A 72,089-nucleotide genomic window follows, 5' to 3' on the forward strand; every position below is an offset into this window, starting at 1 on the left:
GCTGTGGAAGAGAATAGGATTCAGTATTGGTTATTGTAAATGTACATTTATTTGTGTTATTATATAATTAATGTTAGCTTTCTAATGTTATATTAGATATTATATAATCTAATGTTAGATTATAAACTGTAACATCAGGAAAACTGAGCCTCTCCTTCTTTATCTCTAACACCCTACAAAGCGCCTGGTACTTATGTGTTCATTATGTTTTTGATGGGTAGATGATCCTGGAAGAGATTTTGGTGCAATCCTGGATACCTTGATTGGTAAAACAAGCTTCTTAGCAACCAAGATGAATTTAGAGGAGATATGCTGCTCACATTTACAAAGGGTTAAGAACTGGGGAAAGTGTAGGCTGACTCATATAGGTTTGCTAATTTTGCAATCTAAAGAAGACAAGTATTTTCTTCATTTCTCACCCAATTGAATTTCTGAGATTCATTTCAGTGCATCCCACTTTCAAGAAACATCTGTAGCCTGTGCCTGTATTCTGTCAAGATGGGTGAGAAGATCAGAAATGTGAGAGACATTTTTAACACTTGAGCATCTTTTCTGGAAGGATCAAAGTTCTTAGGCTCCTGATCCTCTTGGAATTGGGATCAATAATTGGAAGTTACTAGATAATTATTTTTTTCTGACTATGGAGCTTTTATTGTGTGATGTTCCTTCTTTTATTTTTTATTTTTCATGATATAGTTCCATAGGACAGGGATTTCCCCTTCAGCCCTCCTTCCCTCCATTTCCCCCCATATTATTATAATAGTGCAGTCCTTTAGCAACAGTCTCGAGTCCATCATTCTGCTAAGTGCCTCATCACACTGTAGGTATAGACAATGGTAGAAAGTGTAGCATCCTGTTGTCAAAATATATTTAACAGTTTCATTGGATGATCTCCTTTATTTGGAAGATGCATACTCCATGATATAGTTCCTCTAGGTAAATATATGTATATATGTACATGTGTATATATATATATATATATATATATGTTTAGCTATACATCTGGTATTTTACATGAAGGTTTTTTTTCAATATCAGAGAGAATATATGATACTTGTTCATTTGTTACTGGTCTATTTCACTAAGTATAATTGTCTGTAGTTGTGACCATTTTGATGCAAATGGTAGCAAATAAGTGAGTCTATGTACAAACATGATTATTGACTATTAACCACACTAATTACTAGAAGTGATCTGTATCTCCACTACAGTTTATTGGTTGACAGGATTCCAAATAGGATGCACAGTATGATTCCTTCTTTAGAATTATGTGTGCTGATTTACTTATATATGTGTGTATGCATCTGTATGTATGTATATATATGTATATGCACACATGAACACATGGTCACAGAGAAAGTGTGTAGTGATTAGCTGTGTGATAAGGAATAGGGGAATGGAAGATTTAGAATTTTTGCCTTATTACTGTGTGATTTGAGGGTGCTTCAAAAAGTTTGTGGAAAATAGAATTTGAAGATTATGTGCACTTGCCATGAACTTTTTTTTTTTTTAAGATTTATTTTTATTATTTTTTCATTGGAAAGGCGGATATACAGAGAGGAAGATCTTCCGTCCGATGATTCACTCCCCAAGTGAGCGCAACGGGCCGATACTATGCCAAGCCAGGAGCCAGGAGCCTCTTCTGGGTCTCCCACGCGGGTGCAGGGTCCCAAAGCTTGGGCCGTCCTTGATTGCTTTCCCAGGCAACAGGCAGGGAGCTGGAAGGGAAGCGGGGCTGCCGGGATTAGAACCGGCGGCCATATGGGATCCCGGGCGTGCAAGGCGAGGACCTTTAACCACTTGCACCACCGCGCTGGGCCCTACTTGCCATGAACTTTTAAAAGACTTCTCTGCCTCCCACTTTTTTTCTGAACCACTCATTGATTTTAGAGGTCAGTGTTTTGGCACAGGGGTTAAGCTGCTGCTTGTTAACACTGGCGTCTCACACCAGAGCTCGGGTTAAGAGTCTCAAGGGCTTCACTTCCCACCCAGCCTCCTCCTAGGAGGCCTGGGAAATCAGTAGAAGATGGTCCAAGTGCTTGGGTCCCTGCGACCCATGAAGGAGACCAGGATGTGGTATCTAATTCTTGGCTTCAGCCTAACCCAGACGTGGCTGCTTGTCAAGATGTGGTGAATGAATTAGTGAATGGAAGAGTTCCTCAGTCCCTCAGGTCTAGTGGTCTGCCTTTCAGATAAACTAAAAAACAAATCTTAAAAATAAGTTGTTTATTCTAAATTTGTATTTATTTGAAAGGGAAGGAGGGTGAGAGAGAGAGAGAGAGAGAGAGAGAGAGAGAGAGAGAGAGAGAGAGAGATCTCATCTGCCAGTCCACTCTCTAAGTGTCTGTAATGATTGGGGCTGAGCCAGGGGTAAAATCAGGAGCCAGGATCTTGGAACTCAATCCAGCTGGCTAGCAGGAACACAACCACAAGAGCCATCCATGTGTCTCCCCTGGTATGTACTAGCAGGAGTTTGGAGTCAGGAGCCAAACTTGTTTATTGAACTAAGCACTCTGATATGAAATATGCATCCCCTAACAAGCATTTTAATCCCTAGGTTAAATTAATGCCTACTCCTGTGTTATTTTGAACAGTGAATCTGTAAAGCTTATGGTTCATTTCTGAGCATCCAACAATATATTGGATTCTAATGGCATACTGCAATAATTTTGTCAACATTCACTAGATATCTGATATTTTTGAGATTGAGATGGTTTTTGCCATACCCATAATTTGTGAATTACGATACATTTAATAATTAAAAGCCAAGGAAGCTATGAGTATGATTATTCTGTATACCATATTGTTGAGATAGCTGTTTATCTACAGTAGATTAATAACAGACTTGGGACAATGGAACAAATTTAAGCCCCGAAAACGAGAGCTGGAGAAGGGACATTGTTTCTGTTGATAACCATGCTATAAAAGCATTTACAACCCAAAGAGACAACTGCCTGTGGGAGGAGTTCCTTGGCCAGGCACCACTCTGATCTGTGAAGCTGTGAGTCTTTCTCTGAGCACAATCTCCAAGTCTGAGCCTTCCTGGGGTGTTCACACAGTAACCCAAGCTCTCAGGAATTCATACAACACCAAATTACATTGCTGTTCCTGGCATTGCTATGTATTTTCACAGACAGAAGGACATTGTTTAAAATTCAAGAGGTTTGTGGCTAGATTTTCTTCTTCCGGTAAGGCTCACACTCTTCCTTTACTTTGTTTTGAGCCTAGAAAGAAGCTGAAATAGTACCTATGCCAATTATCTTTTGAGGTTGGTACAGGTCAAGTATGGTCATATTAGGGAAAGAGCTTTGAGGGCTGTGAACTACCCAAAGAGCAAGAAAACATCTGAGTAGATTAGTTCCAGAGGGAGAAAATTTCAAAGCTGATTGCAAATCAGTGATTTTTTTCACTTGGCTCTGGATTAGAAGAACTTTATTCTGTTTTTGAAGTACTTCAAAAATTTGGGTGCTATACTCGAATATAGTAATCATTACTGGCCACTTCTAGTACAAAGTGACTTAGAATTCCACACTAGCAGTCACAAATGCCTTTACATCAATAATAACAATGTTAAAGGTCAGGAAATTAAGAAGCAGTATTGTTTGATGCATTAGGTGAGTCACCAAGATCTAGAGTGCAGTGAGTCTTTATATCGCTTGCAAGAGTAAAATGAAACACTCCCCAAAGGTCGGAAAGATTCTAACAGGCAGATAACTTTGCAGACAAAAAAACGTTTTATTTTAAACCACAAGTAGTCAGCAGGTGGCCACAACTATCCATGTTTCATTAAAACCTAGGTACAAAAGCACCACTGATTATTGCTCTAGAAAAACTGCATGAAAAATTCAAATATGCACAGTAAAAACACCACAGTATGCACAGGACTAAAATTTTAAAGCAAGTGCATGGAATGCTAAATCAATTTTACACACAGCTTCCAATATTAAATTGATATTTATTTTACTTGAGAATGATGGAAATTTCCAAAAAGCATGACTATCAGAGGGTAAAATGTCCACCCTTATATATTTTTGTACGACAACTAGTAGAGTCCTAAAAAAATTAGCATTTACAAAATACTCGGTAAAAATAGCTTTTAAAAGTTGTTTGAAGAGGTACACAAAAATCAACCCCAATTCTCCATGACCATTCATTTTCCCTCGTTAGCTACAGATTCAGTTTTCTGAGCCTGTGAAAAAGAAAGAAAAAGATTCAGTTACTATACTAAAGCTACTACAACGAAAGAAAAATCCACCCACCATCACACACTTCTGATTATTTGTTTCTCTGTGGCTTTACTGCACCATCTAGTTTACCTCTGCATGTAAAGCAGAAAAGGCAGGAAGGTCTTATGCAAACACTGCACTGCATTTGCTGCTTTGTGCTTTCCAAGCAACCACAGAAATCTTACCTGCAAGCTCCCACTGTTCATAACAGGAAAATTAAAACAAAACAAAACAAAACACAGCACACTACCATCTGAGTCTAGTCACTGCAAACATGCAGAATGTTCTACTGTACCCTTAACTCTCACTGTTTCAATCTGCCCCTTTACTGACAATGTGCTGGGTGGGGTACTTCTGGAGGTTGAGACATTAACAGTTGAGCGAGAGATGTGGATCTGCAATTACATTTCAGGCAATAAAGAGAGATATTATGAACGTGCTATCAGTGGCTGAAGAATTGAGCAATTTCTTTTAAGACACTGATTCAATCAGCGGGAGGTATTTATGGAAAGTACCTCTTCAGCTTTAGTTTCACCATTTTCAGATGGTGCAGTACCTTCCTTTCCAGCTTCTTGCTTTTCTTCCTTCTTCCCTTTAGTGCCTCTGTTAATCTTTGCTCCAGCTTCTTTCTATCAGAGGATCAAAGCACAGGGAAACAAAAGATGTTAACCACCATGAGCGATGTGGTGAAGTTAGCTGAAATCAATCATCTCTTGCTCAACAACAGGTGAAGCATCCAGGTGGCTGGAGGCAGAGCAGGAATTCCAGGCATGCCGGGCTGCCTGTTGAGTAACAGAGTCTGGTGAAGATGGCACAGGCTTAGAAAATCCGCTACACTTTCCCTTACGTGGAAAACACCACACTTCTCTGCATGCTTCTGAGAGCAGTGGCTCAGCCCACTTCGCAGGGAGACGCGCAGCTTGCATGGCTAGAAGGCTGAACAGAGTGCCACAGAGCCGAGGCCCACATGAAGAAACATTCCACAGTTTTAGACGAAGCCACACATTAAGTTCTGCTTCCAGCCACACCTGCTTGGTCCTCCATCCTCATGGTTTCAAATGTTTTACAACCAGGCACAGCTAATACTCTGAATGGCAAAGTGCAACAGAGCCATTTTGGGGTAGGTTTCTCAAGGATTTTAGGCTTTAGTTTTTTCACCTGCAGTGCAGGGCATCTGTGTTTATCTCAAAAGGAAGTGATTGGACGGTTCTAAGAATAAAACAACCAGAACAATGTCTGGCTCACGATAAGGGCTTTGCAAATACTTGCAGGTATTGATTATTACACTGTTCTGATTAGGACATTGACCTTCTACCATGGGATACATGAAATGAGAAATCCTACCCTAGCCATGCTCCGATCCCCCACCCCCTCAATGCTATATGAACTAGTCGTAGGCAGATGCAAGGCCCCAACTGGAGATGAGGCATCTTGGGGCATCACACTATGACTTCCTGTGACTCATTGAGCAAACAGAAAACATATCTTGAAAGAGCATGAAATTGTGCCTTATGTCTTTTAAGATAGTATAGTGGTTAACAGCATTCTGGTCATTACGCTTTGGCCTGAATCATATGGAATGTGCTCCTTACTTGGGTGATTTTTTTTGATCGTGGATTATAATGTATTCATGGCTTTAAGAGTAACATGGGTGGTGTACGGTACCTCTTACCTTAGCAGATGTTTTCCTTGGTTTCGGCTCAGGTTTGGGTGGAGCAGGTTTCTGCAAAAACAATTATACAAATACTGAGAAAGACAATAGCATCAAGAGATGCAAAAGGCCTGCAAAAGACAACTGTTCATTCTGACTGTGTTTTTGGGAAAAAATCACATCCCAGCTTCAGCATTAGGTAACAGCAAAAAGACCCCTGCATCTCCTAGCTGTTTTCACCCTGAGTTTGGAAATGAGTGGCAGAGGAGCTGGAACAGCTGACTCATTGTTCCCCCTCCCCACCCCCGGTCCAGGACAGTGCTCTGGGAAGAGGGCTGAACTTCTACCTGTACTGTCTCTGTACTTCCTTTTATCACACAGCACAGCACCAAGAGGAATGACTCAGGCCCTTGGTGAAATGACTCAATGAATTTGGTCACAGTGGCCTTCACAACGGTTCAGAAATCACAACACAATCATAGGCAAAACCTCGCCAGCAATGAAGGCTGCTGCTTGTGCAGCATTTCAAACTCATTTTTAAATGCTTCCTCCTCTGATGCAGATATCCAGGTGCTTTCTACATAAAACTCCACAGTATCAGCTTAAGGTAAGACTAACACAGCCAGACACTGGGTTCATTTGGCTCTAGAACGTTTTTATTAAGAATGCAATTATAGGGGCCAGCACTGTGGTGTACTACTGGGTTAAGCTGTGGCCTGTGATGCCGGCACATGATATGGGCACTGGTTTGAGTTCTGGGTGTTCTACTTCCAATTCCACTTCCTGCTAGTGCTCCTGGGAATGCTAATGCTCCTGGGACTCTTGCACCTGAAATAAACCGCTGTCTCCCAGCTTCAACCCAGCTCAGTTCTAGCCATTGCAGCCATTTGAGAGATGTACCAGCGGGTGGAGGGTCTCTCCCTCCCTCTGTAACTTTACTTTTTGAACATATTACTAAGTCTTTTTAATGCAGTTTTAATGATAAAAATTCCCCATGTCTATAAATATTATAAAAATATTTTAAATAATATAAAGGTATTATTAAAATAATGCCCATCTCTAACATTATTTTTTCACAAATAATACTGGCTCAAAGGACCTCCCAGGAAGCTTTTGGTCTTGCCTTGTGTGAACGTTTTCCTGTTCCCAAGAGCAGGTCCACAAACACTGGGCCAGAGGCCAGGTGGCATTTGTGGATACTCATGATGATAGCCAGGTTAAACTAAAGGCTGTTTGGAGGTATTTAGGGACAAATGTCTTTCTTATAGAAGTGGAATAAAATAAGATTAAGTCTAGCTTGCCTGGCAGTAGAAGCATATTTTTTCAAATAGAAAACACTGGCCAGATTTCTCCCTGTGGAAAAAGATGTATGTTCCTCATTAATGTTCTTAAGTGGTTCAGTTGCATATTGAATCTGGCCCTTTTCATCAAGGCATGAAGTGAAACTTCTAGAAGGTTGGCTGTTATTAGAAATGACCTTTCAAATTATTAAAAAAAAAAAAGAAAATTGAGGTTTAAATGTTTATATTAATCTTCTTTCTACCCTAGATCAGTGCTCTGCTCCCCAAACAGAGCAGTTTGCATGGCTGCTAGAGTCTTTACTACTTAACATATTTTATGATTCCAAGTTTGATATATTGCATTAATAAATACATGTTCAAAAGTTATAGCAAATCATTTAATCGTATGCGATTTTCTTTCAGACAAATTTCTCTTCCTGACTTGCCATTCAAACGTCAGAAGACCTGTAGTCTGTGATCTGCAAGCCTTCGATGAGGCTCTGTGTTGGTCTCACAGCCATGGATCCCAGTTATAGGTACTTAAATAGCTCCTTCCGGGTGCCCAGAAAAGTTTTGTTTTCAATTTTGGTTTTCATTTTACTTACAAAGTATAATCCCTTCACTGATTACCAATTAGCAAGTGGCATCTCCCAGCTCTTAGATTCTCAGAGTCACTGTTAATCATGACCTGTGGTTCTCACATACAACACTGACTCCTTCCCATCCTAGCCCCAACTGGCCTGTACTTCTCAACCAGTGAGTGGTCCTAACACTAATTTGCATGCACAGGCATGGACTGGGGACAGGATCCACATAAGGATGTATGCTCTAAGCCAAGATGGCAATGCCTTTCTTCTTGGTTTCTCTGTGAGCACACTAGCCTGCAGGAGTTTTAACCAGAATCTTCCATGAGAGTCTGGCTGATCTCAGTTAGCAGAATGAGGTCCAGCTCACTGCTGCGAAGCACATGAACCAGCAAGCAGCACAGAGTTGAGGAAGAGGGGGCCCAGTTGTGTCTGACATCAGCCACACAGCCCACTCTAGCAGTACACCTCGCCTTGTCTCTTCCCTTAACAGAGTCCCCGGGACAGTTGCAAAGGGGGATTCCAAGTAACAAAGTAGAATTAATGCTTTTTCAAAGATATTCTAGGTTTAACATGAACATAAACATATGGATTCAGATAACTTTCAAAACATTCTGACAACAGACTGGGAAATTTTCTACACTTGATCTTAGCCAAAAGGCCAAGAAGCGACACATTGAGATATTTCTAAAGCATAAGCTTCAGTTAGAGTTAGAATTCTATCCACTTTAGCTCTTATACTGTAGCTTCTGAAGAAATCTAGCCAGGTCAAATCATGCCATAGCTGGCCACTGTTTTTCACCAATGGATGTGATCAAGTAAACTGCATAGCAACACTGGTTCAGTTTTTCAAGAGAATAAACAAAGCCAAGGGAAGTATAGCCATCATCTTCCTTTTGTTGGTTTGGGCAAAGGGAACATCATTCCCAAGAACTAACACCAAAGAGGGTTTGAGGTACTTACTGCTGACAATCGGGCAGATCGCCTTGTGGGCTATATAAAAAAAAATGGAAAACAATATATTTTCAGTGATGATATACAATCTGGTTGATTTAAAAAATACATCTTTACACATCTTAGTTTCATGAAACAGTCTAATGACTCCCATCACACTCTGCAGGTCTACACAGGAGAAAATTTCAAGTTTCCCAAGCAACGTAACACTCAGGAGAGCACATTTCAAAGAGGTATAGGTTTTCATGAACAGCATCACCCAAAGAAGGTTGTGGTGGGGCAGGAATGGAAAAGGAAGGTAAAGTTTAGGTTCATCTCAATTGATAACCTCTGCTTTTGTGATAAAGTTTACAATAGGAGTATTGAGATGCTAGTTAAGAAGCAGTCTGCTACTTAAGAAACTTCTGTCACTGCACAGAAATCAGAGTAGCTGAAGTCTCTCATTTTTTCTGCTAATACGGAGAGGAGAATGACTGCAAACTGCAGTCACCACTTCACAAGACTTCATCTGTTATACACAAAAAATATACATATCAAATGTAACCAGATATTCGAAGAATTAACTTGAGCAAAAATTTCTCTGCTCTTTTAATTTCAATGCCTAGAAAATTTGGAGACTTTTGAAAAGACTGGTATTTTTTTTAGGAAATCTCTTCTTTTTTAAGTATGGTACAAGCTAACAGCAAATGAGTTTGTAAAGAAAATTTAAAGGAACAAAACTGTTCCACACACTAAGGCAACAGCACATCATTTGACATAATACTGACAGCCCAGCAGAAGCCAGCGTCCCCAAGGATTTCACCTGCTGAAAGTACAACTGCCTTTCTTTTGAAATGTTCCTACAATAAATACTCCATACTATTTGTCTGCTTTATTCACGGCTCTATCTCTAGCCAAACAGGGTACTGACTAACACATACTATATGCTCAAGACAATTTGTTTAATAAGTAAATTCAAGCTTTTCCTTAATCCTCATTGCCCTGTGCATTTATTACCTCATTACAATAGCCCACACGTTTCAAATAATTTGCAGAGGTCAGCAAAAATGACCAGAGTACTTGTACCATGATTGTGCGGAATCATGAAATTCTCATAGCCATATTTAGGTCAGTCTAGGTCAACAGGTCAGACCAAACTGGAAGAAATATTTATTGCCATCTCCACATCTAAGAACTTTCTTGCTGAACAAAGACAGAGAAGCTAAACTCATCTTTCTTTGAACCATAGAAGAAAATGAAGAGCCAGAGCTTCCATGAATAATTTTAACCTTGAGGTCTCAAAGAAAGATCAGAGCTGGACCTAAGGCCAGCTAGCAGAATATACTGGGAATAGAATTCTGCGCAGGTGAAGTTGTTGACTGGGATACATTCATTGCACAGATTAAGGGGATGTACAGCTTGGCACAGGGCTCGGTCTATAGCCCTGTATGGAGATTAGTCAAGAAAAATGTGTATCAGATTCTCCACAGAAAAGACCACAGTACCTGCCATGATTACCAGGGCTGTATTCAAGATGATGCACCCACAAATCCCTGGAAATCAGAGTCAAAATCCTGCAATACCTTTTCCAGGAGGACAGTTAAGCACAGTAATTAGGTATTACCCAAGAAAAGGCAACTTACTCAATTAAATTAGGTGGTAAGCCATTATGCCTTCCTTCAGTATGTTTTCATAGCTTTGAAGAACAAAGTAACACCCACCAGTTGCTAAATGGTGTTCATCTCTGAAAGTCTGGTGTGGTCTTCAGAACTGCCTACAGCATCTCACAAGTGCAGTATAGGAGGTGGGATGATCCTCCAGGAGGGAAAGTGGCAGCAGCCTCCACACTAGACAGAGGAGAGTTCTACCTCCATGAACCCCTCTCGGCTCTGTCCACTATTCACCTCTCTGTCTCATGTCTATTTCCTCCCACACAGAACTATCTTCTCTAAGATTTCTGCAGCTCCAATTTCTACCCAGTGGAGGCCCTTAGTAAATGTGGAGATGAGTGCAGTGAGTAAATCAACCAAAATATATGCTAACTTGAACTTGGGGATGTGTAACATACAGGCACAGTGAGGTCAGTGACCCTTTTTAGGATGTTGCTGTACATGACCTGAAAGTTGTTCTGATCCAAAGGACTTAACAACTATTTACAATTCAGTACAAGAATTCAAAATTAAAAAGCCTGGGAAATCAATGCAAAAACAAACTTCCCTGTCTGGACTGTCTAAGCTAATCAATCTTTAAAAAGTACTTAAAATTATTTTTATTGTTAAATCATAATTTCTGACCTAAAATTTATCAGCTCTTCTATGTATGTCATGTAAAAAAATAACTTTTGTTAAAATTTCGCTTCAGGTAGGCATCGTAATGATTTTCTTTCTCATTGCTAACAGTGGACCGTTATGCAGTGGACTGATTACACATGCAAGCGTGGCTGCCTTCCTGGAAAGTTCCATCAGCATCTGCAGCCTTGAATCTATAGATGATTGGACTATATTTATTGGATATGAAATAGGCTGGATTGATAGTGTTTCCTCTTCAAAACATTAGCATTTGAAGTACTCACTGAAGACTCAGCCTGTTGGGTAGGAGTATTAGGGGACAAAAAGATATTCAGAATCTTCTTGATTTGTTGATTAAAAGTGAATTATCAGGAAAAGTGGTTCTCAGGAAGGGACACAGAGCTTTTAGAATGACAAGTCATCACAAGTTTGACAAAAAACAGTAAGTGTGAGATTTGTCACTGTCGTACCTAAGTGCTGGGCAAATCAGAAGCAAGGGTTACTCTGAAAGATGAGCAGTGTTCAATTTCAAGGTCTTAGTTGCAAAATAATACTGAAGTCCAATTTCAGCAGGAAAAATTTCACAGGAATAACTAGACTGGATTTTGGTGGATACTGTTGGGAATATATGGCTATTTCTACTGAAAACTGAAAATACTTCTATGAAATAAAAATACGGTCCTGAGGCTGACCATGCCATTTCCAAACCAAACCCTTAGGTTCAGTTGCTGACAAATGGACACAGAATTACCAGATCTTTGTGACTATGACAAAATGCCCAGGGGAATGGAGAACTGGGGATGAGGAGATTAAGATATCTTTCTTGCTTCTGCTTCTTAATAAGCAGAGACTTCTGTGGGGGAAATGACACTACTTCTCTGACAACCTTGTTTGCTGTAGTTCCAATGGGGACAATATCTCCCTCGTTTGAAAAGAATAGTACTTCTCGGACATTGCTATCTTCTTTCCCTGATTTATTTTGTCTTCTTGGTGAACATTTAATTGTTTTGACTCTCTTCTGCCCATTAAAATGGAAGCCAAGAAGGGAGAGGCTGTAGCTTCTTCTGTTCACCACAGAGCAGTGTTTGGAGCATGACTGGTGCTCACAGACTCTGTTAAGGGATGAAACTGGCTTCTTTTCATTTTAGGGTTATTGTGCAGATCAGACAAAATAATGGATGTGAAAGGATTGTATAAACTGCTGAGTGCAATGACTGTGATGTATTATTTCAGTCATTTATCATCTATGCCTAAGTACTACACTCTGCATAAAGCACTTTGAAAATTGCAGAAGCGGTAGAGGATTTTCAAAGAGGATCCCCCTTGCAATAGCTGTTCATTCACTAGAGTCAAGGTTGTACATATTCAATGACATAACTGGAAAATGTAGTCTGAATTGAATTTTAATTCAATTGGAAAAATCAACTCAAATGTTATCTCACGGCTTTTACTCACTGCTGCCAGCTCACTGACTGACTCCTTTACTTTCCACACACATCTGGACATCCTGCTATAAGTTTTAAGCTGACCTTGGCTTCTATGATGGTGAAAAGTCGTACCTGCAAATGATTCTTGTTAATAATATCAAAGCAGATAATATACAGAAATAAAATAAAAGGAAACATCAGTAGTATAAATAAAAAGAATGTTGGGTTAGAAAAGAATATGTATAAGACAAATATGTAAGCAAACACACACACACACATATATATATACCATATATATATATAAATGCATATGTGTGTGTTGATTTCTAATCTAGAAGGAAAACTGCTATCCAATAGCTACAGTATGAAAAAGTTTTTAGTTTGTTTGACTGACAAATCAATTTAAATGCCAGTCCTTAAAGGAGAAATCTAAGTACTTTTTGGTGTCTTAATCTAAAAACATTAAAGTTAGTTATACTTGGCCAGTTGTCTTAAAATTATATTTTGCTATTTTTTGAGAAAATCCAAGCATTTATTATTTTCTTTTTGTTTGGGTCCAACATTTATGTGATAAAACAACTTTGCATAACTTTATGATTATCTCAAACTGTTAATGAAAGCCAGATACATGGCAGTTTTGTTTTAGAATTAATTTTCTGTAGATTTTGTTCAAGATTATTCATTTGGCAGAATGAGTTTCCTTGCGTAAAGGAAAAACTCCTCATGTAGCAATTTTGATAACATGACAAACTCCTCCAAATTCTTAATTATAATAGTAATCCAATTAAAGAGTGTAACAAAAACAAAAACGGTTCTGTAGCTAGATATTGTATTTGTCTCTCTATCGCCTTCTTTAGCCTACATGTTCATGTGTAAGAGCTGCAAGGGAAAGGTTGTCTTCATAGCATATCTCGTCTCCTAATTTTTAGTCCATCTCCTTCTAGACTTTCATAGTGTTACCACAAAGGGTCAAATGTAAGCATCTCTTACAAATTCTGAGTTCCAAGGTCAGTGTATTGCAGCATATCTGAATCATTGCCCAATTAGTTACCCCAAGACCCTGAGAGTTTCCCCGTTTTAAAGAAATTAAGCTTTAGTATTTTCACATACTGTGTATCCTTCTATAGTTTCTAGTATTAGAGATGGGTCCTCTTAGGCAAATATCCAGAACCTAAAAGTAAGTTATCATTCACTCACTGGGGCAGAGAGTGTATGAAATCAACAGTCTTTCATTTTCTTGCTGTAAAAAGCAGACTTTGTTCTCCTTGATGAATTCACCTATTATCTCACTCTTTGCCCGGAAGGAATTCCCAGTATCTGCTCTGACACCAGGACCACAGCAACAAATAGCACAGTAAGTGGAATGATGTACTTAACTGAAACACACCAAGGTCAGGCAAGACTAAGCATGGACAGTCAGCTCCACGTCACTCAGTCTCAAACAACTTATATATATATAAGTTGCACATATATATATACACACACACACACACAATTGTGTCCATTCACATGCAGGCAGTAAGAACAGCATTTAACATTACAAATTCAGTAATTAAATACAGGATGTTAAAGATGCACCTACCTCCTGTTTAGTGACTTTGGATCCATCTTTGCCATCTGTATTCTCTGGTGACTAGGAAGAAAATAATTCAGAAAATTGTACTTAACTTGGAAAACACATCAGATGAAGACTAAAACAGAAAAAGCTACTTCAATTCTTTGGACCATAGAATCCAGCAGACTTTTTTGCAGAGAAAAAACAAGTTTGTAAGATGTGTTTATCACAGAAATGCACACACAGCAATCCCCATTTAAAAAAATTATTTGAGAAACAAAGAGGGGTGGTATGCGAGGAGAGAAAGGGAAATCGCACAATGTACTACTATCCACCAGTTCACTCCTCAAATGCCCTGTGTAAGGTGTCTTACGGGGATAAGTGAGGAAGCTGAGACCAATAGTCTGGAGGTGGGAAGCTGGAAGACCTTTATAGATCAGGCTGATGCACCAGCTTAAATGGGACAGCTTAGATCACTGCTGACTATCATTCATGACAAACATTAAAGCTAGGCTTGGGGAGTGGATCCCAGTGTTTGCAAGGTGAGGATTTAGCCATTGAGCCATTGTGCCAAGCTCCCAGGTGGGTTTTAAACCACTGCACCATGACCTGGATCCCAAAACTTTGAATTTGTATTCTACAGATTATCTACAAGGAATCAACAGGAATTGTTGAGATTTTCTAACAGTAAGTGTTGGTTGCCACCACAAACAGCAGTGCTGTGGGCGTAATGAGCCCCACCACCTCTGTTATAACTTGAAAAGGTACGAGAAAAGACAGGGAGCTTCTTACACCATTCATCAGGTGCTTGGAAACTGCATTAGATAGCATCAGCAAGTGGATTTGTCCCTGAGAATGAGAAAGGGTGTGGTAGGGTGATGGCAAAAGTAACACTGGTCATCCTTTGGCCCATGATCTGCAGCCACAGAGGACAAAGAGGTGATCTCAGGGTTCTGGCTTAAACTTTCAAGTCTCTACCTCAAATGTAGGCCCTGAGAAATTACTTCTAAGAGTTTAGGTGACAGCGATTGGTTTTAATGACTTTGGTGAATCAGCTAAAAGCTGAGAGTACTTATGGAACGCAAGTTTGCAGCTGCCATGGAATAAATCCCACTCCAGCTTCTGGGCTATCCATGCCAATGTGGAACAGCTTGAGTAGTTACAGCAGTGCCAACAGACCCAAAATTACTTCTGTTAGCCTAAAACAATGTATTATGTTGAGGGGATTTTTCTCTAACTTGCTACCTAGTGTCTTAACATTATTTTTTGTATCATGTAAGATTTCGTTATGAATAATTTGGCATTCTCTGCCACAAATCCAAGGCTGAAAAAAAATCAATGCCATAGTTAAATGGTTGGCAGAGGAAATTCATATTGAGACACACACACATACATAGCAAATAACCTACTGAGAGAGGAACTAAAAGGTAAGAAACCCTAGTGCTTCTAATTAAAATTAACAAATCTTAACTATTAGATTAACACAAGGTTAACTTTGCCAACAAATGAGAGCATCATCCATGAAATTCGTGTGTATATATAAAATACATATATATATATATATTTTCAAATAACAGGTGACTGCCTTAAATTCAACTATTCTTATGACACATGGAATAGACATTGGAAATTTTATTCCAGGCAACAAGGACCATATAGTTAACACTGACATGGTTATTTTTTCATCTTTTAGTTCTATGTTTGAGGGCCTCTCAATATCTTATTGCTGCTTAAACTAATCTTTAAACATACAATTCTTGAAATTGAGAGACCACAGTCACAGTAGTAATATTAAAATAAATATTAAACTGCTTTGCCACTTCCTCCCTGCTTGGTTTCTCACATTCATTAGGTAATTTCTATAATCCCAAATTGCAATGATCAAAGTCACTACGTGCTAACATAGCTTTCTCAAATAATATTTAGTTATTCAAAAAATAATAGAGTAAGATCTCTACATCAAAAGAGTTTAGACAAATCTAAATAAACAACAACTCTGAGAGTTACTTTGAGGGACAATAGCTCACTTGTAATTAAGTATAAAAGACATTTGAAGGAATGACACTGTAGTGTAGGAGGATAAACTGCTGCTTGCAACACCAGAAACCTATACTAGAGTGCCAGCTCGAGTCCCCGCTACTCCACTTTTGAAATAGTACCTTGCTAATGCACCTCCAAAGGCAGTGGAAGACAGCCTGCATAATTGGGCCACTACCTCCCATATGGGACACCTGAATGCAGCCGCTACCCTCTGGCTTTGGCCTGGCTGCTTTGGCCATTTGGGGTGTGAATCAACAAATGGAGGGCTTCTCTTTTTGTCTCTCCCTCTCTGTCACTCTGGCTTTAAATAAAAAATAATCTTAAAATAACTGTAACTAAAGCCTATGGTCAAGTATGTCCAGTAATATTTTGTTAGTATAAATACTCACTATTCAAGAATAGGGCTATGTCTTAAACACGAAGGGAATAAATACACATTTTAAACCGTTTTTGTCTAAGGTGCTTCTTTTACCTGAGTTACATTTTCCATGCACTATTTTCTAGGTAGGACTCTAGAAAATAAAACCCGCCTGAATCAGAAGCCTAAATCCCAGTGTGGATCACACCTGGCTTCTGGGTTTTTTTCACTAGTAAAACTAAAAGGATAGATCTGAAGAACTTCAATTGCCTGACTTGGCTGCTTATGACACTTTGTGTCATGTGCACATATCGGGATGCCAAGCACCAGGCTCTAGGGAAAAGACAAGAGAAGTGGCATAGAGGAACAACATTGATAATAAAAAATCGGTATTGTCCTTAGGTGCAAAGCAATGATTTAATGTCTTACCATGTTGGTAAACCAGTATTATATCCATTGTATAAATGAAGAATTGAGTCCACAGAGCTCAAGGAATTTCCCAAGATAACTCTATTGGAAATCTAGCAGCTAAATGGAAAAACTAGGGTTTAAATCCAGGTAGGCTGGCTCAAATTTCAAACTCCTAACTGCTAATATCACTCAAAGTGGTTTGTACTGGCTTTTCTAATATTAACAGTTGCTGTGTGTATGGGATTGTGGAAGAGAAAATTCCTCCTCATTTAAGAAATGTTTTAATTGCAACCCTATTCCAAAAGCACATGAAATGTGCTTGTTCACTATTGCTCACCATTCATGGGTCTTGAAATAACAATGGGCAACATATTTAAAAAAATACTTTAAGAAGTAAAGTAATAAGAAGTAGAAAGAATGTAGTCTAAAAAATGCATTGCACAGAATCCATGTGGAACTTCAGGAGTCCTTGAGCTTCCTGTTTGACCACCCCAATATTTCTCTGTATTTGTCTCCTAAATACACCATATCTAATACATAGGTTATCCACAATGTAGAATTTAGATAACCTTGGCCAAAATTGTATGTCTGTCCCCCAAATATTAATAAAAATATGAGAAAGTATAAAAAAATCAGCTCTTGGGGTAGATTTTACAAATATTTGCAAAGTCAAGAATGGACCAGGCCAAAGCCAGGATCGAGAAAATCCATCCTGGCCTCCCACATGGGTAACAGGGATCCAAGCCCTTGAGAAATCCTTTGTTACATTTCCAGATGCATTAGCAGGAAGCTGAGCTTTAGCAAGACTTAAACCAGCACTCTGAAATGGGATGCTGATGTTGTAAGTGGTGGTTTTAACCCACAGCACCACAACACTGGTCCCACACATCATTTTTTTAATGCATTATCTAAGTAACAATTAACATTACAATTTTTCAACACATTGTGTAATATGGAGCATGTTTACATGTTCCTGGAGGTAGAGAAATATCTCAATTATTCTATATATAACAAGTTAATAAAAAAATATGTCTTCAAAATAACACTAATAAAAAAAACCAAAATAACACTAGTAGATCTGGGTAGAAATTGAGAAAACATAGAGTTATAGAGTTTTGCTATTGAAAAAAATGACTATTTGGATGAGGAAATGGTGCATACATATTTTACATATTATCCTAAAGTCCATTTACATCTGAAAATCTTCATATCAATATGCCTCTCCTGGCAAGCACAGGCCTGAATTCTTAGGCCAGCCTTAAGGCCTGGTCACAGGTTATAATGCCTGATTGCATAGCTTGCCATGACTACAAATGAGGGTGTCAGTTTGTATCTTTAAAAGGCCATTTATAACAAATGTCTAACAAATGAACATTACCTGTTTACAGAACTCGCGATTCTTTTTTACTTTATTCAACAGGCACCTTTGTTTAAATACAAATTCAAGGAGTTATCAGAAATATACATACATGGGATGTATGATGGTATACCACTAAGAGGAAAAATTGTTTAGCGGAAGAGGGCTGGTTTGAACACTGGTTCTATCACTTTTGACCTATACGATCCAAAGGAAATTCCCAATTTCATTACTCCTGATATTCTTCCCTATGTATGAGAAGATTTTGCATGCAGGTTCATTGGCTATAGGCTTTGGAGCCAGACTTCCAGAGAGAAACCCTAGCTTGCCACTGTTGTCATGGGGACCTTGGGAAAACATGTAACCACCTGACATACCTTATTGTGTGGCTGGAGGCTATGGTTTATGCAAAGTGCTAAGAATTGCACCTGATTCAGAAATTCAAGTAAATATTTGTCATGATAAATAAAACTTGGCTAAAAAAGAACAAAATGAAATAATATAAAATTATACTGTACTCATGCTATAGTATTTTCTGTATTTGTTTAAGAGCATACCAGGCAGTCAATGAACAGTACCTAGTAAAAGTCCAGTACTCACAAATATATTTACATTACCTACTGATATGAATGCTTCTTAAGATGCTACATTTTGGAAGCAATTTAAAAAATTAAAACCACGTTTTCTACTGACAGTGTATATTACTTACATCATGTGTGACCAAATATGCAATTTCCTTGGGCATATGTGAATGGCTGTTTTTCTGGACATGCAAACATGATACAAGACTACTGGACTACATAAATATCTTTTTTTTTTACAATCTTGACATACTTAGCGTAAAAAGATTCAAGCACTACAGGAAGACGGGCAAGACAATTAGTTCCGTATTGTTTCCTGATATCTGATGTAAAAGGGGATTTTAAGGGAGAGGCCCCACCCATTCTCCCACCCACCCCAGGTCCCGGATGTAGGGCATGCTCCGAAGGTCTTGCTCAAGTGGTTTTGATAGTTCAACAGTTCTGAATTGCTGCCAATCTCACCACTCCAAGCACGATGAGGTTGCTGAAGAATCCACTGATTAACATAGTCCATCAGAGAGTCTCTGTCTGCCCAGTATTTTCATTGCTAACATATAGCTGAAGTGGTTGATTGACTTGTTCTGTCCTCTGTCTTTTGATGGTTAGCATTCTGAGTCCAGAAGCTCGATTGGGGGGGATCCCCAAAAGAAACTTTGAGGTGTTCCCAGACCAGATTTTTGTATGTAATAGCAAGTACAGGGCCCGCAACAGTCCATTGCCCTGATCAGCTGGTGGTTGCAGTTGCTGGGTCGGTTCTGTCTCCATCCATGTCTTTCACTGGAACCAATGGGTGTCACAGTCTAGCCTGGTTCTGCCCAGCACATACTCGGCCCTCACACAAACCAATGTGGGCTGCAGCCTAGTGAGAGTGACCCACAATAACCAGCACCAGGCCCACCCCCTACCCTGGTTTGCCAGTATGTGCAGCAGACTAGTCCAGTCTGTCCCACATTCCCTTCTGCTCTCATACTTGTCAATGGGTATTAAAACCTTATTCCGGGCCCGGCGCGGTGGCGCAAGTGGTTAAGTCCTCGCCTTGCACGCCCGGGATCCCATATGGGCACCGGTTCTAATCCCGGCAGCCCCGCTTCCCTTCCAGCTCCCTGCCTGTGGCCTGGGAAAGCAGTCGAGGACGGCCCAAGGCTTTGGGACCCTGCACCCACGTGTGGGAGACCCGGAAGAGGCTCCTGGCTTCGGATCGGCATAGTATCGGCCATTGCGGCTCACTTGGGGAGTGAATCATCGGATGGAAGATCTTCCTCTCTGTCTCTCCTCTCTGTATATCCGCCTTTCCAATAAAAAATAATAAAAATAAATCTTTAAAAAAAAAAAAAACCTTATTCCATCTAACCAGCTCAACTATCCAGCCTTCACGGATGTTGTTGGGTGTCTATCTAGCCACCCTAGCCCCTGTCCTAGTTCCTGTGTCCTTCCGTGGGAGTGGTAATCCAAGAGGGAGGAGCCCACTATTTCCCTCCCAGGCCAGTTTCACTCTCCAGGTGGTTCTGTGGTTTAACTTGACAGAACTAGCCCCCAGTGCCAGCTTCTGCCAGCTGATGCTGCAGCTAAGCCCCAACAACCCTCACCCACTCTAGTTGTAGACTGTACCAGTAGGAATAATCAGCCCAGCCTGGGTTTTCCCTGATCTGGTCCACATGAGGCGCACAGGTGTCATAGCCCTGCCTAATCTGGTCTGTCATCATCCCAGCTCACACTCTCCAGTGGGAGTAGCTGTCCAGCAAGGGAACCACCCCTCATTCTCCTGCCGGCTCTGCCCACTCCCTTCCCGATTCTCACATATGCTGGTTGGGTGCTGCGATCACATCTGGCACAGGCAGCTTCACCTTGGCATTCCATGTTGTGTACGGCTGAACCTGGCTCGACCCACACTCTGCTCTGGTGTTGGACTACATAAATATCTTGACCAATAATAACTAAATCTTTCTGAGAAGATGGAGTATACAATAAATAAACAGCTAGTGGTAAAAGGAATCAAACGTTCAGATCTTCGACACTGATTGCTAAGTTACCCAGGAGACTCAACTTACAGTTCAACATACCAGCTACTGTGTAAGCAGACAGCTTAAGTAAGTATTTCAGTCACCCTTTTCAAATGGGCTCTGTAGGAAAGTGAACTATATGTAACTTTGATATAAACAGAAGCAGTATTTTAGGAGGAAAATATAGGAAAAGGAAGAGACTCACTTCACTGATTTGCCAAGGGAATTTTAATGGTATGTGGAATTATTTTTAGACATAATTTTTTTCTGTGAGGCAAATCAACCAGGCAAAAAAGCACAAGATTAATGCTTATTTTCGTTCACAAGCACTACATTTTTTTATTTGGTTGTTGAACATCTGCTCCTATAATTGCAATTAATTAAACATCTAGGTGAGATCTGCTTGCGCTGTGTTTACTGTGAGTGCCATTTGTCTGCTATAGACCGGAAGTTGGATGCTTACTACAAGAGATCATTTCATTGCGGTGCTCTTATATGTAAAAATATCACCATTATAGGAATTATATTTCACACATGCCCAGCACTGTTTAAGCACTTTGTAGTCACCATCTCATTAATCGCACAACTGAACGAGGTAGAATATTTGAGAGTAGCTTAAAAGTTCCAGAAAATGAAATTCAATGATAAAATAATTTTGGTGCAACAAAAAACAGAATTCGATGCATATGAGGAGTCTTTGAATAGTTCATGAAAAAAATACATATGATAAGGACCATGCACAAATATCAAAATGCTTTTGCATTAAAACGAACTGATATTTCGCTTCCATTTTTCCATAAACTTTTTGAACTATCTCACATCATGATTCCAGTTTTACAGATGAGGAAGCTCAAGCTGAACGGAGGTTAAATAACCTGCTCTAGATCATCTAGCTGGTACACAGTGAGGACCAGAACCACATCCGACTTTCCCCAAGCATCTGAAATAACAAAAACTGCTTCCTTTGGAAACAATTCATTCATCCACTAGTTAAATACATATGTACAGGATCCTTGCTAGGTTTTCTGGAGAATAAAACAAAACCAAGGCCTTGACTGGTTCCACAGTCAAGTCAAATTAGAAGACTACAAAATAAAGTTGACTCAAACCAGGTAACTGATCAAAGAGCTTCTGCCGACTTAGAAATGTGGTACCAGATAACAATCTTCAAAACACAAGAGGACTGTCAGAAGCTCTAAGTACTGAGCCTTTAAATGAAACAGCACTTTGTTGTTATTTCTTTGCGCACTGAGTCTGGTTAAACCCTTGAGTGCTCACAGTTCAAAGCATCTCTGGTGGCTCGATACCAATTCTTACTATGAGTTATAAACACTTGGGATACATCTTACCTACCCCATCAGTCCCTAGAAATCAAGCACATTACTCCAATAAGAGTTGAAAATACACCAATTCCTTGCTTAATCTCTCAAGGTCATGTTCATCATATTTGTTTAACACAGAGTGAAGGAATAAATAAAATGCACAGCCTAGATATTTTGAAGGCTTTACTCACATATAGGTTTTCTTTCAATATTTAACTGAGACTCAGTAAACGTTTATGAGTATCAGGTCCTTTCCTACTCAGACAGGGAAGCTCAATATTGCTAATAAGGCATTTCTCCCCAAATACATTTGTGGATCCCAACCAAGAATGAAGCCAGCATTGTGGTATGGTGAGTTATGCTGTTGTCTGCAAACCAGGTATCCCACATGAGCTGTGGTACAAGTCCCAGCTGCTCTGTTTCTGATGTACCTGTCTGTGAATTGTCAGGGAAGGCAGAAAAAGATAGCCAAGTGCTCTGGTCCCTGCTGCCCACTTGGGAGATTTACATGGAGTTCCTGGCTTCAGCCTGGTCCAGCCCCAGCTGTCGCAGCCATTTGTAGAGTACACTAGCAGATGTAGAGTTTCACTCTCTCTAGGAACTTTCATTCTCCCTCTCAAATAAAGAAATCTTTTCTAAAAAGTAACATAAAAATACAACTTATATAGAAACATAAAAGACCTCAAAGTCAAAATAATTCCAAAGTGAAGAACTGGCCCTATAAGATTTGGTTTTATTATAAAGCCACAGTAATCAAGATAGTGTAGTAATGGTGTAACAACAGAGCTATTTGAGATGACAGAACATAACTGGAAGTTCAGTAACAAACATTTCCACTTATTGTGAACTGAGATCCAGAAAAGGTGCCCAGGCAACTTAGTCGATAAAGGATGGTTGTCAACAAATGGGGCTAAGATAATAGCAAGAATTCATTTAAAATCCTGTCTCATAATATGCACAAAATTAATTAAAATAAAATTAAATATAAGGGCTGAACCTAGAAACCTTCTGGGAGGAAATGCAAGTAACTATGGGTTAGGCAAATATTTATTTATTGGATACAGCACTCATAAAATCCATCAAAGTTAAAAACTTATGCTCTTTGAAAGACACTACAAACAAAAGGTCTTTTAAAAACAACAGCGTGGAAAAAAATTGTCTACAGATTATTTATATGATAAAGGGTTTATATCCTAAACATATAATGAACTTCTACAATTCAATAACAAGACCAACAACCCAATCAGAAATCTGGGGAAATGTTCACTTAAAATACACATTATGTATTATGTTAGAACACATATTAAGATACTTATCATCACTGGTTGTTATAAAATTCAAGATTAAAGTCTATTAGAATATCAGGGAACCAAAAATACGGTAGCATGACCGAGAAAGGATGTGGAGAAACTTACATTCTTCTCTTTCAAATAGTTGGGGAGTTTTTTCGAATGTGGAATATAGATGTTAAGAGCACCCATAATTCCAACCCAGTAATGTTTCCAAGAGAAATGAAACTGTACTCATATGCAGGTGTCCATCTAATGGCTTGTGTACATTCATGGCAGCATTTTTTTAATAACTAAAACCTGAGAGACCAATGTCATGGCACAGTGGGTTAACACCACCTGAGACATTGGCATTTCATCTGAGCACGTGTTTGAGTTCTGCCTGCTTTATTCAGATTCAGCTCCCTGCTAATGTGCCTGGGAAAGTAGCAGAGGAATGACCCAAATACTTTGGTTCCTGCACCAATCTGAGAGCCCCAAGCTAACTTCCAGGCTCCTGGCTTCAGCCTGGCCAAACCTTGGCTGTGGTGGCCATTTGGGGAGTGAAACTGTGGATAGAAGAGTCTCTCTCTCTGTAACTCAGCCATCAAATAAACAAATAAATATTTAAAAACAAACAAACAAAAGAAACAAAAAACCTTGAGCATTGGCTCAACTGGCTAACCCTCCACTTCCATGTGCCAGCATTCCATGTGAGTGCTGGTTCATGTGCTACCCACTTCTCTTCCCACCCAGCTCCCTGCTTGTGGCCTGGGAAAGCAGCAGAGGATGGCCCAAAGCTTTGGGACCCTGAACTCGTGTTGGAGATGCAGAAGAAGCTTCTGGCTCCTGGCTTCAGATCAAATCAATTCTAGTTGCTGCAGCTATTTGGAGAGAGAATAAAAGCTTTTTATCTCTGTCTCTCCTTCTCTCTGAATAGCTACCTTTTCAAAAATAAATAATTGTTTAACTAAATTAAAAACAGCAACAACAACAACAATAACAACTCTAAGCAAACCAAACATCCGTTAAGTCACTGACTACTAATACATGCTACCAGATGCTTGGACCTCAAAAACGTTACAGTAAGTGAAAGAAATCTAACAGAAAAACATAAACTGTGTGATACATTTCACACAAAAATGTGCAATCTAGAGAAAGAGGAAGCAGAGTAGTGCCAATATAGGCCTGGGTGGGAACAGGAATTGGCTGTAAAGAACTTGAAAAGACCTTTGTGACTGATAAAAATATCTTAAAATTGGGCTATGGTATTGGTTGCACAACTGTATAATTTAGTGGGAAATCATGAATTGTATCATTTGAGTGTATTAGTGGCTTTCTAGTTGTTCTTTTAAAAGAAAAATATACTCTCATGCACATTGCTGAGTGTCCAATGCCTTGCATCCTTCAGCATCAGACAGTAAATATATTCAGTATTTCAAAATCTGGAATTTAAAAAAAAATCACATCTCATTATTTTTAGTAATGCATGTGTATTTGATTTCTAGTGAAATGAAACACTATGTGTACTTAGGTCTTTATTATTTTCCTGAAGGATATACAAATACACATGTCCTTGCCATACATGAGAAATGTGAGATCATCTTTCTATAAAGAGTAAACAATGTTCAGTGCTATACTAAACATTTTTCCCAGTTTTTCATGAGTTTTAAAATTTTGTCAACAGTGGTTTCTTTTGCTATTTTGAAATAATTATTTCCATACAGCCATATTCACCTATATTCTCATTTACAGTATGTCTGTGGCAAGTGATCTTCTTTTGAAAGAGTAATGATCACAAATCGTGAGCATTTAGTTAAATATCTGCTCTGCCATTCCCCCATGGGACAGAAAAAACAGAAACTTAATTCCAAATGCAAGAATGGATTAACTTCTCTCTCTTAAACCCTTACATGTAGAGATACTGTCACAAGTCAAATTCATGGAAAACTGTCCCATCAGAGGATTTATGATGTGTATAGTAGACACTTACAACAGTTCCAGTAATAAGGAACTGTAAAGATAAAAAGGATATGAGAATGTGTCTGCTTGTTGCTGATTCTGCCCGGACTGTGATTCTAGGCCTCACTGGCCAGTGCTTCTTTGTAGAATTTTAGACCATGAAATAATGACATGACCACTGCAGCCACTTGTCGGCATCTGACTGGAACAGTCTAGACCTGTTAAGTCATTCGTGATCCCAGCACTGCCTGAGATCATGAAAATGATCGATTATCATTTACCCAGCTAGTTCATTGCCTCACCATCCATTCTAAAACACAGACAAATCATTTTTTTACAAATCCTACCATCTCAGAGTTTATTATGGACTAAACAACTCCTGTTAAATGTTGTATTGCTTTAAAAAAAAAACCTAAAGCAGTTATTAGAAAAAATTGGATTCTGTCTGTGACAATCACACTCAAAGACATATACACACTGAAATGTCATAGCATTTCATATTAATGTAGACATTATAACTATGAAGCTGTATAACTGGGGCCTAGTCATGCTAAGACACACTCAGAAGGGGTGTTCCAATGCCTGAAAACATAGAAAGAGTATGATTTTTCCCTTTGTATATGTAATGCTGTCCACAATCTCAAAATCAGCCCAATGCACATTTCTTTCCTTGTTTATTCTATAGCTTTTGGAAACTAAGGATTATTTATGTATTCTGGAACATATACAACAGCCTTAACATCACTCAATTGCTTTGTGTTGGCCTGTCTTACTACTTGATTGAATTAACATAAGCATAAAGAGAGCAAACTGTCCCTACAGCATTAAAAATCAAGTTTTCAGTTACTTATTAGAACCACCGTTTGCTCTGCAGAATAACTCATGTTCAGTAAACAACACTTTTTTTTTTAATTTCTAGAAAAAGCTGATCATAATGGGCTGAAATGGCAAAACATGGACCATGAGGGATCACTTTCTAAGTTTATTGCTAAGTGGAACAGGCAGTACTTCGAATAACAAAAATAAAATAGAGTAACGTGTGCAGGTCTCCCAGCTTCATTGATCTTGAAGAGCCGTGCGTGAGTTGTTTCCAGTTCTGTCTTTGGTTTCTTACATATCTCTAGCAGTACTAGTTTCTAATGCAGGGTCTGTGAGCAACAACATTCGCAGTAGTAGCTGTATGGCTTGAGTCCTACATGACAGCCACGTTCAATCTGCAACTGTGCCTGACGCGGTATTAACTTAGGTCTTTGGACTCCAGGTGAAAGTGAAAAGCCTTCCCACTCATCATGAGGCACTCTGGTGTCCTGAAGGATGACGCACAGGTGTCTAAACACAAGTTCGCTCCTCCTCCCAGGACTTGTCTAGCTTACCTGGTAGAATTCTGTCTTTCAACAAAATAAAACCCAAACCAAAATCCAGCACTCCATTGCTTGTCTTTTCTTCCTTTCTGCATCATTGAAAAGAGGTGCACAGCCAGGAAAATGAGGGGTAATAGTTTCATCAACTCTGGGCCTTGAACAAGAAAGGAGGGTTTTACCAAGTCCGGGTTCAATTTGCCTAAATGGTGTAGATCTAATCTATTGTTTACCAAAACATTTGTTAATAAATCCGAGGAAAAGAGACAGCTCCAATTCATTCTGTAGCTGATTTCTTGAGAACTAGTTCCTTGAATTCTACAAGAAATCCTAAGCCATGTTTATCTTTAGAAAAAATTCTGAAAATTGTGACACAATTTTAATATCCCCATTCTAGTTCACTGGGGCTAGAAGACCAACAGTTTCCTAAAAATTTAAACAGTAAATTACAAGTATAAATACTCTTACTATGGCATCCATCCTCTTAAACTGCAAATCCCTTGGAATATCTTAAATTCCTTTTGTTACATCCATTACTAAAAGAAAGAGTAATGGCTGAGAGTAAGGTTTTTGGAATCTACAGTAGCTGATTCAGTCTCTGCTGTTAACTATTGGTGGTGCCATGGGGAAGGTAACACCGGTTAACATATTATAAGGATGAAACGAAATAACGCCAAGTCAAACTACTCAACACAATAGGTGCCTAAGAACTCAAAGAGTTTAAAAATTTTTTTTAATTTATCATGTTTTCCAAAAAAAAAAAGTGAAGTAACAGACAAGTTTCCAAATTTTCAATTACGACATGTAAAGAAAAAGCTTCTAGATTTTTAAAATGTAGTATATTTTTGTAATAATGCAATCACTCTCACATGCAAATCAGCTCACAGTCTTTTACTGACAAAGCAGGGTGTTATTTGTAATTTTGCTTTAAATTTCAAGCACACTGGTTGACACTGTTGGAAACATTGTGGCAAGCGGTGCCAGGGCGCAAAGTATTTTCTCAGGAACCAGCGTTCAGACATCGGTTTCCTCGGGGGTATTGGAAAGACGTCCCCTCTCCTCCCCGGGACAATGGCAAGTCGCTGCCCCGACCCTGCGGGAGATGGGTGACCCTGTGCAGGGCACTTGGCGCCAAGGGCCTGCGCGGAAGAGGACACCGTGCGCCAGGCGCGGAGGAGGAGACTGAGGCGACCCCGGTTCTCCGCAGGCGCCGACCCAGGGCTGAGGCCGGCCCCTGACGAGGGCCCTCTGGCCCTGGCCCTGCACTGGCCCTCCCGGGCGCCCCTCGCCGCCCAGCCGGCAGGTCCAGGCCGCCCGGCCCCGCCCGCGCCGTCCCCAGCTCCGGCTGACACTGGAGTTGGTACATACGGGAATGCGCGGAGGCGAGCAGGAGGGTGAGCGCTATTTTAAACATGGCTTTCCCTCTCCCCGAGCTCAGAGCCGCCGCGCCGTCCCCAGCCGTGGGCACAGCCTTCTTGGGAATACCCCCAAACATCTGCCTGGATTGTTTCCTCTACTTAGCTTCCATCTCCCGGTTTTGATCTTACTTTTCCTCTCGCGGCGTTCCCTCCGCACTACACAAGCCTGCCAGTTTGCCCAGAGGAAACTCTCCTGAAAGGGGGTGCGGTGGGGGGAGGGAATGCAAAATCGGTTCTGCTTCTGCTTGTCGCGGGAGGTGGAAACCATTCCCTCGAGAATGAGTTCCTGAAGATGGGGAACCGCGTCGTCGGAAAGTAACAGTCACACAGCGGCGCGGGCGAGTCGGATCGAGGGAGGAATGTCTGCAACAGGCACCTGAAAACCAGCGTGCAGAAGCAAACACATCCGGATCCCCGAGTTCCTACCGTGCGCAGACGGCGCGATCCATTGCCATGACAGGATTTGTGGTAAGCAATACTGGGAGGCCATCGGATATCTGTTTGCGTAACACTTACCTTTCTCTTCGGCATAATGGCTATGAGGGTGCAGCCAAAAGTAAAGCAACGGGCTGGAGCTGCGGGCGCCGCCGCTGGATGCTGCCTCTGCCGCCGCAGCTGCTCACGCAGGGCCCGCGAAGCCCGGCCCGCTCCCGCCCGCTCCCGCCCCGCACCTCCGCCGTCCCTCCCGAGCCCCGCGCTCCCTCGCCCGCCGCTTCGCCAATGAGCAGCCCCGCCAGCCGGCCGCGAGGCCCCATAGGCTGAGGCTGCGTTCTAAATTCCGGGGGAACACGCCCACCGCCGAGCGCAGGGCGCGCTGTTGTAGTTTCCACTTGGCGGAAAAAAAAGTCTGCCTGGAGACTGAGCATGCCCAGTTCAACTGGTAGCTCCCGGGCCACACCATCCTGGAGTTTCATTGTTCCGCTTCTCGTCTTTGCATTGTGTTAGTAGTAAGATTGGTGTCTTCCTGGAAAGGAAAGGAAAGGAAAGGAAAAAGAATACGGATGAACGTACTAACTTTGTAGTGTAAATATATACAATGCAGGTATTTCAGAAATTTTCTGCCCATAAAGGCTTAGGATGAATATTACATGATGATGGAGTCCAGTAAAAGGGAAGAAGTTCTGGAAGAGCGTGGCAACTGAAGATCTTGTTTCTCCCCTTTGAATGTCTAGTGAGAGTGGTCCTGGTTACGCCTTAGGCCTAATTTTGTACTCTTTATGATTGTAGGCCTTTGCATTTCAGTCAATTCCAACCCAGTCATGAAGATGTTTAAAATAGAGTTGTTAGAGAAATTAGGAGAAAAATGAAAAAAAAAAAAAGAAAGAATGTTTGCTCAAAGTTCCGTAAGGAGGTAAGTATATTTTGCAAAAGCATTGCCAAATTCCTGACCTGAGACCAGTGTTACAATGATCAAACTAAGTGGAAGTCCTCAAAAGGAGAGCTATAAATCAAGATCCGTTATAAGCATATGTAGGAAAGTAGTGAACAAAATCTTAATTAATGAAATTCAACATTTAAAAGAATAATCCATTATGACCAGTGAAGGTTATCCTGGAAATACAAAGCTGTTTTAACATCTGAAAGTCAGTCAATATAATACTTTACATGAATAGAATAAAGGTAAACAATGTTTTGACAGCCACAGAAAAAAATGCTGAGAAATTGGTTAACAAATTGTGGTAACAATGTACTATGGCGTATGATTCAGTAACAAAAGGATTAAAGTAGGCACCTAGATGAAAAGCAAAATCAAAATGTTGCAGGAAATTAGTTAATTGCCAAAGACCTTACTGAATGCTTTCAATCACATGAAATTATAGCAAAATTATATTAAGATAGTTTCACAATCTTTTTGGAAAGCAAAGATCACATAATAGGAAAACATGATAAAGCCTATAATCACATACTGGTCACCAAGGAGCTGCAGCCAGGTATGTACAAATCATCAAACAATTAATGTTACTATCTTACTTTTGCTTTGTTAATTTTCAGAATAAATGAACTGGCATCCTAGCAAACTCCAGAGATGGTCAATAAATTTATTGAGAATTATTATGCACTTACAGCTTTTTCTATACTTGGTGTGCATCTGTGCTTTAGTCTGTTGCTATTGAAAATTATAATGCTAGTTTTGCTCCATTTTCAGTCAATGAAGAGACTGAATTATGTCCTTTTGACATGATTTCAATTATTTTAGGTAGGTTTATTGCTGGAAGGAATTTAGGAAGTAGCAATTCTTGTATATGCAAAAGAATTAAAATACCAAGATTTCATAGCTCTAGAGCTGGATAAAATTTACAAGTTAATACTTTTACTATTAAAAGCACTTATAATGTGTTAAGTGCTTGATAGCTTAAAAAAGACAATGAATAAGTTATGTGTAAAAAAGTTGCTGGATAGCAGTAGAAATTTGGATTGAATTATTGTTTCTTTTTATGGACACAGAAAGATATCACAGCAAAGTTGATTTTTTTGTCACCTCCAGTGAAAAGTAATTCACAGAGTGGAGTCTTTAGTTAATACTTTATGAGACCAATATTCACTCAAAGTAACAGCAAGCACAATCAAGTAAAGCCCCCCCCCAAAAAATAAACACAAACCCTGAAAATACGAACAACAAAAAAATACCAATGCGTTCAATGTACGAAATAGAATGGCTACAGTGAAATTGAATCTTTCTAGTTGGATAAAGAAAGCTGATGGTGAGGATCTTGGGTCGTTTGAGTCTCAGTTCATTTATTAGAGATGAAAATATTAGCTTTGGTTAAAAAATAATAGCTTCATTTATTTTTCCTTTGATGCGGATTGCATTGAGAAGGACTCTAAGGAATAGAATGTTCTCCTGTGTACTTTTAGTAGTCTTCAAGTTCTGAAAAAATTAATAAAATCTTCCATTGGTGGCCCTGAAGGCAAGAGTAGGCAAAGAAAATGATTTGGAACCCTGCTAGGATCATAGGTTAAGTAAAAAACATCTGAATGGAAATGGATTACCAAATGCCAGACCACTGGGAAATCAATCTGGTAGCAAAACTCGTACTGAGCATTCCTACTGCTTTATTGTGCCAAGCTTGAAGAGCCTAAAAGCTCCTGTAAGGGCTAGGTGTACTGTGTTAGTTAAGATCAACAAAGGATAAATCAAGGAAGGGATGAGGTGGGGGTAGGAAACATTATCAAACAAACTCTTTCTCTGCATCTATAACATCTTTCTTCTTTTTTCCTTATCAAAACCACTGGAATCATTCAACATCTTGTCATTTTTCAAATGGCAAGGTAAAACCATTAATAATGTTGTGAGTATCATCGCAGTGGACATCAAGGAGGAAAACGGGAAGGAGGAAGAAAAAGTGCAGGGATTAAGAACTATCACACAGCACTTCACTTTATAAAGATGAGTAGTGTTTTACTTGCAGATCACCTCCCTCCTCATTTGTCCCTCCTTCTTTCAGGCAGGGACAGGCAGTCACTTTGGATTTTTGCTTGGCTTAGTGACAAATTACGGGAGATGTCAGATCTAGAATCTGCATAGCATTGCTTCTGAAAGCTGTGTAATGCAGGATGAGTTTTGATTCTTCAGCAAAAAGGCCAATGAATTCCAATGTGAAGTGTTTAAGAGTGTAGGTAAGAAAAATTTAAAAATAACAAATGAGGTGGAAAATTACTTTATTTTGTTTGTATTTATCAGTCAAGTCACTAAAATGATTGGATGAAAACTGTGCAAGATACCAAATTGATTTGTCTGATCTTAACATGCTCCCTTTGTAAGATACCAGAGCTAGATTTTATGACGCAACCAAGACAATCAGGAGCTAGTCATTTCAAGTCACATGAACTCCCAGGTGATATGGATTTCTAAAACCAACCTATTGAACGAAGATTTTCTAGGGCTTAGGTTGGAAATATGATTTCAATCAATCTTCTCATGATCCCTATAAGGGAATGTGAGAACTCTACACGGACATTTGCTCTCAACACATATTTATTAATGCGCTACTTAGATTCTTGTGATGCATCTTTTAATATAGTCATAAAACCTTCATGACTTAACATATTCCCAAAGCAGGACTATTATAGCTGATTATTAACAATAATATTTCTTGCAGACATACTGTAAGAAAATAATGTCTAAAATCTAAATAATACCATAAATTTATGGATTCAAACATTCACCAAGGAAAATTCAAAATCCTCTAGTTTATTTTATATTGCTCTATTTTCCCTCTTCTGTCCAAAATTCACACAGAATAAAATAACTTACAAAGGTTGATCTTAAATACCAGGAAAAATATGTCCAAGATATTGCCTAACAAAAGTTAAACTTCCAGCAAGTTGACCTAGAGGTGAGGTGTCTCATGTGCACTCTCTCTCTTAAAAAAAAAAAGAAAAGAAAAGAGAGAGAAAGAAAGAGAGAGAGATGGAGTATACATGGCTAATATTCAGCTATAGTACTTGAGGGAAAGCCCTGCAAAGTAAAGGTGAAGTGGCAAAGATACTGAGGAATATGGAGACTCACAATGATTTTAAGAAGAGGGGAGTGAAGCATTCTACATTTATTGCACAAAGTCAACAATAAGGATCAGTTTAGAATCAAGGTTACAAGGAGGCCATTGGAAACTCCCATTTGACCAAAGATAGATGAAATCCTTTGTTTTGGAGAATCTTGAAGCCCTTATTGGATTTCAACTCAATGTTTAGAGCTTTGGGGCATTCATATTACTACATTATGCTAAAGAAGAATCCTAGACTGTGTTGTTACCCATCTGTGGTAAACACAAACAGCTAAGCAATCTGTCTCCTCAGCCATTCATGCTACCACACAAGCCCCCAAAATAACTTGAAGCATTGGAAAATTCACCTTGGTTATGAAAACTGCTCTCCAACTAACAGACCAGTCCCACAGATCCCTGGGAGAGTCACAAGGATTACCAACATTGATTACAAATTATGAAGCCACACAGAGTATAGCATTACTTCTGCGCAGAATCAAAACCAACATGCCACACACAACCCATGCCGTAAAGTACATCTTCAAGAGAATATTTCACTATGAAATCCACTCTATAGCATTAATAAAGGCAACTTTTCCAACATATGCAAGTATCAATTGAGGGACACGAGAAGCATGAAAAAGCAAGGGAACATGATACTGTCAAATAACTGCAACAATTCTTAGTAACAGACCTCAAAGGCAGGGAGAGCTATGACATGCCAGATAAGAAAGTCAAAACAATGATTGTAAGGAAACTCTGTGAGATACATAAGAATGCAGACAGACATTTTTAAAAATTAGGAAACGATGTGTTATCTGAATGAGAAATTCAGCTGAGAACCATGAAAAAGAACCCAACTTAAAATCTTAGAGCTAAAGAATTCAATGAATAAAATAAAAATAGAGTTGATAGCTTCAACAACAAAGTAAATGGACAAGAATTTCTGAACCTGAAGACAAGCCTTTTGAGTTATCCCATTCAAACCATGGAAGAAAAGAAAGAATGGAAGACAAGAGAAAGAGGGAAAGAAAGGAGAGAGAAAGAAAGAAAAGAGAAAAAGGAAAAGAAAGGGAGGAAGGAAGGAAGAAAGACAAGAGAAAGGAAGAAATTTTGAGATTGTTGGGACAGCATTAAATACATTATAAGGATTTTAAATGTGGAAGGAGGATTTTTAGGAGTCAGGGGAGAGTATAAAAAGTGTGTTAGTGAAATAATCACTAAAAACTTTCCAAGGCTTGGGAGAGGCATAGATTCTGTATAAATCCAGACAACTGGAAGGTCCCCAGATAGATTCAACCATTAAAAAAAATTAAATTGTCAAGTCGAAGATAAGGAGGGGATTCTAAGATAAACAAAAGTGTCAAATTTTGTATATTGGAGCCTCGATTAGAATAATAGCAGATTTCTTGAAGAAATTTTACAGAGTAGGAGAAAATAGAATATTATATTCAAATTTTAAAGAAAAAAAAAGTTCTCCTGTAAAGCCAACTTTAGAAATGAAAGAGAAATAAAGTCCTTCTAAGACAGTAAAAAACTAAAGGGAGTTGATTATCACCAGACATGTCAGACAAGAAAAGCTGAAGGAGATTATACATCTGGAAGTGAGAGGATGGTATGTATTGTTACTGCAGCAGTAATGATAAGCATTCTGTTGTTTGAATGACAAATGTCCCCTAAAAGCCCACGGAATTTCCCAGGACAGTACTCCTGGAGAGTGGGTTGAAATGTTTAGGAAGTAGTCCCTAGTGAGAAGTATACGAAGATACGAAGAAAGAAACAAGAAGTATAAATAAGGAAAAACTGAGCAGGAGTAAGTGATATTTCTCAGCAACATAAATGGACAAAATTCCTCAGTTAAATTATTTATATTGTTTGAATGAAAAAAAAAACCATTACGTACTTGCTGCCTGTAAGAAAAGTCACTGCTCAAGTAGACTCCTATAAACTCCCAGTGAAACAAATATTGCATATAAGTCAAAAAAGGAAAAAATAGCCATATTTATGCAAGATACAGTAGTAAAAAACCATGAAAAGAATCAAAGACAGTCATAATATAATTATAAAAGCAGCAATTCAATAATTCAATAAGATAAGAAAAAATTACATATAAATATATTACATATATATTACATATATATGTATATCTGTCTCCATGGTCAGAGCACCAACTTATATACACCAAACATTGACTCTAAAGAAAGAGATAAACTTTCATATAATAATATGAAATTGGGTTATCTGACTTTCATCAACAGAAAGAGCATTCAAACAAAGTCAACAAAGAAACCCCATAACTAACAAAGAGGGTACCTCAGACAATTCACTAAGCTACACTGTGAATTTGCATCAAATTTTATGCATGCAAATAAATTTATCTTTTAATTATGTTTTCATAGTTTTTGAAGTGTAAGCTCCAAATAGATCCAATAGTTATTTATAGAACATTTCATACAGCAGCTGTTTAATAAATGTTCTTCTCATCAATGCATGGATAATCTACACAATAGGTTGTATGTTGGCCATTAACTAACAACAAATTGAAAAGCAGGAGCTTAATTCTGTGGGTGAAGTTTCCCCTATGTGTTTGTGCTCCACCTTCCCTCAATTCCAGTTTTGCTGGACAGTGTCTGCTTATTTCACACTCTTCTGATTTAGTTACAAGACTTCTGAAGAATGATTAAAAACTGTGCATACACAGATACCTACAAAACATCCCCCTCCACCTTTCCAGACAATGCTATTGACAGTGCTCCTTGAATCCCTGCAAGATTAAGATATGACTCCACACACTCAAAGATAACCCAAACCTAACTAAAAGTGAAAAAAGCCACACCCTTCCTGGGCATTACTTGTCCTGGACACAACACTCAAACCTTGAGGATGGACTGGGAATACTGGGCTGCTAGCCTCCGGGTTGCTGGCCCAAGAAACACACGGACACATGTACTTGGTGGAAAAGAGTGCCTCTTGCTCTTTATTTTGTTCCATATATATATATGGATACCATATATCCATACCATACCACCCATATATATATATATATATATATGGATATACAAATATACCTTCTTCTCTAGGGGAGGAGTGAAGGGAAGGGTTTCCTGGAAGTAATTATCTTCATTGAAGCAGGGAAGGAACTAATCATCTATATTGAAACAGGGGAGGAACTAATCATCTGAACAGGAACAAGGGTGGAGGTTCTATTCCCCTTGCTTTACACAGGATGTTCTGGCCTAATATCCTAATATCCTGTTTGCTGTGGTCCTGCTTGCCCAAGGCAGGCTTTGCAATGCAAAGCAACAGGTTGTCAGGCATGCCAAGTCTAAGGCCCATAAGTCTGTGGCTTCTCACAATTACTATGTCAGTATTGTCCAAGTATATCTTTTTTTTTTAAAGATTTATTTTTATTATTCTTTCATTGGAAAGGCGGATATACAGAGAGAGGAGAGACAGAGAGGAAGATCTTCCGTCCGATGATTCACTCCCCAAGTGAGCGCCTCGGGCCGATACTATGCCGGTCCGAAGCCAGGAGCCTCTTCTGGGTCTCCCACGCGGGTGCAGGTTCCCAAAGCTTTGGGTCGTCCTCGACTGCTTTCCCAGGCCACAGGCAGGGAGCTGGATGGGAAGCGGGGCTGCCGGGATTAGAACCGGCGCCCATATGGGATCCCGGGCGTGCAAGGCGAGGACCTTTAACCACTTGCGCCACCGCGCCGGGCCCAGTCCAAGTATATCTTGTAACTCTGTTAAATAGCAAGGTAAGGCATTTTGTGATTTTCCAACAGGAACACACTTTGTTTAGCTAGCCTTCAACCAAACTTAACCTGAGTGTAAATTCTTCCCTCATGTATGGCTTACAGTTTTCCCACAACCAGGACTTTCACATTCAGTTTGTGATTTCTATCTCTCCTGTTGCTGGTGTTACTCAGACTCACAGGAATCTAATTAATTTGCTCATTGTGGTTCCCAAATGGCTATTTGGGGATGAATTAGGCATGCACAGTAGCTAGAACCAGAAATTGGACTACGATTATTTAGTCATCCTGTTTCTGCCAGATTAGTTGTGTCTAGTGCCAACAGCTAGCCATGTAAAGCAAGGAAAATTAAGGAGACAAGTCCCACAGTTCAAGAGAAGGACACACCAAAGTAAGGAGGCTCCCATCCCCCTAAGGAAAACCACAAACTCAAAGTTGCTAACGACCTGTTTCAGGTCAGATTTCTTGGACTCAGTTAAGCGTTCCTGAAGCTACTGTCATTGCCAGTACACGCAAACAGAACAACTTGCCCTCTAAACCGGTGATCTACTTCTGATGTCTTCTATAATGTTTTCAGATCTCAGAATCCCTGGCAACTTACAAAAAACTTACAGCATTCTCATTCTGAGACTACTTGTAGCATTCTTACTTCTCAGAGTACATAATACCATTTTCCTTTTCCAATGAAAGAAAAAAATGTAGATTTTGGAAAATGAGAAATAAATCATTCTGGAAAATATATGATAATTTGAGATGATTTTCAGGCTTGTTTGGTTAATAGTTATAATTCCCAAGCTTAGCTAAGAGGCAGGAAAATGAGTTTTTCCACATCAGAATGAATTCTAGCAACCAGGCTATAATTTTTAATGTAGCAGTGTTAAACTAACCTGAAAATGCACCAGAGGCTTCAACGCTACTTTTAAACAAATTTTATTGTTCTTTTTAAGTACGGTCCCATGTCATTTTTGTAGAAAATCTTGTCTTTCCCCTACTCCTCATTCCTATTCTCACTTCTACTTTTGCTCTACAAACACCTAAGTAAAAGGCATTTTTCGTTTCCTCTTAAGTAGTACAATTTACCTCTTTATATGTCGAAAATATTCCAAGTTTCAATGATCTTTAAAATAAGTGATTATCAAAAGTCCTGAACTTTCAGATACAGGCATGTGTTTAAATGCCAAATCATTGAACTATGATCAAATTACTTAACATTTTTCGTCTTGATTTCCTTGTTGTAAAATGAAGTAATGTTTACCTGGGGCAGAGGCTGCTTGTTACCCTCTCCTGGGCTCATGATAGCCTTCTTCCGTTCTAACATAATTCTATCTCTGGTAATAGCCAAAACAAAATAAACAAAAACTTCTATTCCCTTGTTCCCCGGGAAACAGTGCTTGCTGTGTATCTCTGTTTGGGGTAGTGAATGTATGCTGAAATCACACAGTGGTAAAGTAAACACCACTGTTTATCAGGGAGCACACCCAGCAGCTATTTTTTGTCTTTATTCTTTATCTCCTTCCAAATCAAAAGTTGCCACCAATGTTTGGGGTAGATCAGCGATCTTATGTTTGTGAAGATGAAGGACAGAAGTTAATGATGAAAGAATGTAATAGGTGTCTGGGCTCCTAGACTGGCCTGATCGCCCAATTCCAGAGTAGGTATGTATGGAAAACCAACAGGATTTTTGATCAAGCCAACATATATCCTTGTCTGAGATGTATGGCTGAATGTAATAGCCAACCGGTGTACTACTTCACGGAACTGGTGCAAACACTGAAGACAATAAGCTACTAAACAGGATTGAACACATAACTGAAGAATGATGGTTATTTTGCTTGAAATATGTATATTGTATCTACACTCATTCAAAATACGAAAAAAAAGCACCAATAGAACAGAAGAGAACTTTCCTGACTACTTAAAGGTTGCATTATGAATGTTTAGAGCGTATCTCTTAAAATTAAGGACAATGAAGATGACAAAATACATTTTACCATTGCTATAGAGTGTGCTATTGTATAAACCCTAAACATTGTTGGATCAATATTCAAGTTCATTTTAGTTGCAGTGTTCCTCTATATATCATAGAAGTTAGAGCCCCACTATGTCTGGAATTCTGGGGGGTGATTTGCATTTGATTAATCATGAGTATTAACCTGAAATTTAAGAACTATGGGTGTGGGAGACGGCCCCTGGATCTCTGCCTGCTACCTGGTAGACATGACTCATGGCTTACCTGCCCATGACCTGAGGCACAGCTCCTATCTCTGTGTGTGGATCATGACCTGTGACATGACTGGAGGGTCTAGGGGAATAGACATGCCTTCTAGCCGAATAGAGTGTCAATGTTGGGTGGGGGGACTGTCAGAAGACACCCTCCTGCCCTCTCCTTTCCTAGCCTTTATACGCTTGTAATTTCTTCACAGTAAATGGACATTCCTTACCAGTTTATCTTCAGTGTTTCTTCTGGCCAAAGAACACCATTGCCTCACCCCTCGGTGGCCTCGGGGTTTGCTAGCAGGATGTTCTTCAGAAATAGGTTAGGAGAAAGTTACACTTTTTAAAATAACTCCAGAAAAGTTTATGTTCTGCCTATCTCTGGGTTTCTACGATCTGTGCCCCACACAGGGTCAATGCCCAGGTATAATAAATGGTGGAACTCCTCCCTGCAGCCTTAATCTTGTGTGGCATTTTACATTTCTTTGACTAACAGCTCTTTCCAGACCAAAGAAAAAAATCTCTAATGAAGCTTCACATTTGTTTTTGTCACTGGAAGGAAATAACAATAAATAATAATTCAACGGTGAGGTGCACTTGATTTTATGTAAAAAAAAAGGTTTTAAAGATTTTTACTTCCACAATCTGAGAGTTATTTCCAGTGCACAGGCTCAAATCTAAAATGTTATGTGAGCTGCTTTCAAAGATACCCTTCTGAGGACGTTGCTTGGCCTGCCGGTGTTGCTAGACCGGAAAGTGTCCCCAGTTCAGATGCAGCTGCTGTATGTCTCCTTCCTCATGAAACAAATCAAATCCCCATAATTATTGATTGTTTTCCCTTTGGACAAAATGCAAAATTGAGGTGGCATTCTGCTTCAGATAGGATGCACAAAATTGTGATTGACAGTTCCTCTCATCCTTATCCTGGAAAAAAAATGTATTTTTATAAGATAGGGGTATTGACTATAGAAATGTCTAAGATGGTTATCTTCAAGAAATGGAAAATTTTACAAGTTTATATATAAATATACAAAATGACAACAATGCAATAAGACTATTGGGAGAAAAGTTGGCCCAAATGTTATATTTTTAACAAAGGAAAAGCCACCACAAATTAAATTTCTTCAAAATTACTTCAAGTATGCTTAGTATAGACTTTTTTTGATATGAGGATATAACTTTTAATGACTGGATATTTTGTTATGGTTGACATGTTTGTTTTTAGTACTTGATATAACAAATAATTTATGTCAAATCAAATAGTGAAACATACATTACACTTATTTAATTGTCAAGGCCCAGCTCATACACAAAATCTTTAACAGCCAATATGAAAAGCAAACACAAGGCCAAGAACAAATCATAATCAAGCAAATGCCTTGCTCACTGTTACTTCAAATCATGTCATTGAGCAAAAATGTCCTTGATGTTCAGTCTTTTATGTGCCACAGTTTTGTAGTATTGACTTGGTCTAAATTTTTGAATACCTTTCATAAATTCCAGGTCAATGCTGATCAGAAACAAAACAAAACAAAACAAAAAAATGAAACATCAAACCAGAGAAACAGACTTAACTATTAAGAAGTAAAATTTTATAAGATAAGATTAAGTTTGGGAAGACCATCTATTTTTGTAACAGATATTCTTTTAACATTCCTCAAAAAACTATTTTTGCACCATTGGGTGTAACAGTTCCCCACTTACAATGCATAATGTAAGTATATTCCAATTGTCAGGGGGCAGCACGTGGCTCAGTTGGCTAATCCTCCCTCTTCAAGTACTAGCATCCCATATGGGTGTCGGTTTGTGTTCCAGTTTACTTCGCTTCCCATCCAGCTTCCTTCTTGTGACCCAGGAAAGCAGTAGAGGATGGCTCAAAGCCTTGGGACCCTGTATTAAGGAACTGAATCAGCAGATGAAAGATCTTTCTCTTTCATTCTCTGTTGATCTGCAAATCTTTCTAATAAACAAATAAATCTATAAAAATAAATTCCAAGAACCGACAAAAAATATATATGAAGTTAGTATCTTGAATATTTGCAAGCAAGCTATATTTTCCCTTGAATTTTATAATTTAGCTTTTTGTCCTCTAACATAAGATTTTATAAGTGAAAGGGATAATTCTCCCCCATCCTTACAAAGAACTCCCAAACTGATTACAGAGGTCAGTGACCCAAAATCCATTTAACAGAATTCATGCTGAAAGACACTTTTCCTGGTAGCTCAAGGAACATTTTGTACTGTGCTGTTCTGCTTGAGATTTTTGAATAATTGAAACAATAGTAGGGTGATGTTCTGAGCTATTTTCAATATTTCTAAATCCTTAGATATATTGGGCTTTTCCCCATAATGTGCTGGGTCATATTGGTCTTTGTTCCACAAAACCAGGACATCAAATTGTAGATTTTAACCTGATGAAACCGACATCTCTCAGCCCAGTCACCTATCCGGCTGTCTGCCTCGCACCGCTTCCCTCTTGTTCACTACCATTTTTGACTCGCCTTAGAGATTTGTCCAAATTTCAAACAAAAGGAAGAATGAAGCAAGCACCGCTCAGTACATGAGTTTTTTAAATGAATATGTCTGTCATATAATTTCTTAACTAAAACTTGTTAATAGAAAACTTAGTAGCGAAAGTGTTTCAAGATTTAATTTGATTCACATTCAACTGAGATCTGAAGAGGTCAAATGCATTTTCCAAGGCCATTCAACTAATTAACAATGAAGGCAGAATTACATCCCAAGTTCCTTACCAAAAGCTGTCATACTTTTCACTACATAAGTGTCAACCTCAGCGGGAACAACAGAAGCATTTATCCAGTAAGTGGCATGAAGGCTGCTTGCTACAAACATGAGTGAGTAGCTTCCTCTGCACCCTAAGGCTTGTCAGATATATGTGTGTCTGCCTGCTTGTTTGCTGGGGTATCATTGCCTTCAGCCAGAAACACAGCAGAATGCTGGTGCAGCATATCTGACAGACCTCGAAAGCAGGCCTGTGTTGTCTGTGACTGCTGAGTTGTACAGCAATAATCGTGGTTCACTATGATGTCCCTAAGGCACTGCAAGTTCCCAGGATGAGATCTGAGGCATCCAAGAATAATATGTAGAACAATGTTAGCATTCACTACATATGAGAACATTCTAATGTGATAATAAGGCTATTCACAGTCAAACATCATTTATTTATGTGGATCTTAAGGTAAGATTTCCAGAATACAATTTAAAGACTCAAGATCTAGAGTTGTATTACTTATACTCTATAGCCAGTTAACAAATATTAGTAGAAGTTGTGTTTTTGTCTTCTCAAATTTTTGCAGACTATTTTGGAATGATTCTCATTGACCCTTTCTTTATTTCCTTGAACTATGCTGGTATTTTAAAATGGATTTAATTATCAATTATTCAGCCATCAATGAATTAAATGCCTCTATTCACTTGAAGACCTGCTATAGGCTGGACTTTTTCCTGACACTGGGGAGATACTGGTGGGAAAAAAGCTGCAAAGCCTCAGAGGGGCTGGCACAGTCACTGTTTGTGACATTGCCATCCCATATCGTAATGCTGGCTTAAGTTCTAGTTTCTCACTTACAATCTGCCTTTCTGATAATGCACCTGGGAGGAAAGCCAGTGCCTTGGCTCTTGCCACCCATGTGGGAGAACTAGATGGAGTTCCTGGTTCCTGGTTTTGTCCTGGTCCAGCCCTGGCTGTTCTCAACATCTGGAGAGCGAACCAATGAATGGAAAAGAATTAATCTCTCTTACTCTCTGACACTCTCTCCTTGTCTCTGACATCTTGCCTTTTCATAAATAAAATAGCTAAATACATAAACATTTTGTTAAAAAAAAATCTCAGGGGCCTGGCAAGGTAGACTAGTGGCTAATGTCCTCACCTTGCATGCACCGGGATCCCATATTGGTGCCAGTTTGTGTCAAAATCTTTTTAAAAAAATCACAGAGGCTGTTAAACGTATACCTCAAACAAATATGAAATCACAACTGCAATGAGTAATGAGTACTAGTAGTGCTGAAGAGAAGACACAGTGGCTTCAGAGTTTTCTAAAGGCAAACTTCGTAAAAGTGGGCATAAGAGATTCTTTGAAGAAGAAACAGTAGTGTGAAAGTCTGGTAAGTGAAAAGAGGCAGAGAAGAAGCTTCCAGGCAGAAGTGTAATACTTATAAAGTCCTTGAGACCCAAGTGTGACTTAATGAAATGAAGGCCAGTATGGCTGGAATGCAAAGAGTTGAAAAGCTGTTATATAGAATGATATCACAGTCAGCAGCAGGTCATGCATGATGCTTAGTGAGTGTTACACATTTTGGCTTTATCCTGAGAGTAGCTAAAAGCATTGGAAGGGATGGGATGAAATGTATGTCCTGGTTAATCATTCTGACAACACTGTGAAGAATGGAATAGAGGCGAAATGATGATATTAAAATTTAAAAGGAAATTAGTACTTTAGGAATAGGAGTGACAGGTGACAACAGTTTATTTTTTAAAGACTTTAAAAAAGTTTTTACTGATGTGTATTTGTAAGGCAGAAGAACAGAGGAAAAGATGGAGAAAAATGGAGAAGGAGGAGGAGGGAGTGGCAGGGGAGAACATCTTCTAACCACTGATTTAATACCCAACATCCATGAAAGCCAAGACTGGGCCAGGCTGAAGCAGCACAGCATCCCAGAACTCAGTCTGGGTCTCCCATATGGTAGGTACCATCGGTAAAAGGTAAAAATACCTTTATATGACCTACACCTCTGATTCCCTCTCAGCATCAGCAAGAAGCTAGAATTGGTACCAAAGCCAGGATTTGAGCCCAGGTACTATAGTTTGAAGTGTGGATGCCTCAAGCAGTGTGCTGCACCAAATTGCAACTATCCATAATTTTTAATTTACCATGAACTTCAAACAGGGTAAAAATTTTTTGAGGATAAAATTAACTTTATTGCAAAGTTTGTGACCCTCCAAAAGTTAGCTGTAACTGATGAAAATAATCCTTAGAATTCAATTTTCTGGGCCTGGCACGATAGCATAGTGGTTAAAGTTCTTTCCTTGCTCGCACCAGGATCCCATATGGTCACCGGTTTTTATCCCGACAGCCCTGCTTCCCATCCAGCTCCCTGCTTGTGGCCTGGGAAAGCAGTCAAGGACAGCCCAAAGCCTTGGGACCCTGTACCCACATGGGAGACCTGGAGGAAGTTACTGGCTCCTGGCTTCGGATCAGCCCAGCACTGGCCATTGCAGTCACTTGGGGAGTGAACCATCAGACGGAAGATCTTTCTCTCTGTCTCTCCTCCTCTCTGTATATCCACCTTTCAATAAAAAAATAAATCAATAAAAAAAAGAATTTAATTATTTAATGTTCATGTTAGATTTGATGGTTGTTTCCATCAATTGAGTAGCACTTATGAAAGGTTAACAAAATGTATAGACAGTATAGAAACAGAATGTATAGAATGTATAGAGGATAGCCATAGTTAGAAGACTTTCATATGTGCAATTATTGAATTCTGAAGTCACATCACAAGAGATAACACGAACCTCTTGTGGGTGCTTTTTTTGTTTAAAGTCATGTTTTGATGTAAGTTGAACTTATATGTAGTTATTGGTTGTATCTATTTGTTCTGATAGATTTAATCAACTCATTGTCCATTTTGATAAATATTATAAGTGCCAATAATATTTGAATGATTATCTAATGTCCAATTTATTAAATTTTTTCATATGAAGTTAATTGCACTAAAACTACTTTTAAAGGTTTATTTATTTTTATTGGAAAGGCAGATTTACAAAGGGAGAAAGTTCTTCCATCCACTGGTCACTCTTCAAGAGGCTGTAATGGTCAGAGTTGAGCTGCTCCAAACTAGGAGCCAGGAGCTCCTACAGGACTTCCATGTGGGTGCAGGGTCCCAAGTCTTTGGGCCACCCTTTGCTGCTTTCCCAGGCCACAAGCAGGAAGCTGGATGGGACATAGTACAGCTGGGACATCAACTGGCACCTATATGGGATTCCAGTGCATGCAAGGCATGGGCTTTAGCCATGAAGCTATGGCGTTGGGCTCTAAAACTGAATTTTTTAAAACCAGTTTTTTCTTTTTTTTTAAGATTTATTTTTTTTTTTTATTACAAAGTCAGGTATACAGAGAGGAGGAGATATAGAGAAGAAAATCTTCCATCCGATGATTCATTCCACAAGTGACAGAAACAGCCGGTGCTGTGCCGATTTGAAGCCAGGAGCCAGGAACTTGCTCCAGGTCTCCCATGCAGGTACAGGGTCCCAAGGCTTTGGGCTGTCCTTGACTGCTTTCCCAGGCCACAAGCAGGGAGCTGGATGGGAAGTATGGCCGTCGGGAGTAGAATCGGCACCCATGTGGGATACTGGTGCATTCAAGGCGAGAACTTTAGCTGCTAGGCCACGCCGCCGGGCCCAAAACCCAGTTTTATCAATTGTTTTTGCTTTTGTTGTAAAATCACTTTAAAATGTTTAAAAAATTGATTCCACTGTTTTTAGTATTTATTTCTGTACATTTTTCATTTGCTTATGTTATTTGCATATTATGTTATATTATGATTTATGTAAGAATGTAAATTATGTTCGAACTTACTCAAAATTTTAATGCTGCTAGCTTTTTGATATTTAATTTATTTAATTTGTTTACATATTCATTCTTAATTCTGGGTTATGTAAAAAAGTGAGACTAATGCTTCCTTTTTTATATAAATTACAACCACACAGGTTATATGTATGATGCTGACATTTCACAAGTAGAGAAACTAGGAGAAAGGTGTTTGAAAGGAGAGTGAGAATGAAGAAAGGTTTGATGAAGGCTGATTTAGGTAAGTGTGAGATAGTTGAAACAAAGGACAGTGGGAAAATGTAAATCACCAGGACTTGTTGCTGAGTGAGATTTGTGTAATGAGAGAGGAAAAGGAATAAAATATGACCCCTAGTAACGCAGATGGATACTGCTGGCCACTTAGAGAAGAAAGCACTGCAGAATCCAGCGGTTTGCTTAACATTTGCTTGTTCTATTTTATGGGATTAGTGTTTATATATAGGGTTGGGTATTTGTGTACATACAGGTAAGTATCAGTGGTAGTCAGAAAATGACCCCCTAAAGTGCCCCCATCCTCAGCCCTGAGGACTGTGAATAAATTATTTTGCATGGAGACAAGCAACTAGAGTTTCAGACGGAATTAAGATTGTTAATCAGTTGACCTTAACATATTAATGATGATAATGAGTAAAACCATTAGAAAACAGCTCAGAAACATATAAAAGATATACATTACAAGGGAATTGATGGTGTATTAGAAATAGCTATTTAATGTGAAAGATGGCAATAATGGAGACATTGGGGAACAAAAGGGACATGACAAATAGGAAACAAACAGCAAAATAATTTATATAAATTTGATTTCAAAGGAAATTCAAGATAGTTACCCAGAGAAGTGGAATGTCGGCCTCCTCTTCCAGCAGGGTAATCCAGAACAGCTCCATCTACAGGTCAGAGTCTGAGGCAGAGCATCATAGACCCTGGGAGAGAAGAGGGGACACAGACACAGCAGCTGAGAGAGCAGACACAAGGACAAGGATGTAGGCAAGGCACAAGGCATTGAGGATTCTCTGCTGTGGGCAAAGGAGTGAATAGGAAAATGCAGGCCGAGACTATCTGGGCATATCCCATACCTGACAATCCTGCGTAGAAAGGAGGCCCGAACTCACAATCCAGTAGATGGGTGATGAGTACTTCCTTGGAAACCTGGGGCTCCCTGACTTCAGAGAAGGGGTCCACAAGGCTACTTGCTTAAGTCCTTAGAGTAGGAATTCCAATATAAAGGCACAGTTTTGAGAGGGGGACCTGCTCAGAGAAAGTTTCTGTCTTCTCTCCAGAGTCCCTCGTGATGTTCCTGTATCCTAATAGGGCAGACAGATCAGCTGGGCCCAGTAGGACAGGGGCAGCCCTGGAGCCTTAGGACCACACTCTGTGCTATATGAGGGCAGGGTAGCTGGGTTAGCCCCTAGTACTCTGGAAATAAATAGCCACAGGGGAAACACTGAAGGATATTGCCATAGGAAATAACATCTTAGCTAAGACCCCAAAAGCACAGTCAATAGAAGCTAAAATAGACAAAGTGGATGATATCAAGCTAAGAAGCTTCTGCACAGCAAAGGAAACATCCAACAAAGTGAAGAGACAAGAGAATAGAAGAAAATACTTGAAAAGCATGTATCTGCTAAGGGATTAATATTCAGAATACATAAGAAGCTCAAGAAATTCAACAGCACACAATTCCGTTAAAAATGGGCAAAGGACGTGAACAGAATTTTTTTAAAGGGTGAAATAAAAACGGCCAATCAACAGTTGAAAAGATAAGTGTTTGCGCTTAGTGTGATGGCTCTTGGGAAATTCTGGTGGAGAGTGTGAGTGTCCTAAATTGAGAAAAAGTAAATTCCCATATATAAGAGTTCTGAAACAGAAGAGAAGGTATAAACCCATTTTTCTTTGGGTGAATTTATTCTATGTGAGTGAGGGCAGAGCATTCATTTTGTTCAGAATGGAGTGAGCAGGGTTGGTATGATTGAAATCAGTATTGGTGTCAATGACTGTACAACAGAGAATCAGAGGTTTAGGAGAGTAGAGAAGACTTGAATACGTAGACTGGAATAATAAATTGACCAGAGGAACACAGTTATGTTTTTGTCCATCTCAAAAGCGCATTTAAGAACATCTCTGCTGTACTACTATCATCTTGTTTACAAATTTCCACAATGTTTCTTAGATTTTGCTTTAACCCAAGCAGCATTATAAAACTCTTCTGACTGCTTCAAAAGTCTTTGATAGGGTTAATAAACATTTCAGAAATATGTTTTAGTTTATTTGGCCATCCAATTATTAAGGGCTTAATTGTTCACTTAATATTTTAGCTCTCAACATTCTAAAAGAAGTTTACTGTAATAATAGACTAGATGTCTTCTCCGAATCCTGCCTTTAAATCTTCCAGTTAACAAGAGTTATGAAAGAACCTATTTTAAATTTTAAAAGAAAAATAACCACAAAACCTTTTAGAACTCCAAAGCTAAAAAGTAACCTTTAATCCTCTCATTTTTTATTGTAAAGCCAATATGTATCCTCATATTATAAGTTAATAGCTGCATCACCAATGAAACACAAATTTAAACTGGAATGTTGAGCAATGAGAAAGGTATTTTTTTTGAGAACATAGACAGTGAAATAAGGAAAGAAGGATGACTCTGGGCAGAGATAAAGGGATTCCTGCCAAGCTCTTTGCCTGCTTGTTACAGTCCACAAATATATGTGTGGTTACAGTTGAGCTTCTCTGAAGCCCTGGTTCATTCTAGAGGCTGATTAAGAAAAAATCATCATTTAGCTAAAAATGAAAATCTGTCAGTGAACAGTAACCAGGAAAGAATCCCAAGAAAATCACCCAGCAACAATCAGAAAGTTAAAAACAAAGCAACACTGTAACCCAAACACTATATACAGTCAAGGAAAGGAGAAATTTCAGACAGAGTGAACATGCTTGGTTCCATTTCAGTACCATGATATGGCATGTTCTCACTCATTTTTACTTAGCCAATGCCTATTATATGCCAATTCTTTGTAGGAGCTGTGATTTCTAAATTGAATAACCAATAATCCCTCTCTTTGATAAAATAACAATCAAATATATATTTATATAATATAAATATGCATAATATATACATTGTGTTTATACATACTTAGCTTCAACAGTACAGTATAATAAAGTTTATGATGAGACATCTGTAGTGTGCCACAAGAACACCCAAAAGTGTTAGAATGTGGGGATTTGCAATTTGCAATTTGTAATTTGAGATGCTTGGGACATGTGAAGGAAACTATTGCTTGGAAGTTGGAATTTGTAGACCAGAGGGTAGGTACCAAAAAATGTCCAATACTATGCAGAATTCCAAAGAATGTGGTGAATTTGGAAAGGACAAGGTCAATGGTGACATTCACCAGAACAGCTTAAAGCAATACTCAGAGGAAGCCAGGAAAACTTGGAAAGGAGGTAAATAAATGTTAAAATTTTCATAGCTTTTCAAAGCAAAATTCAACAAGTTTTGCTTTTGACAAGCACACTTTGCTGGAGACTTGCAAAGCAGCGATTCTAGTAATCATTCTATGCTTTATTTTGTCTCTTTGAACATTTCCCATCATTCAGATAATAATTCTATCTCCAAGTTTTGAGAGAGTGAAAGTAAGCTGGCCCTTTGAGTAGTTCAGGCCCATTATATTCATGATTTCATTTAGGTTTTACAAAAAGTTTCAAAGATATTGCCAGTTTAAGATTTAAATGAATGGGCCCCAGCAGCTTGCCAGGCCAGGGGGTTGTGGAAAGCTGGTGGGGGCCTGTGGATGAGGGGATGAGGGTGAAGGCTAAGGGTATAACATCAGTGGCCATGTGCGGACCTGGGAGCTCACCTATAGGCAGGTGGAGCAAATCTGGGGATTTCCCTATATGGTTGGTCCTGGGTGAAGTGAGGAGAAAGGAGAGAAGATCCTCAGGTCAGCATGCTGCCATGGTGTGCTGGTAGATCAGACCTGGAGAACTTTACTGGGTCTGGATTTTGGGTGTGAAGGAGGGGTAAGGCACCAGGCCAGTACATGTGCCAGGAGCTTGAGACTCTGGTAGGTGGGAAGAACTTTGGATCAGCACACCACCTGCTGAACTTCCGAAGGCTGGGCTGAAGAACCCTTGCACTCTTGGGCACAAGGACTGTGGGAAAGGAGCAAGGGGATATTGGGCTGGCTGGGCTGCAATAGTCTGTAGCCCCAACCAGGATGAACTGGAACTGGAGGCAGGTTGGGCCAAGCCAGGCTACATCACTTACTGGCAAATGCTGAGGTGAGGCTGGCCATGCCAGACTTGGCCACAGCACCAAACCAGCACACGTAAGACCTGACTGGGGGAGGTGAACCCAGTAGAGCGGCTGCAGGGGACCCCTCTGCTTGGCCAATACTCCCACTGGTGAGTGTGAGAGATGGGATCTGGGAAAGAACAGGCCAGGCAGGGCTACAACACCTGGTGGTCTATATGTGAGGTGGATCAGCCAGGATGGGATGATTGTACCTTCTGGTGCATGCATAAGCCAGAGTGGTGTGGGTGGGTTGGACTTTGCTGCAGTCAGCTGGCAGATGCTGGCACGGGAGCCAAAATTTTTCACACTAAACAGTAGAACCACCTGGAGTGTGCAAGATCGTGCAAGATCCAGGAATGGGAGTAGGCCCAGTAGGGAAACAGTGGGTTCCTCCCTCTTGGGTTGCCACTTTCACTGGTGAGCATGAGAACCAGGGCTAGGGGCAGGCATGACTAGACAGGGAGTGGTACCTGTTTGCATGTGTGTGGATTGGTTAGTGTGCTGGTTGGGATGAACTAGGCTTCAGTACCCATTGATATGTATGAGAACTGAATGGGATGTGGGACAGACTAGAGCAATCTGCTGTATATACTGGCAAGCACAGGAACCTGGGCAGGAGGCGGGCCTGGTGAAGATTATTGTTGGTTGCTCTGACTAGGCTGCAGCTACCACTAGTGTATGTGAAGGCTGAGTGTGTGGTGGGCAGGATTGGGTTGGACTCCAACATCCATTTGTTTGTGTAGAAGACAGGATTAGAGACAACTGACCCAGCAATTGCCAGCTACCAATATGTGCATAAGCTGATTTGGGTGATAGAACATGGTGGACCCTGTATTGGCATCCACATACAAGAATCGGGTCTGGTATCACCTTAGATGAGGTTTCTTTGGAAATTCCTCCCCAGCTGAACTGCTGGACTCAGAACTCCTACCATGGAGAGAATGGAGAGAATTGCAGATTCCATGGTCTAAGCATGGAGTGCATGTGTCAGAGCTGGGCTTCTTCAATGGCTCAGACAGAGCAGTGGACAGCATATCCAGCTGCACATGGAGGATATGGCAGTCCATTGGAACCTGCAGAGGATACCTGGTACCATAATATAGGATAAAGGACAGAACACATTGATCAACTACCCCAGCCAAGTTGTGACAGTGAATAACTGCTCAAATGGAGACTCTAAAGTGGAATGTGTCAAGCAGTGGATTCTGGAGAGACTTCTTCATGATTGGAGTGGTGGGATCAACGGCAATTCATAACTGTTGAAATATCAAAACCACTTGAATAGGACCATCGGACTGTTCACCACATCGGGGACCCTGGGATAGTTGGGAGGTTGAGTGTGGCTTCTCTCCTTATCTTTCCCTTTTGCCCAGATATAGGAAGGAAAAGAGAATGTGAAAACAATGGTCTCACCCAATTTCCTGTAGCCCTTGACCCTTTGCACCCTAATCAACTATGTAAGAATCATTTAAAAAAATAAAATTGAAAAAGTAATTTGAAAAGCCAAAAAAATTTTTAAGTGAAATATAAAAATGGCATTTAAATTAAATAGCTTTGTTGACTCAATTGCTTGCACTTTGCTTTGATTTTATATTTCCAGGAATACTTTGATGTCTCTTGTTTAGGATATCTAATCTATTTGAATGCTTCTTTTAGTTAGTTTCATCATAGAAACATCACTTACATCAGAATTCCATGCTATCCAGCCTCATGCCTCATCTCTTAGCTGTTCTCTCTTCTGCCTATCTTGGGGGATTTTTACACTTCTATTTTTTTCTGATCATAGACTGGAAATATGGTATTATATCTACCTAAAATTTATGCCAAATGTTGTGATGCTTTTATTCCAATTATAAACACACTGTTCATATTTCCACTAAGATGAACTGCACAAAAGTAACATTTTTGGAAGTTATGAAAACTGAGTATCAGAAATTCCATGTAGGCATTGGGTGCTCACCTGAGCTTTGTTGTGTACTAGAATGTTTGCTTTCTTGTAAAACTCGTACATTGAAAGACTACTCTCCAAATCTGATGGTAGTAGAAGGTAGGATTTTGGGGAATTCAATGGAATCATGAGTGGAAGCCTCATCAACAAGAACTTTGTGCCCTTACAAGGAGCTCAAGAGAGTTTGCCTCCCACCATTCACGCTACCAGCCATCTGTGCATCTGAATGACCGATTCCTGCTGGAAAAATGCCATCTTGCCAAGACATAGGAAGAAGCTGCCGCAGCCTCTGCCACCAGTAACTTCCACTTTGGAATTCCACAGTCCCTAATAACTTTGAGTCCAGTCTGTATAGCAGTAGTGTAAGTAGCTAGTTTGGTCTATAAAACAGATTTCTTCCTTCTTCTCCTTGCTCCAAATCACCAGACCTAGTGTGCTGAAATACAATTGTTACCAAATTCTGTACTGACTCAGGGAAAAGAAAGCAGTCCTGCTACTACCAGAGTCAGAAATAGAAAAACTTACTTACTGGAAAATAGACGCCTTATGCCCTGTAAATGTTAGAGTTTTGGACATAAACCAAAGGACTAAGAAAATTGAAGATTGGAGACAGCATTGTGTTGTAACAGTTGAGCCACTGCTTGCAATGCTGGCATTCTACTTGTGTACTGGTTTGAGCTGCTCCACTTCCAATCCAGTCTTGCTAACATACTTTGTAAATCAGCAGATGATCCAAGTCTTTGGCCTCCTTCACCCACCTGGGAGATCTAGATGAAGGTCCTGGCTCCTCACTTCAGTGTGGGCTAGCCCCAGACATTAAGAACCATATGGAAAGTAAATTAGCAGATGGGAGATCTCTCTCTCTCTTTCTCATTCTGACTTTCAAATAAATAAAAATAAATATTAAGTGTTAAAATTATTTTAAAAAATCTCATAAATTTTAGACTGGTGTTGTGGCATATGGGTTAAGCCATTGCTTGTAATGCCAGCATTCCATATGGGCACTGGTTCAAGTCCTTGCTAGTTCTATCAAGTTTTTCCCTGCCTACATACCTGAGAAATCAGTGGAATACAGCCTAAGCACTTGGGCACTCGATCTCATGTGAGAAACACAGATGGAGTTTCAGGATACTGGCCATGACCTGGCCCAACTCCTTCCTCTCTCTCTACCTCTATAATTCTGCCTTTCAAATAAATAAATAAATCTTTAAAAATCCTCTATAGGTAACATGAACAAGAGGTCTCCCAGATGCACAAAGTCAAGAAATATAAACACGGAAGGCAATATGACTCCCTCAAAAATACAATAAAACATTGATTGCTTTTGGACCTTGAAAAAGGAAGATTTATAAAATGCCTGGAAAAGCATTCCAAAACACGATTTTAAGGTAACTCAAAAATACACAGATGCACCTAGTAAAATTAGGAAATTAGTAACATGACATAGTTAAGAAATTCTGCAAAGAGATAAAGATATTGAAAAAGAATCAAGCAGAATAGTCTATGTTATAAAAAATATGGTAAAGCCTTACCAACAGATTAATGAGGCAGAAGAAAGAATATCTTGTCTAGAAGACAGGTGTTTTGCAATATCTCAGTCAGACAATAAAAGCAAGAAAAAACACGAGAAAGTAAAAACTGGAATTTATGAAGTGATTAAGCAGATGAGTTTTAGGAATTCCTAAAGGAATAGAAAAAATAATGGCTTAGAAATCCTATTCAATAAAACAACAAAAAATTTCCCCACATGAGAGAAATCTGTGGGCTTCCAAACACAAGAAATACATAGAATGCCAAGAAGACATGATCAGAAAAATCCTTACCATGACACATCGTAGTCAAGTTTTCAAAAATAAAACAAAGAGAATATCCTAAAACTCATACACAAGAGAGCTGCCCATCACTTTTAAGGGCATTCCCGTCAGACTTAACAATAGAAACCCTGTAGGCAAAAAAGAATGGGAGGATACTGCTCAAGTTCTAAAAGAAAAAGGAGAAAACTGTCAACCCAGAATATTTAGACCAACAAAACTCTCATTCACAAGTATAGGTTAGATGCAAGTCTTTAAAGACAAAGGAAAAAAAAAAAAACCTAAGCAAAAATGGAACAAATTTGTTACTATTCAGTCTTAAAATGATAAAGATGTACCATACATAGAAACAGAGAAACACCAATGGAATGAACAAAAAATATCATGTGCTTATTAACATAAATGCAAAGAAAGCACATGAAGATTCAACATTCCTTAGCAATGAGAATTTCAACAAATTAGGCATATAAGGAATGTACTTCAAAATTATGGACAGTTTATATGATGAACCAAAACCCGGTACTACTCTGGGAATAGCTGAAAGCATTTTCCTCCTGATTTTGAATAAGCCAAGGATTCCACTTTCATGACTCTTATTCAACATAATATTGAAAATACAAGCAAGAGAAATTATGCAGAGGAAAGAAAAAAACACATTTAAATTAGAACAGAAGACTCAAAGTAACAATGTCTACAGATGATAGGGTGGTGTGCATTTTAAAAATGATAATTATCACACCAAAAAAGCTGTAAAAACTGATAGAACAATTTAGTAAAGACTCAAGATGCTAAATCAATATGCAAAGAAATAACATTTTTTATATCTTGATAATCTTGTTATAAGAGAAACTAAGAAATATCCTTCATAATAGCTGCAAAAAATAAAATATTTAGCAACAGATTTAACTAAAAAAGGGAAATATTTTTACAATCAAATTAACAAAATCAATTAACAAAATTAATCAAACAATCAAATTAGAAATCACTGAAAAAAGAAGTGACTAAGGATACAAAAAGACAAACTATCCCTTGTTTGTAGATTGGAAGAGTTAATATAATTAAAATAGCTATATTGCCTAAAACAATTTACAGTTAAACATATTCCCTATCAAAATACACAAAAACATTCACAGAATTTGAAAAAATCCTAAAATTCACAAGGATTCTAAGAAGATCCAGAATAGCTAAAATCATCTTGAGAGAGAAAAATGAAACTTTAGGCATCACAATCTTTGATTCAGAGAATATTAGAATTCTATAATAAATAAACAGCATGCTATTATAAGGCACAAAGTCTAGCACATATAGATCAATGCAACAGAATAGAAATTTCCAAAATTAACCTACATGGTTACAGCAAACTGATTTTTCTTTTTTTACAAAAATGTCAAAACCAAACATTGTAGAAACAACAGGCTTTTCAGTGAATTGTGCTGGCAAAACTGAATGTATTCGTCTAGAAGAACAAAATTAAGTCACTGTGTTTCACTATATATAAAAAAATGCAAATCAAAGTGAGAGAAAGGTCTAAATGAAAAATGAGGAACTATGCAACTTCTGAAAGAAAACATAGAAACACTTCAAAAAATTGGTTTAGGTAATGACTTTTTACTAAAACCCCAAACCACAGGAATCTAAATTAAAACTAGACAAATAGGATTATTTCAAATTCAGAAACTTCTGCAATGCAAAAAAAAAAAAAAACAGTCAATTACACAATAAAAAACATTTGATGAAAGTGTGGAAAATATTTGTGAGCTCTTTATCAGATAAAGGCTTTATATCTGGAGAGTATCAGCAATTCAAAAACAACAAAATTGGCTAAAGGATTTGAATAGACTCTCCTTAAAAGAAGAACGAAGAATGGACTAAAAGTATATGGAAAAGAATACTCCATGTCACAAGCCATCAGGGAAATTCAAATCAATAACACAATTAGATGTGATCTCCCCTGCCAGAATGGCATTACCCAAAATACAGAAAGCAAAAATTGTTAGTGAGGATATGGAGAAAGGGAAATTCTTTATACACTGTTGGTGGGAAGGTAAATTAGGAAGCCACTGTGGAAAACAGTATGGAACCTTCTTAAAAACCTGGAAACAGAGCCATCTGAGTGAGTACTGCGACTACTGTGTGTATACTCCAAAGTCATGAGCTCATTGCAATAGACACCTGCTCCACCATGTTTACAACAGCACTTCCACACAAGCCAAAATATAGAGTCAACGAAGGCGTCCATCAGATGAGAGGATAAAGAAAATAGGATTTATGTATGCAACAGAATATTATTGACTAGCAGAAAAAATAAAATTCTATCGTTTGTAGCAAAATGGATAAAATTGGGGAACATGTTGTTGAGTGAAATAAGGCAAACAGAAAGACAAATACCACATGTTCTCTCTTATCTGTAAGAGCTAAAAATCAAACAGCAATCAATCTGAACATAGAATATTAAATATCAGAGGCGGGGAAGGATGAGAAATGTTTGGGTTAAAATGCCAGGGTGAGCTGGCCATGCTTCATTAATTGTGACAACATACCAATGTGAGATGTTGATAGGGTAAGTACGTATGGGGAGTAATATATGGGAACTCATTGTATTACTACCTTACAATTTTTGCCTTGTGAATTTAAAATTATTCTGAAATAAAATGTTTTACAATTCTAGAAATATGAGAACCATTAGGTTCTAGATCAAATCTCAACACTGACAGATTCCCTAGTCTCTGGCCTTTAGCTGTCTTGACAGGAAATGATCATTGATCAGCTCAGTGGCAATAGACTGACAGAACATAATTTTTATGCTCCTCCACCAGATGTTGCATGAACTTGAAATTCTTATGACATAAAAGCAAAGACCACGATTGACACATTTTTAGATATTCCTGGTTTTTCTCTTGTAAGCTACCCCAACTGGTGTGTTTGGTCAGCAGCATCTTGGGGCACCGTTGCAGACGTCTTGCCAGGAGCTTTATTCAGCTCCCAGGGACTGTTCCAGGGAGTAGCAGTTCTTCTTTGTTCCTGTTGACAGGGCTTTAAGCTGCTTTGGCACCAGCCTGGGATTATTTAAAGAAGGACATTTGCTGAAATCTTCCAAGTCCCAAGTGTCAGCTCCTTGAACATGCAATAGATCTCCATGTCTCTTCCTAAAGATTCCTGTGTTCCACTTCCTACTAATCCCAGCTGTGTTTGCTCATCCGTGTGCTTCAGCTGCCTGGCAAGTCACTGAACTACTGCAAGGATAAATACACCATAATTCCCATAAAATGAATCCGTAAATCAAATATATATTATTAACAATTATTGTGCTGCATATTTCTCCGTATGGCAACTGTCTTGTACTCATTATGCATTTTAATTCTTACAGTGAGAAAACAATCTCAGAGAGGTTGAACAAGCTCTTAAACAAGATTTTGATGATGATCTCAAGAAGAGGAAGCTACTGGTCTTTATTCCAGATCATCTAATCGGAAAGTCCCCAACACCTCTTTATTCACAACATGTCACTGTGTTTACATTTATTTTTAGATAAATTTTTATGTGTTTTGATTTAAAAGCTACAAATCTTAAAGTATCCTATAATTTACAGAAGATCTTTACCTTTTCATTAATTTTTTAAACCTGGCAGTACCTTAACAATCCCAGAACTGATGTGATGAAATCCTTTTAATAGTTCTTTAATAGTCTTACTCAGAGTGTTTCAAATATAGAATAAAGAAAAATGAATTTGTAAGTCAGTGGTACATTGTATTTGTTTTAGTTCTATAGTATCATTCTGCTCTACCGTAAAGACTCCATCCTTGTTATCCCTTTGAAAAATGAGCAATGATCCATCTTTTATTCTACACTGAACTAATTGTCACAAAGCTTATTGCTGAGGTACTGTCCAGAAATTTAATGAGTTGGTTCATTTTTTTTTTCAAAATGTTTGCCTTTGGCATCATTAGTTTTTTGAAGCTTATTTTATTTTGAAGCTTGTTTTCTTAACAAGATTTAAAATGTAGATATATTTGAGTTTTTATATCTGAAAATGAATTTGAGTCTTCCCTTGGACTGACTAGGTATTCTTTACTGGTTTTCTAATATGAAGTAGCTATACAAAAAGATCTGATCTCAAATTGAAATTTCAATTGTTTTCTTTTTCAAAAATGTAGATGCTTTCATTATTTTTGTAATTTTGAATTTAATGATATTCTGAAAAAATTTTTTATTTAGTTTGCAGAAAAATGAGCAATGAGACACATCTAAAGACTTCTAACTTAAATAATCAGTGCTGATACAGGAAATAAAATATTTTGAAAAAGTGAAATTAGGGTAACTGGCTAGCTAGTTTAATTTGTTTATTTTAAATTCTCTCAAATTTCCATTGGCTTCTATCAGGCATTACGTTAGGAACTAGAAGTACAATCTTCAAGACAAGAAAAGATACTTATGAATTGTAACAAAATGTGTTACCTGATTAGTTGGGTCACCTGCTAAAACTCTTTCATGCTTTATTTTTAACATTTATATTCTAGAGAGCTTCACCCCAAAACTAGATTTAAGCAATACATACCAATTAGAATCTGAAGTCTCTAAAGAATCACCAGATCCCACCCGCTTTGCTCCTGGGCCTCTGAAACTTCACTCCCCACACATCACTCTGCAGGAACCTCTGATGCAGTGGCTGTCAGTTCTATCTTTAAATCCGGTTTAGCATTTTACCATGTGGGAGTTCTGCCTGGACACAAAGGGCTACAAAAAGCCTTTAGTTCTTTTGATTTTACAGAAAAGCTGTGACTACAAGAATTTTTTTTTTTTCTTTTTTGAAAACCCTGTTTTAAATCTTTCGGTTAGAATCAGGAGATAGGTTAGACAGAAGGAATTTAAAGAGTTTTCTGTTACCTGGGAATCGTCATCTTGACAACCTTACTACCATCCCCAGTAATATGGCCCATATCTCAATCAGGAATTTAGTCACTGCTTCTGAGCCTAGATGCTTCTTTCTGTGAGCCTGCATTTCTTTTCCTGCACCTCGTGATACTGAAACCCTGCTACCCACTAGCAGACTTGTCTGGTGTCGTCCACTCACGTTGCCTGCCTTGGAATTTCAAGTTCTTTTTTCAAGTTCTGCATACCTGCTAATGTAGCAGTGAATAGTCAGACTTCAGCTTGGATTAAATGTTACCCAAATGATGTACTGTCCAATGATAGTCATTTGGGATTCACTCAACAAATATTTATTAAGGGTCAGGCATCATTCTAGACCTGGTGGACTCTATAGATAAAAACAGAAGCAAAGCATCAGGTTTTTTGAAGCTTGGTATGGATTCAATAGGATTTGGTTTTTCCCCAAACTCATGAATGTGTTTAAAAACCAAAGACTTATTACTAAGGAATAAACAAGATATTCAACAGTTGACAGTGATGACAATGTTAAGGGTGGATCTAGTTATGGTGTTTGAGAACTGGGCTTAGGGACAGTCATTATGTCTCTGAGTGCTTGTCTTTGGAAGGGAGAGCTCACAGAGGGTTGATTATGGAAGAAGATTCTATCTAGCCATGTGACTGTCCTTCCATCATCCTGCAGTCTCACCGGATGCTTTTATCAGAGGGGCCATTCAATCTTGGGCAGTGCAACCTCTCTACACCATAAGCCAAAATAAATCTTCCTTCTTAAGAAGCTCCTCTCAGATGTTTTAGTTAAAATAATGAAAGCTGGCTAACATAGAGCTTCACAGACTAACACTCATAAATCAACTCCTGGCGAACTGTTTTGTCCCTCTGTGTATCATTAGTAAATGTTTTACCCTCTAAGTAAAAAATTGTACTTCCAGTTTCTATTTCTATGTAGTCTGTCGTTCCATGGAAGTAAATGGAACTCTCCTTTTAGAATACACAGTGCTACATTAAAAAAAAAAAAAAGGAAATAATCAACAGTAGGTAGATAGGGATACTTAAAGAACAATTTAAGGTAAGACCTGCAAAAATTGAAGAAACAATAAATAACTTTCAAAAGTTATTTTAAAGAAGGAATAATGGGAAAGCAGAACATTGGATAGAATCATGCCAGCCATTATCTGTTTTTGAAAGATTACTTAGGAAAAACTAAGCTAGTCAAGTTGTCTTATTTCTACCTTATTGAAGCAGAAAGGGCAAAGAGAGAGGAGAGACTAATTAACTAGAAGAAGCCCAAGATGAGAGAACTCAATTACTTTAGTTTGCAAGCTCTGATAAAGTGCATTTCAATGTGAAAAATGTTCAAATGATAATATTGATATAATCTGCTAAGAATGTAATACTAATCTTTAAAGAATGATGGAAGTACCAATAAACCAGGAATGGGTAAGTACCTGTATTTAAATGGAGGAAAAGATTTTGCATAGGAGCCAACAATTACCAGAGGTTGAGTTTTATTTAGTTATGTGTACTATTTATTAATAGGTAAGGCCTATAGACATTTCTTCACAGACACACAGTAGTGGCCTCAGTGCTGGGCTTTTAGACACAAACTTGCCAGAACTAGTACAACCCAATACAGGTAAGAATCTTCATTTACTCCTGTCTTCTCAGAGCATGTTCAGCAAACCATTGGTCAGGATTAGGTTCTGATTTCTATCTTTTTCTCTGTTTGAGCATCAGTCCTGTATCTTGTTTTGTTGTACTTAGCATGATTATAATTACATATACAGTCTCATTCTTGGTGAATCCTCTAACCTCTTAGTGAGGTCAATATTTATTTTTTTCAATACCACATTAGCATGAGCTAAATTCTTAATAGTAGTATACCACCCATTTATGTTGTTATTAAATACTTGGTAAATGATTGGGATTTATCAGGGCTTATTAGGGATGATAGTAGTGTATAGCCCTCTTATGAGAAAGAAATGTCAGATTTTTTTTTTTAATTTGGAGATGTACACACACAGACACACTGAGAGATGGAAAGAGAAAATGGGGATCAGAAGTTTTTGGTAGAGGGGACTCACATAATGAGATAGTTTCAAAGAAATTAGTGGTTGCTATGATGGGAATATTCCAAAATGGTTCTGAGTAGGGGACAGTTTAACAGCATGCAAGGTCAAGTTGAATTCTGAATGTGAGTGAAAATCCTCCCTATAATGAAACAAGATATTTTAAACCTAGAGACCTACCTTAGTAGTGGCTTAGGGTAAGGGAACATGTTTAGTGAGAAAATAAAACTCAGGGTAATATTATCACAATGTACAGAGGAAAATGATAAATCTAGACGTACATTAAGATCAGTTTTAAAGAAAGAAGGAATTTTTTGGCATGTTGATATTTAAGGTCTTTATTATGGAATCAAAGAACACACCCATGAAGAATTTTGATTCCTGGAGTGAAAATGTCAGGCTTGCAAGTTAGATGAGCCTCTTTGACAATGTGTGGGTCAGAATAGGAAATTGGGAGCTGAGGGGATTATTGACTATCTATTCAGAAAGAGGTTAGTGTCTAGATTAGAGTGATCATGGTATGAGTTTACAGAAGGAACAAATTTGAGCACAAGGAGTTATAAAATAATAATTTAAGGAATAATTAGTAATGTCAGAATATGATAAAGCTAGAATAATTCATAGATTTCTATTATACCACTGTGGTACATAAATGATGTTACTTACAACTGAGCTACAGAAACCAAATGAGGATCAAGTCTGTATATTAGAAAAGAATTCAGCTCTGGACAAATTGATAAGAGGACTCTGTTCATGATCTAGTTGGAGGTTTCCAGCAAGCAGTTATATTGGCATAAACTTTATATAATTCAGTGGGGTGGGAATATGATAATTCATGAAAATATAGCAGACAGCGCATCTGAGCCTTACTGGAGGAATGGTCTGGTGGGATGTGGGGTCATCTGCCTAGACTTTTTTCATCAGCTTGTGCGGTGTTCCTGGGCTGGGCTGCTGAGCCTCATGGCACTTGAGGACTCACTTCTAGGTGAAGAGTGGCTTCTGAGGGACTTGCATGAGTAAGGTCCTTGTGCTACAGATCAGAGCCTCCTCAGTGGTTTAGATGGAGCAAAGTATTACATACCAAGATGCAAAAAGAAGATATTGTAGTTCATTGGTGCCTGCAGAGAGCATCCACTACCATAGCAGAGGAGGGAGACCAGATTGCCTAAGGATGAGTGTGGCTAGATGTGTGGGAGGGAGAACCAGTGAGGGCATGTGCCACAGGTGAGAAATGAATACTGAGTCACTTCCATCAAGAAGGTGACCATACTTACAGATAAGCAATCAGATGGAGACTGAGCGGTTTGGAGGGGGAACTGGAAGACACTCACTGTTCCCCAATAAAGCTGGGGCTGTGGTTGGGGATTGCCTGACAGGGCTAGATCACAGTACTTGCCAGTGAGAATTAGAACCCGAGACTAGCAATGTTGGACTGAGCCATGACACTAGCTAGCACACAAGGGAATCAGGTTTGGAGGCAGAATCTGTATGGTGTATGTGGGCCCACCACTGTGAAACTACAGTATCTACTGATTTGTTTAAGAGCTGGGGATAGTGCCGGGCTGAGCTAGGCATAGCCGTGGAACCCTCTGGCACTCATGGGTGCTGGTGTTGAGTACAGGCTGGGCTAGACTAAGCTGCAGCACCCGCAGGTACACCCAAGAATAGGGTGTGGAGCAGACCAGGCCACAACATCCACCACCTCACACATAGGTCGGGATTGAGGTTGTAGACTATGCTGGCTAAGAGCTAGCATCTGCTGGCATGGGATCTGGGTGTGGGGGTGCGGCTGGTGGAGGAACTTGGGAAACTCTCCAGGTGGGCTGTTGCTCCCAGCGGTGAACATATGATCCAGGCTTGGGTGTTTGTCAGGCTGAGCAGGGTTGCTCTACCCCTCAGCAAGCATGTGGGTTGGTTCTGGAGGAAGTAGACTGGGCAGGGCCAAGCCAATCTTAATGTACATCTAGATTTGTCATTTTCCTCTGTACATTGTGATAATATTACCCTGAGTTTTATTTTCTCACTAAACATGTTCCCTTACCCTAAGCCACTACTAAGGTAGGTCTCTAGGTTTAAAATATCTTGTTTCATTATAGGGAGGATTTTCACTCACATTCAGAATTCAACTTGACCTTGCATGCTTGGTAAAAGATTTCAACCAGAATACTCTTAAAACTAATATATGGTACTCTTAAAAATAGTAATAAAGAATGATAATCTAATAACATTAAGGAAATATTTTAAATATTTTACCAGTTAAGATAAGTGAATGGACAATAAACAGGTGGAATGATGCTCAATATCTTTTGTCATTAGAAAAATGTACATTTAAATCACGACGAGGTACCACTATACACATACCTATTAAGATGCTTAAAAAAGAAAGAGAAAGCAAATAACTGGCAACAACAACAAAAGACAGAAAAAAAAAGAAGGAAAGAAGAATGGCTAACAATACACTATTGAGTATTCTGTGTTTTGGTTCCAACTCCCTCCTGCTGTATCTGGGAAGCAGTAGAAGATGGCCCACGTACTGCAGCTCCTGCCACACACATGGGAGAGACAATGTTTTGGGCTCCTAGGTTCAGCCTGCTGTAGGAACTGTTGTAGGAATTTGGAGAGTAAATTAGCAAATGAAAGTTATTTTTCTCTATTTCCATTATTCTGCCTTTCAAAAAATATAAATTAATGAAGCTTAAAAAATACTGACAAAGATTGACCATATTGCGTCATATGATGATGAAGATGAGGATGTAGGGAACTAAAACTCTTACAGGCCACAGATGAGAAAGCAAAAGGGAACAGCGCTTTGACAGCTTCTTCAAAGTTCAACGTATAACTGTTACAGTTCCAAAGACATTTTCTTATTAGTTAGCCTAGATAAAAGAAAGCATAGTCTAAAAATAAAAAGGAATGAACTATTGATCCACACATCACCCCATATCTTGAAATAGTTATGATGACTGAAAAACCCAAATGCAAAGGAGTGCATACCATAGAGTTCCATTTATACAGATTTCCAAATAAAATATGAAGTAGTCTACAATAACACAAAGCAGAGAACAATGATTTCAGAATGGAAAGAATAGAGGAACATATTATACAGACCTGTAGGAAAACTTCCTTCTACTCTTCTAGGTCCTATGGCTAGACCCAAGAATGAACTGATATAAAACAGATTAACAGAGCAAAGTACACTGATTTAATTTAACATTTACAAGCATGTAAAGTCTTCAAAAGAAAAATAAATGAAGATCCAAATAAGCCATTAGACTTAAAAGTTTACACATAATTTTATGCAAGGAATGGAAATTTGGCAAGACAGAGACTTGAGGCAGTAAGCTATGGGGTAGTGAATAAGAAACGTTGTGGGTGGAGGGAGCTAATAGGAAGTAGGCTATTTTAATAGAGTTGTCTGACTTTATTCCAGCTATAACTTTTTGGTAATAAAGGTGTTCTCTTCCCGATTCAGGAATTGCATTTTAAAAAATTATTATTTTTTTATTTTGATGATTTTTACAGAGTTGATCAGGGTGATTAGGGTCAAGGGCTACAGGATGGTGGGTAAGATCACCATTTGCACATTTTCTTCTTTTCCTTGCTAAATCTGGGGGAAGGGGGTGGTGGTAAGGAAAGAAGCCACACCCAAGCTCCCAAATCGGAGGGAGGACAGCCTCCCAACACCAGCACAAGGTCCCTGATGTGGGGCATGTTCTGAAGGTCCTGCTCATGAGGTTTTGATAGTTCAACAATTGTGAATTACTGCTGATCTTGCCACTCCAAGCATGACAAAATCTCTCCAGAATCCACTGGTTGAAATCTTCTACCTTAGAGTCTCCATTTGAGCAGTTATTCACTGCCAAAACATGGCTGGGGTAATTGATCAATTTGTTCTGTCCTTCATTCTTTGTTATGGTACCAGGTGTCCTCTGCAGCCTCGAATGGACTGACATATTCTCCATGTGCCCCTGAATATGCTGTTCACTGTTTCATCCAAGCTAATGAGGAGGCCCAGCTCTGACACTTGCACCCCACGCTCAGACCGTGGAACCTGCAATTCTCTCCATTCTCTCCATGGTAGGAGTTCTGAGTCCAGCAATTCAGTTGGGGAGACCCCCAGAGAAACTTCATCTGAGGTGATGCCAGACCCAATTGTTGTGTGTGCTTGCCAATACAGGCTCCAGCACAGTGCACCACCCAAATCAATTATGTGTATACTGGTGATTGCTACTGCTGCATCAGTTGTCTCCCCAACTGAATGTGTCAGACAGGTATGCTCACATGTTCACCTTGTAAATTGGTAATTTAATTATGATCAGTATGACTATACTTTGATAGAGATAACTCCTTCTCACATTCTGGTTTTTTTTTTAATAAAATAAACTGAGCTGGGAGCTCCTTTGATTCACTGCAAAAAGTCACACTGACAACTCTGTGCCAATATGTTGGGGCAAATAAGTACCAGACTGCCATTTGAACCACATCTCACTGTGACCCCACTCTGCAAATATTCACTCTGAAAAGGCATGAACTACCAGAGTCTATAATAGCTGGACTAGATGGCAATCTACACCTGCTTAAGTGTCAACTTGAAAGAACAGTTGGACAATTTCCTCTGCAGACACATGATGTTTAACTCATTAGTAGTATGCTCTGCTTGAGTAATTTTCTTTTAGCTATTTTTTGTTTAGTTTTTTAAAAAAATTTATTTTTATTAGAAAGGTAGGAAAAGTAGATTTTAAAAAAGATGTATTCATTTTTTTGTAAAGACAGATTTACAAAAAAGAGAGGTAGAAAGATCTTCCATCTGCTGGTTCATTCCCCAAATGGCCACAATGGCTGGAGCTGAGCCAATCCAAACCAAGAGTCAGGCACTTCTTTCAGGTTCCCCATGTGGGTGCAGGCTCCCAAGATTTTTGGGCCATCCTCAACTTTTTTCCCAGGTCATAGACAGGGAGTTGGATGGGAAGTGGAGAAACCAGTACATGTCCCCTTTATTTGTATGGGATGCTGATACTAGCAGTGGAGGATTAGCCAATTGAACTATCATATTGGCCCCAAATTATTAATGTTTTCATATACTCCTTTTGTTTGTTTTTGTTAACCTGATTCTGTGTCCATTACAATAAAGTTTATGTTTCAATAAACTATATGTTTCTTGGTTTGTTATTTAATTAAAGATTCAAAAATCTGCCTTTCTCCGGAAAAAATTTACAATCTTTGAATTTCAAATTGTCATCAGTTATTGGGAAATTAGGCCATCGGGGTTGGACTGGTGTGACAGTACCACAAAAAATAAATGTCCTATTGAAGTTTTTGCCCTTTTGTAAGTCTTTGACAAAAAAGACTGATTTTTTGACAACTGAGGGTATCTGCATAGACTCTGGGCCTATGACCTGCTCGTTAACCTTCCTCTATTGCAAGCTAGTAACCCTTTAGTTAATAAACCTGTAATCACAATAATTGCTTGTATATTCTAGCATCCACCCTTATAATCCAGTTTTATTGATCTCTACAAACTTAACATATATCCTCAACCAACTGTCTTGAAACTAACAGAACAATACCAAAGGCAGCACAGGCTAAAGCTACCTACTCAGTAGTTCTCAACCCAGCTGCAACGCTAGGATTACTTGGGAGATAACTGTGAAGTAGAAAGAGCCCAACTGCAAATAATTTAAAACAAAACTCCTAGAGTTTATTCCTGGGGAAATATCTTTTGTTCATTTGTGAGACTTCCTTTGACCATTTATATCATCACTTCTTTAAGAACCATTACTAGATTGATGATACCATCAATTACCATCAGGACTTTGTTTTGAAGGTTAGCACTTTCACAATAGGGCTGGAAAAGCACGAATGCTTTTGTTTTCCTTTCTACAACTACATTTTCCTGGAAAGGCGAAGTTCCTTGGTTATGTACAGGTCATGGCAGTTATGGAAAGATTTATCCTATAATTAAGAAGAAAATGAAACTTAATTTCTGTAGGAAATTACATTGTGCTTTAACACAAATTATACTTTTCATTGGGAGATTTTGAAATAAGATTTGGCCTTGGCTAGAATAATATAATGTTTAATTTTTAAATTGCATAATTAAAAGATAATTAACTGAATAGGTAATAATTTGACTAATTGCAGTGATTAAATGATTGCTTCCATCATGTAAGTTACTGTCCATAATAGTAATTTAAAGTGTTTTCTAAATATCTAGTGATATTCTCAAAGTTATTTCATCTTATGAGTAACAGGCCCCTGCTTGGCTGATGGTCTCCCTGTTATCAATTTGTTACCCACAGCAGAGCAGTAGTCATCTAATAAGGGTAAATCAGGATTTCTGGGTCTCAGCCAAGTAGGTTGGTGTCTGTTTTAGCTCCAGTAGGGACAGAGAAGAAAGACTGCGTTCAGATTCTAAATATTATCTTGGTTTCTTACAAACCAAACCGAATAAAATAAAACTAAACAACAAACAAACAAAACCTTCCCCCAGGCTATAAGCAACTGTCTAGATTGTTTTGTACCTGGGCAAGTGTTACACTGCAGGTGGAAAAGCAGCCCATAGCTGGCGGGCATTTCTGGGCCTGATTAATGCCAAATTTATGTTAACTAAACCAATGTGCCAACATAATTGCTCTTTTTGTTTAATAAGACATGTGAGGAAGGTGGAGAGTGTCAGGCAGGGACATGCCACCCCCTTTCCCAGGTTGGGTTGGTGGTGTTGCAGATTGCCTGAGCAACGGGGTCTGGGGATGTGTTAGAGTGGAAGCAGCTAAGGGCATGTTTGACAGGGGAGGAATGACATCCTGGGTCTTTCACAAACTGGGCCAGCACTTGCAGGGAGGTTGGGGAGCTGAGATGAAGTGGCTTAGAGATAGAAAACTGGAGGGCATGTCTGGGTCAGGACAAGGCACTTGTCCACATGGAAGATATAGCCTGAGCTAAATGGCATCATCTGCTACCCACAAGTACACACAAATGCTGGGGTTGGAAGGCATGCCTTGCTGGGCTAGGCCTGAGTATCTGCGTGTTGGAGCAGGGGGTGAGTCATGTCAGACTGGACTGCAGCACCCAGAATGTGAGAACTAGATCTGGGATCAGAATTCTGTAGGGAACTCGTGAGCTCACCTCTGTGGGATTATAGCACCTGTTGGTTTGAGCAGAGAACTGGGAGCGGTGACAGGCCAACCAGGAGTCCACCTGACACTTGTAGGAGCTGGGGCATGGAGTAGGCCAGGCCAGGCATGGCTATAGCACTTGTCAGTATTTATGTGAATCTGGTCTGGGGACAGGCCAGGCTAGGCCAGACCTCAGCACCCACTGGCATGCATAGCACTAAAAGAGGGTGTGGGTTGTGCCCAGTTGGGCTGGTCTGTGATGCCTGCCAGTGAGATCTGGGACTATGGGTGGGCCATGCCAGACTGTGTCAAAGCACCTGTTAGCATCTACAAGACCTGAGGCTGGATACAGGCCTGGTAGGGGACCTCTAGAGACTCCCCTGCTTGGTTGAAGCTCCAGCTGAGCTTCAGGACTGTGAGCACCAGGACTGTAGCTAGATCAGGATGTGCAAGGCTGCAGCACCCACTGCAGTGCATGTGGGTTGGTTTTGGGGGTGGGCCAAACTGGGCTAGGTTCTAGCACCCACTGTCACTTGCAAGTCAGTGCAAGGACTTGCATGTGCTGAGTCATATGAGAGCTGGGTGTGGGGGTGGGCCAGGCTATAGCACCCATGAGTGAGAACCAAAATGGGTGCAAGTTAGTTGAGCCAGGCCACAGTACACAATGGTAAGTGTCAGACTGGGGGCTGGGCATGTCATTCTGGGTATCAGCACCCACTGGCACAAGTGAGATTCATTGCTGCAAGTGGTCCTAGTAGGAGAACTTGGGGAACTCTGCTGCGAGACTGAGCTCCCATCAGTGAGTGCAGGAGCTGTGGCTGGGCTACAGCACCTGTTGGCATATGTGTGTAGGTTGGGCTTGGAGATGTGTTCTGCAGAGTCAGCCAACAACACACACTGGCACAAGTGACAGTCAGGATAGGGTTCTGGCCAGCTGGGTTGAACCACAACACCTGCTGTTCACATGACAGCTAGTGCTAAGAGTGGCCCATGTCTGCTGTAGTTAAACTAAAATATGGCTCCCAAACTCATGTTGACTGGAAGTTTAAACCCTGGAGTCTTATGCTGATAGTGCTAATGGCTGTGGATGGAATCCCAATTCAACTGTAGTGTTAAAAGAGGACTGCTTAGTGCTTAGCGGAAGGTCCTTAAGTTATTGGAAGTACGCTTTTAGGACATTGGCCTCAGGAGAGGGTTGGTTATAAATTCTGAGTTGAATTTCCTGTGTCGCCAGATGATCCTTCTTACACATATTTTCTGCTAGAGCCACTATATAACTGATCCCTTGGGGCTTAAGGATACTTAGACTGCAAACACCCAAAAGTGTGAGCTAAAATAAGTCTCCTCCTTGTATAAGCAGTTTGTCTTGGGTATTTTGCTATAATGATCAAAACTAGTGAGCATCATTACTGAAAAAGGGTAGAGGAACATGTACTGTATGTTTCATAGCACATCCTTGGGATAATTCTATAAAGAAATATAAGTGAGAATATTTCTTGCTGTTGAAGCTAAGAACTCTGTATTTATAATAATCACCTACATCTAGTGATCAGTTGTAGAGTTAGTCAGGAATCAGCAACTATCAAAATTTCATCATTTTCAGAGGCATTTCATGGAATCCTGATGTTCCCATCCAACAAACGGCATGCCCTTCTTTTACCATTATCTGCCTGTGATCCTGGCCTGCAGCTATATTCCACACTTATAGTCCTATATCAAAATATGATAGGATTCCTCATCGGCAATCTAGATTATTAGTCTGGATAGTTTCTCTGACTTCATCATCCTCCAAGACTATCTTGTACACTTATGTGCACTGTACATGCAATTGAATAAACTTTTGCTTCTTTCAATTCCTAGTTCCAAGCACTGTTGTTCATAAGGTTTTATTCATAAAAAATTTCAGCACTGCCAAGGAGAAGAAGCCCCCTGTATTTGCAGTGCACATGAAAGAAATGGATGGTTAAAGGAAAGAATTAAGGACAAAACAACTGCACAATAGAAAAAGAAGTGGCCAAAGCTGATATAAGGATCTCCTTATATTTCATTATAGTTGTGTAGGTATAACCATAGAATTACTGCTAGAATTGGATTCAGAGTAGAAGATAGAACACCTAGTAAGTATTCTCTCTGATGCCACACTTCATTTGGAAGGTTTGCAAATTACCATCACAAAATTTCTATTTAGAGTCCTCTTTTTAATTCAATGGCTTCAAATACATTATTTTAATTAGAAATGGAAAGGGTGGTTGTTTTTAATTTTTATTTTAAAGATTTATTTTACTTATTTATTTGAAATGTAGAGCAGCAGAGACAGAGAAAAAGAGATCTTCCACCCACTGTTTTTTATTCCTCACATGATCACAAATAGCCAGGACTGGGCCAAGCTGAAGCCAGGAACTGGGAGCTCTGGATGTTTTCACAGGTGCATTAGAAGGGAGTTGGATCAGAAGAATAGTAGCTGGAGCTTGAACTGCTGCTCTAATATTGGTAATGGTATTGCCAGCAACTGTTTAACACAAGACTATCATGTTGCTAGGAAGAAACACTTAATATCTAGTTGCCTGAACATTTCTACTTCATTGAATTGACTTTGGTTATTAGACCAGTTGAATAGAGACATATCACTCTAATTTAATAAGGGAGTGAAAGAATCATTAAACATAGAATTTATGCACACATCATATAACTGTCTCTTGTAGTTAAATGTAATTGCAGTTTTCCACCAAAGAATTCATAAAGAATTAAAATGACAAGAAATATATGCTTGTGAAAACATCTGCAAAATGGATGAAAGTATGAATTTAATTATCTCAATGTCCATTTAAAATATGATCTTATAAAAAGACTTGAATTTTGTTGAACTTCAGAATTATTTATATTTCCTTAGAAATATTCTTGCTGTCAGTGGAGGCAGCTTCTAATAAAGGGATATGTCTTGCTATATGAGCCACACAATACGGCACCGTGAGAGGGTCCAAAGAGCTCATGTGGTCTAGAGCTCTGTGTCCACTGAAATCAGTGATTCCTACCTAGCTATTGACTTCTTCTTTTTATTATTTTAGCCCATAAAACAATAAAACAAGAACTGTTTTTTCTCTTTGATTCTTTTTTTGATTCTTTTTTTTCTTTATACATGTTTTTATTATATTTTGACAATCTTTACATAGTTAATTAGGGTGAAAAAAAGGTTCAAGGGCTACAGGGAAGTGGGTAAGACATTACTTCCACACCACTTCCTTCATGTATCTGAGGTAAAGGGGGACATAGAGGGAGAAGCCCCACGGTTTCCAACCCACCCCAAGTCCCAGATGTGGGGCATGTTCTGAGATACTCGCTCAAGTGGTTTCGATAGTTAACCATTCATGAATCGCTAGCAGTCTCACCACTCCAAGCACGATGTGGTCATTGAAGAATCCACTGATTAACATAGTCCCTTATAGAGTCTCCATTTGCCCAGTATTTTCATTGCGAACATGTACCTGAGGTGGTTGATTGACTTGTTCTGTCTTTTCTTGGTTAGGACTCTGAGTACAGTGTTTCGACTGGGGAGATCCTCAAAGAAATTTTGAGGTATTCCCAGTCCAGATTCCTGTGTGTTCTAGCAAGCACAGGACCCGGCAAAGTCCGTCGCCCCAATCAGCTGATGGTTGCAGTTGCTGGGTCGGTTCTGTCTCCATCCATGTCTTCTACTGGAACCAATGGGTGTTGCAGCCCAGCCTGGTTCTGCCCAGCACACACTTGGCTCTCACACAAACCAGTGGGTGCTGCAGCCTAGTCGGAGCAACCCACAATAACCCCCACCAGGCCCACCCCTTACCCTGGTTTGCCAGTATGTGTGGCAGACTAGTCCGGTCTGTCCCACATTCCCTTCTGCTCTCATACATGTCAACGAGTATTGTGACCTAATTCCATCCAACCATCTCACCCATCCAGCCCTCACGGATGTTGTTGGGTGTCTGTCTAGGCACCCCAACCCCTGTCCTAGTTCCCGTACCCTCCCGTGGGGACTTGTAACGCAAGAGGGAGGAGCCCACTATTTCCCTCCCAGGTCGCTCCCACTCCCTGATTATGCCCTCTCCAGGTGGCCCTGTGGTTCAACTCGACATGACTAGCCCCCTGTACCAGCTTCTGCCAGCCGATGCTATGACCAAGCCCCAACAACCCTCACCCACTCTAATTGTAGATTGCACCAGTAGGAATAATCAGCCCAGCCTGGTCCCCCCCCCCCCATCTGGTCCACATGAGGTGCACAAGTGCTGTGGCCCTGCCTGGTCTGGTCTACCCCCTACCCAGCTCACGCTCCCCAGTGGGAGTAGCTGTTCAGCTAGGGAACCACCCCTTATTCCCCTGCCAGCTCTGCCCCCCTCCCTTCCTGATTCTCGCGTGTGCTGGTTGGGCGCTGCGGTCGCATCCGGCTCAGGCTACCCCACCTTGGCATTCCGTGTAGTGTACTGCTTTTGTGGCGACCGAACCTGGCTCTACCCACACTGTGTTCTGGCATTTGGATTTACCAGTGGATGATGTGAACAGATTCAGCCTGGCCTGCGCCCAACCCATACCAAATGCATGCCAGTGGGACACTTTCCATGACCTTTTGGCTGTTTCCTTCCATGCTTCTTGTGCTAACCTGCAGGGTCTATGTCCTGCTTGAGGAGTTGCCCGGGCTCCTCCATCAGAACCCCTCCAGGTGCCAGATTTCGTGCATACCAGTGGGTCCATGTGCCAGTTTGCCTCCTGTGCTAGCAGGGACAGTGGCCTTTCCTAACTGGCCTTCATCCCATTCTGGTTCATGCTGTAGGATGTTTCAGCCACGGCTTGTCCACACCCCCATATAGCTCGTATATGGCTCAGTTGGGGTTGAGACCTAGCCTAGTCTGTCCCACATCT

At 39.4% G+C, this 72,089-nt stretch overlaps 1 protein-coding gene across 7 annotated transcripts; it reads right to left on the reverse strand.

Moving 5' to 3' along the window:
* Positions 1 to 3,715: 3,715 nt before the first annotated feature.
* Positions 3,716 to 28,667, reverse strand: HMGN3 (high mobility group nucleosomal binding domain 3). Of its 7 annotated transcripts, none has more exons than XM_040983665.1 (7): positions 28,536 to 28,667; positions 13,972 to 14,022; positions 8,705 to 8,734; positions 5,899 to 5,949; positions 4,742 to 4,855; positions 4,535 to 4,621; positions 3,716 to 4,189 (listed from the first exon to the last, which is right to left on the reverse strand). In XM_040983665.1, the coding sequence occupies exons 1-7, from the start codon at positions 28,548 to 28,550 to the stop codon at positions 4,151 to 4,153; spliced, it is 387 nt and encodes a 128-aa protein (XP_040839599.1). In that variant the 5' UTR covers positions 28,551 to 28,667; the 3' UTR covers positions 3,716 to 4,150. The 7 variants fall into 7 exon arrangements, with proteins under 7 accessions (XP_040839599.1, XP_040839598.1, XP_040839600.1 ...); XM_040983664.1 differs by having other exon boundaries at positions 4,529 to 4,621; XM_040983666.1 differs by having other exon boundaries at positions 4,522 to 4,621.
* Between the last annotated feature and the right edge of the window lie 43,422 nt (positions 28,668 to 72,089).

Source organism: Ochotona curzoniae, unplaced genomic scaffold, assembly GCF_017591425.1.
Source record: "Ochotona curzoniae isolate NIBS_2020 unplaced genomic scaffold, NIBS_Ocur_1.0 contig_3819, whole genome shotgun sequence".
In the NCBI taxonomy this organism is placed as follows: Eukaryota; Metazoa; Chordata; class Mammalia; order Lagomorpha; family Ochotonidae; genus Ochotona; species Ochotona curzoniae.

What these genes read in the sequence shown, in the direction of transcription:
- HMGN3 (XM_040983664.1), bottom strand. An exon ending in GTGAAACTAAAGCTGAAGAG is followed by an intron (nt 4,622 to 4,741) that starts GTACTTTCCATA and finishes ATGTAATTGCAG; the next exon opens with ATCCACATCTCTCGCTCAAC. An exon ending in GGCAGATTGAAACAGTGAGA is followed by an intron (nt 4,190 to 4,528) that starts GTTAAGGGTACA and finishes TCTTTTTCACAG; the next exon opens with GCTCAGAAAACTGAATCTGT.